At 45.5% G+C, this 72,089-nt stretch overlaps 2 protein-coding genes across 3 annotated transcripts; both read left to right on the forward strand.

The window, feature by feature from the left end:
- Positions 1-14,752: 14,752 nt before the first annotated feature.
- On the forward strand, positions 14,753-19,502 carry LOC125514918 (fructan 1-exohydrolase). The gene is made up of 7 exons (NM_001426819.1): positions 14,753-15,217; positions 16,884-16,892; positions 16,984-17,840; positions 17,947-18,105; positions 18,392-18,633; positions 18,725-18,818; positions 18,910-19,502. Exons 1-7 carry the CDS (start codon positions 14,992-14,994, stop codon positions 19,114-19,116), a joined length of 1,794 nt encoding a protein of 597 aa, NP_001413748.1. The 5' UTR covers positions 14,753-14,991; the 3' UTR covers positions 19,117-19,502.
- Positions 19,503-24,161: 4,659 nt separating this feature from the next.
- LOC125517311 (fructan 1-exohydrolase-like) lies at positions 24,162-28,590 on the forward strand. Of its 2 annotated transcripts, none has more exons than XM_087531178.1 (6): positions 24,162-24,818; positions 25,612-26,474; positions 26,585-26,743; positions 26,960-27,195; positions 27,962-28,055; positions 28,143-28,590. In XM_087531178.1, exons 1-6 carry the CDS (start codon positions 24,521-24,523, stop codon positions 28,347-28,349), a joined length of 1,857 nt encoding a protein of 618 aa, XP_087387304.1. In that variant the 5' UTR covers positions 24,162-24,520; the 3' UTR covers positions 28,350-28,590. The 2 variants fall into 2 exon arrangements, with proteins under 2 accessions (XP_087387304.1, XP_048538464.2); XM_048682507.2 differs by lacking the exon at positions 24,162-24,818 and adding an exon at positions 24,849-25,524.
- Positions 28,591-72,089: the final 43,499 nt, after the last annotated feature.

Raw genomic sequence — 72,089 nt, forward strand, 5'->3', positions numbered from 1 at the left:
AGAAGGCAGCGGAAGATAAAGGACTGGGACAAGCATCATGCTTCGTATGTTACCCGCTTCCAGCTTTGTGTGGAGCAAGCTCGTAGCAGTGCATGCGCCAAGCTTCGTGAGCATAGTCCACTTGCTTTTGATAACTACATACGATGGCATCTTGAAAATACTCGAGTTGAGATATTCCCGCCGGCATATAATGAGGATATTCTTGAAGAACCCGTAAACTTTGAGGATCTATCAAAGGGGAAGTACAACAGAGATGTCAGGGTAGGGCACGGAGTCCCTGCTGTTCCGGTGATTAACTATGTGGTAAAGTGTTCCTTCTTTACTTTCCCATTGGCCGTATTACACATGTTTGAATGGCTAACATGTTCATTCTTTCTCATCTGCAGTCCACCGAGATTAAGAAAGCAGCTGATGAGAGCCAGTCTATTCTAGAGGAAACACCGGTTGGAAAAGGCAATGATGATGGTTCACTATGAGCATTTCTCAAGGTACATATCGCATTCACTATGAGAGCCAGTCTATGTTGCGGAGTCTGATATCTTATACACTTGTTCATGTTACAGCAACATGCCAAGAAGTTAAGGCGGTTATCGAATCTTCTCAGTTGCCGCGATCCCGGATTTGATGAACCATCTGCCTCTAGGTCTGGTACACCATCAGACCCCTTATCTCACCATCAGAGGGACGATGTGAGTTTCTCATATGCTTATCTGGATGATGAGGGTGCGGTCACCCAAGAGGTAAGACTAATCCTTTAGATGTGATTCTCACTTGATTACGACGTCGGTCTTCACCATATTGTTTGATTGTGTGATAGGGAGATGAGCTTGATGATGACATGACTTTGGCGGACGCTCAACTTCGGTCCCCATATGTGTTCAAGCCTAGGCAGCCCAGACGCCGGTACACGCCCAACGACTTTGACAACAGGGGCAACCCAAAGATGGTCATAGGGACCTCGCGGATGGCTAGCTTGGATCATGAGGCGGAGGCGGAGGGGGAAGTGCAGGAAGAGGAGGCTCGTCCACCCAGGAAGAAGAAGATTGCCTGCAGGCGTGGCACTAGGAACACGCGGGGAAGGCATTAGTGCTTGTGTTTGTTAGTGCTCTTGTAGCCGTTTCATTAGGTTGATGAACTTGTGACGTTATGTTATATGTTGGTGAACTCTTACTAGTGTGGTATTTGTGTTTGCGAACTAGTAGTAATGTTGAATTGTCCTAAATGATGTGATGTTCAAGTTATTAGTTGTCTTTGTTCAGTATGTGCAGTTTACAGTAATTTTAGCGATGTTCAAGCAAGTTATGTGAGTGCTGCATGAGGCCAAAATGGCATCTATTTCTATAGTTTGGTAGTTAACAGCACTGCAACGCCCAACACCCAGGCGCTGCACTGTACTGTGCAGCGCCCAACGCTTAGGTGCCGCACCATACAATGCAGCGCATGTCTCGTAGGCGCTGCTCAACTGGCCATGGCTATCCAGAAAGCCACAGAAGGCTTGCAGCACTGACCGTCAATGAAAAATACCAAGTCAGAGTGCAGCGACCAAGATCCAGGCGCTGCACTGTACTGTGTGACGCTTATCCCTTGGGCACTGCAGTGTATAGTGCAGCTCCCGTGTTCTGGGCACTGCACGGCTGTTTACTGGAAAAACAGAGTTTACAGCACGTTCATTTCACCGGAACATCATAATACTTACAATGACTGCAGCATCACAGCAATTTGAACAAACACAAATTTTATGCCGATGAGTTCATAACTTAAGACAATTCAAACATTACTACGACATGGTTCATGACACATTCATTACAAATGACAAATGGCAGCTTGCCCTAGAAGATAGTTCACCAACATCTCACATGCCCTCACAAGTTCACGACACATTCATTAGAAGATAGTTGACGACGAGTGCACCGAAGTGAAGTCCCTACTGAGTAGAGCGAGGCCATTTTCCCTTCTTGTCACGTGCCGAGTCCTCCTCTTGCGCCTCGCGAGCCTTTGCAAGCTTTCTTTCCCTCTCCTCCTCACGAGCAAGTTTCGCTTGGCGTGCCCTCTCCCCTCTCGTTTCTTCCGCTCCATCCTCTCCTTCTGACGACGCTCTTCCTCCAAGCCTTTTCGAAACGATTCTTCGAACCGCCGTTGCCGCCTAAGACAATCTTGGTATTAGTCCTTTTTGACATCTTCTGGCACTTCAAGATCTATCCACGTGAAGTACTTGCATAGAGGAGGCGGTGACTACATACAACATTTTTGTTAGTGTTGACACACATTTGAGATTAACATTTTACTTCTCGAGCTTACCGGTGGTTGGTCATAGGCATTAGTTGGAAGTGCACCATCATAAGCATAGTTCGGGCATACAAAATATCTCCGCCCTTCCGTCCATGATTTCTTTCGGTCGGTGGACACCTTCACCTTGCAAACATCTCCACACCAACATGGCGGGATATTGACATCTTTCTCCTTCACCTTGTCCAAAGATGTGTCCTCTCACTTGTTCGGCATGTCTTCTTGGTTAGCACACGGTGGCCTCGTCATGGAACCGGATGAAGCCATGCCTACAAAACCGAGAATTCTTGGTTAACCCTAACCCCCACTTAACAATAACCACAACCCTAATCATAGCATAACCCTAACACCAACATCAAACACACATAACCCTAACCCTAGCATACTATGAAAGCCCAACCATACCAAATTAGCAAAGAAACATAACATGATTCAACACAAATTTCCAAAACCAAGCCAAAACTAGGGTTTCCCCAATGTAGCAAGATTTGAGCAAATGTGACAATTCCTATGAATGAAAACGAGGGGATCGGAGCAGAATACCTTAAGGGAGGGGTTGGCTTCGAAATCAACGGTCAAGGACTCCGGATCTAAGAAGGATTTGAGAGGGGGAGAGAGGAGGGCAGAGGGGAGGCACTAAGCTTCGGGTTTGTGTGGGGGTGGGGGTGTGTGGGGGTGGGGATGGGTGGGAGGGGGGTGAGTGCAGCCTAATAGATGTCTAGATGTGCAGCGCCTAAGGCCACGGCGCCACACTACATAGTGCAGCGCCTTGACCTTAGGCGCTGCACACCTGGACATGCCAGTCCAGAGAGCAACAGAGCCGTTCCAGTAGCTTTTGCACCCGCAATTCCGGGTCCGGCCATAGTTGAACTCCATGATACTCCGGCCATTGTAATTGGTCCAAGTATGGCTGAAACCGGGGAGCCCATGTATTCTTTACCGTCATGATTGAGAACTCGGACTCCCTCACGATAAGAGGGTGATTGACGTCCACATTCCTAACACGGGATGCGTTTAACAAGTGCGAGCCTGAGAGATGAAGCAACGATGGCCTCATGCAGCTGCAATCACACCGTGTTAGGGAGACCTTGAAAGCGCGACCTCCGTGTTGGTGGCCATCGTTTGTGATTCCTCCAGGCTCTTTCACCTCATACTTCCACTCGTTGTCGTCATATAGTATAGATTCTTGGGAGTCTGCCTTTCGTGATTGAAAGTCCAACCATTCTTCAACCTTTGGTGGGAAATAGCACTTGTGCTTATCCTTGTTCTCACCAGCAATTTGCTTATCCGTCTCCATTGAGTACTTTAAAAAGTATACATTCATCTTGTCAAATGTGTATTGAACTATTGCCGTCACGGGTAATGCATGTACACCCTTGAGCACCTTATTGAAGCATTCTGCCATATTGCTTGTCATTTGACCGTACCTCCGGCCATCTTCATCGAAAGCACGTGCCCACATATTCCTTTCGACAATGTTCCTATTGAGAAATTGAAGACCACCGGCGTCAAGTTTCTTGTGTCTGAGCAATGCATTGAACAATGTGGCAAACCGCTTGTTGGTGAAAGCGAGACAACAATCTTGAAGATCATCGGCCAACTCCTTGATACCACATGCCCTATAGAAGTTTGCACAAAAGTGCCTCATGCACCATCGATGGTGCAACTTTGTATGTCCAGGAATGTCAACCACCACCGCATTTAGAATTCCTGGATGGCGATCCGATATGAAACAAATTTCCCTTTCAGCCGATAATACCCTTGTTCTCAATTGACGCAAGAACCACTCCCAGTTATCATTGTTCTCCACCTCAACCAAAGCGAAAGCCAAAGGCAACACCCGGTTATTGGCATCACTTGCTATTGCAACCAACAAAGTGCCCTTGTATTGTCCGATCAAGAACGTGCCATCAATGGCGATGACGGGCCGACAATGCTCAAATGCCCTCATGCATTGCTCAAACCCAAAATGCACGGCCAAATACTCGGACGGTCCTCCCGTTATGAATCAATGTTTGGTGCCCATGAGGCTCAACCACGTGAACCATGCCTGGGTTTGTGGCGGCCATAGCTAACAACAACCTAGGGAGTCGGTTGTATGCTTCCTCCCAATTGCCATACAACATCTTGAATGCGGCTTGCTTTGCCTTCCATGCCTTGACGTACTTCACCTTGTAATGAAAGATGGCTTTCACAAGGTCAATGACACTCTTGATGCTCATTATTGGAAGTGTGGATATTTGGTTGGATAACCTGTAAGCAATGAACTCGGACATGAGTTGTCTGTGTTGTTGGTACACAAGCTCGCCATCCGCATTTTTGTGCCGGCACATGTGAGTTGGTAGAAAACTCACTATGCACCAAGTGGGACCTCCTTTCCATGGCCTTGCACGCACAATCCATGGACATCTTGGCACTTCACATTTGACCGTGTAACGCACATTGACATCCGAGTTGGCCACTTTATGTGGACGGTAATGTGTAACCGAGTAGTTGTCGAGTCACATCTTCAATTCCAAGAAGGATTGAAACTCACAACCGGGATATATCCCGTTCTTTCCGTCTTCCAAATCACGGTGAGAACTTGGCCTGGCTCCAAGAGATATGCATTTGCCACCATCTACAACGGCTTCATCCGCGAGACTAAGATTCTTGAACAATAGTGTCTTGTGATCCCGCCCGAATACCTTCTTGAATGCTTGGGCCTCCTTCAGCGTGAACCCCTCCTCATCAACTTCTTCATCAGGACCATCGTCATCCGAGTCCGATGCATATGCACGGGAAAAAGGGATGGATTGGTCCATTGTCTCTTGCACATGATATTGGTCGAGATCACCCACATTGTTGTCATGGAGATCAATTTCGTTGTCATCCTCCTCGTATTCATCATTCTCCTCTTCAAAATCTTCATTTTGGTTGTTTGGATTCGGGCTCAATGTTGGCCAATCTTGTTGCGTGAAATGAGGTTCACTCATTTGATCTTGGTTAATGGGTGGGGGAGTGCTAGCAACCAACGGGGAGGGGTTCCGGTTCAAGTCCAAATTCAAAGTAGACTCAACCTTCTTGGAGGCAAATAACTCAAGAGCCTTGTCTAGAGATTCGGCAACCGTCTCCTTGTATGCAACCCAACGTTGCACAGAGTTCACACGCATTGTCTTCCAACGGATGTGCATTCCAAAACCAACATTATGCCTTCCCTCGAACTCAACAACGTCACTTGGGTCCATCCAATTCAAATCCTTCCTCACTTGTTCCAAGAACTCCGCATAGCTAGGACTACTCTCAAACACCATGTCAAGCTCATCCGGGTCCGTCTCAACATTGCCTTTCAAAAAGGCCTCTTTATCCACATGATGAATATAAACACATGTTCTCCCCATCCCTATAATAATCAAAAACACATATATATCAAGTAAGTACTTAACAAAAATATTTGCACAAAATGCATATGCCCTAACATATATATGAATTAATAACCATAACCCCCACATAATAATTACCACAACCCTAACATAGCATAACCCTAACACCAACATCAAACACACATAACCCTAACCCTAGCATACTATGAAAGCCCAACCATACCAAATTAACAAAGAAAACATAACATGATTCAACACAAATTTCCAAAACCAAGCCAAAACTAGGGTTTCCCCAAACTAGCTAGATTTGAGCAAATGTGACAATTCCTATTGATGAAAACGAGGCGATCGGAGGAGATTACCTTAAGGGAGGGGTTGGCTTCGAAATCCACGGTCAAATACTCCGGATTTGCAAGATTTGAGAAGGATTTGAGAGGGGGGAAGAGGGGAAGAGAGGAGGGGCGCAAGGCTAAGGGTTTGGGTGGGGTGGGGTGTGTGGGGTGGGGGTGGGAGGGGAGAGAGGGTGGGGCCAGCCTAAGTGGCACACAGACTGTGCAGCGCCTAAGAGACGGGCGCTGCACATTACAAGTCTGGCGCCTAGGTCTTAGGCGTTGCAGTGCTGTCTGTGGGGCCGCAACTGGACTAGGGATGCCACGCTGGTAGGAGGTGCGACGCCTCAGACCGAGACGCTGCACATTAGTGTACGGCGCCTAGCTGTCGGGCGCCATACGAAAGGGTCACCATTGTGAAAAAATTTCAAGAATAGGTCAGTTCGTGATTTGATTTCGCCCTTAGGTCAACTATGTGATTTCTGCCTCGTGCTGGTGAGCCTGTACAGCTGCATGCTTTTGGAGTGTTCTACAACGACCACTCAAGTGCTCAAGCAGTAACTAGACTCCAAGGAGAGAACGGCAAACAGTACCGTACCACCTTGTGCTGTGGACATGTGCAGGTGCATGCTTTGTTTGCGGGACTGGCCCGCCCCTGTGGGCCCACGTAATCCGCAACGGCCAAGTGAATCAATGATCAACCAATGGTTGCCACAATTCCACGGAATGTCATGCGGTCGTTGCAATCAATCACCCGGGCTCATCAAGCCCAAATTGCCACGTCGATGTGATCTTTTTTAGTGCCAAGTTGATGTGATCTCACCTATAAGCTTCCGCATAAATTTTTCCTCTGTGCCATGATGGCTGATGTCCTTTATCTGCTCCGTAAGCTGGTGACTCCAGCATCTTACTCCCTCCATTCCATAATGTAGTGCTTTCTCTATCCACGTACTTCAACTTTGACCGTAAATTTAACTATCAAGACCGATTGCGGCGGGAGCAAAAATTATATCAGTGAATTCGTATTTGAAAGAAGTTTTTCAATTATATAATTTTTTCTCCCGCCACAGTTGGTCTCGTTGGTTGAACTTATGGTTAAAGTTGGACCTCGGAAAGCGCGGGCACACTATATTTTGGAATGGAGGGAGTACCTTTTTTCTTTTCTTTTCCTTTGTTTAGAACCCTCTAAACTTTGGTCAATTATTGACTGGGCATCAATAAAACGTGACTCTTGTCTAAAGAAAAAAAAACAAAGACATAAGAGCAGTGTAGTTTTTAAATTCAGAATACAAGAAAAGGCAGCAATAAAAGGTGTATTTTGTCTAAAGAAATTAGTAGGCCATACGGACAGTTTAATTCAAATTCGGACTACGTTTTTCCTCTGTTTTTAAGATTCAACACTTTATTCAGTGTTACACATTATAGTCTCCAATATTTATGTATATTCCTATCGTTGAATAAAATCAGACGGACGCGCCAACCCATCCCATCGTACAAAGTAGTATCGCTTTCAGTATGCGTGTTATCTTCCTCGGGTTCTGTTTGGAATCGCTTAGCTCATGGGTGAACAGGTCAAACACGCAACTTTTTTCTTTAGGGAAAACATTCTACTCCGTATTAAAGTTGTACTAAAGCTACGACAATTAATTTAGATGGTAGAGAGTATTAAGTATTCAAAGATTACATGCAAAACACAACCCGCTGATGCATGGCATCATTCCTGACATATTTCATCTCCTATTGCAAGCTTAGCAAAAATATGAGCAACTCGATTTGCTGAGTTGCCAATCATCAATCCCTTAATATCTTCCATGATAGGCCCCATTCACGTGGCTCCCCACCACCCTTTGTTTTGCATAGAATTTACTAAATATCCCACTTCAATCATTAACCGATACTCCAAGTGGGGAATCGACACGGATAAGGAGTAAAATTTCATTTTCATGTCCATTCGGTGATGCATTTACGTACACTCCTATGACTCTAGAAGAATAGACGGGCGAGGTTCCGACAACTTGCGGGCCAACGCTGGTTTCAATATGCACTTATTCTTTGCCGGATTCCACCGTGTTGAGTATCATGATTAGGAACACATAGGATAGTGCATGGCTTGTTTATACATTGTTTTGCATTTCAAGTTGATCATGTACTTCTATATACGTATATACCCACGAGGCTCACTTAATAAACAACAATTTCATCAATCTCCTCTCTATTTTCTTGTACACATCGGAATGACTGGGTCACTCGTAGACATGCTCAACACGCGAATTGCCTTGTCCCGTTGGGCAGCGGCACGTGCTTGTTACTCTGTTTAGTATTCCCGTTCGTGGAAACAGAGGCCGGCAAGTGAAGTGTTTTTTTTTTCTTCTGTTGAGGCAGTTGAGTTAGTTCATGAAGACGGCTATATACATACTCGCAGGTCGCAGCGGAAAGTTAGAAATCGTCATGTTGGAAACGGAAAGCTATTTAATTTGAGATGAAAATCACACGAGCCACGCAGGAGCAGCAGTGCCCTTTCAAAAGACTGGAACGCCAACTCAAGGAAGAAAAAAAAAGAACTTGGAATGAAAATCACGTGAACCTACTTCTATATATATATATATCAAATCGAATGAAATATAAAAAATTTCTGTGACAGAGGGGAAAAGACACGCCGTAATAAGCTAGAGCCGCGAGACGCAAAAAGCGATGCGACAGCGAAGAAAGGGAAAAGGCAGCTCGCGAGGCCCACGGCTAGAATAGGAAACTCCGGCCTTGTTGGATCGATCGGGCTCCGCGGGCATGGCGATCGGCCGCCCGTCAATTAGGCCAACTCTATCACGCGACTTTAAACGAACGTCCGCTTTGTCCGAATTTTATTCATTTGGATAGAATAATGAAGTTGTGTCCAGACCTATTTTGGGATGCGTGACCGTGTGCCCAGCGCGCGACCGCATCCTTTGGCCTCATCTTGCCCGCCTTCATTTAAAAACAACAACGTTCGAAATATTAGGCCCTAGTTCAGACCAGTGGCCCTAGTTCACGTCGGCAACAGAGTCAACGGTCTACACGTCCTCGCCGACAACAGAACCAGCCTCCAAAATGAATAATTTTGTTCGCCCGTAACACAGCCAGTCTTCAAAATAAATGTGTTTCTCGCCGGCACACAATCAGCGGCCCAGCGGACGACACCCATACCAGCCTCCAAAAAAGAATGGCCACGGCCGATCGGACGACCTAGTTCAAGCCGTCGGCGTCGAACATCTCCTTCTGCCTGGCCTCAAACCAGCTCCTTGTCTTCTCGCTCATCTTGGTCAAGTCCACGCTCATGATCGCAAATGGCCATCTCCTTTGATTTGGTTGCGGCATTGGTGGCCTCGATGTTGAGCTGCCTCTGCCTGGCCTTGACATTGGCGGCCTCGATGTCGAGCTACCTTTGCCGGGACGCCTCCTCCATGTCAATCTTCCTCTTCTTGGCCGCCTTCTCCATCTCAAGCTTCTTCCTTTGAAGCTCTAGGTATTGCTTCATTTGCTCGTCCTTGCTTTGCCGCTTTTTCTCGTCCCTCACATCCTTTTGAGACAACATGCCATGCAAAGTCTCATGCAAGACCATGGATGAGGCATCACGTATGTCGTCCATCTTGGAGTTGGTCTTGCCCGTCGGCCTCTTCAACGCCTCGCCATCTCCACCTCCGGCCAATTTGGCTGTCTTCTTGCCTCTCTTCCTTTGAAGTTCACGGTATTGATCCTTGAACTTAAGGCAATTTTTGATGATCATCCAGCAATGCGTAAGAATGAATGGCTTGTCATTGTGTCGGGCCTTGAATGCTTTCAAATATTGAAATGCCTACACCACATGATCAACAACAATTGAACATGCAAACATAGAAGTCTCATGGCCATAGCAACGAAAGAACTAGGATGAGGAGAACATACCATGTCCCCAACGCCAAGACCACTCACGGCCCGTACTTCAACACTCTCAAGTGCGGCGCAATACTTGTTGCACTCTTGCTGGATGAACAACCACCTCTTTTGAATCGAGGTGATGCCACGGTTGCTCGTAATTTGATAGGACTCAAACATCTTCCTTTTCTGGAATGTTTTGTGGACTCTCGTCCAAAAAACAAGGCCCTTTTGTTGCGCGCCGGTCGTCGGATCTTGGCTAATCTCTATCCAACATTGGCAAATCAACTTGTCCTCCTCTTGTGAATATGAACCCGTGTGAATGCTCTTCCTCCTCTTTTGTGCTTCCGCTCTTTGGGTGAACTCGTCGATGAACAATGGCTCGTCAATAATATCAATGTCATTGCCTTCTTCTTCATCACCATCACCTTCGCAATAGATGTCATCGTCTTCATGCCACGAGTCACCATGGTCGTAGTCAGCACGGTCGTCGGCCTCTTCATCGACAACGTACTGAGTGCGGCCATCCCGACTTTGGGTCTCGTCAGGATCGTAGGCACGGCCATGCCCACCCTCGTAGATCACACCCTCCACGAACTGGTTGTAGAAGGGGTCATCGACCGTTGGCGTTGGTGTTGGCATTCCGTCGAACAAGACACGGGGGGACGGCATGGTGCCCGTAAACGGTGGTCGTGCTTGCTTTCTTTGCATCTCGACGGACGGCCGGCCGGCCGCCGCTGGGCCCCCAGCGTGACGTTGAGGTCGAAGACGGCCGAGGGGCGCGGGGTGGACGGAGCGATCACGCCAACGTCCGGCGACCTCGAGAAACGGGTCTGGCCGTCGTGCCTTGGCGGGGGAAAGCCGGGCGACATCGGCGTGGTCTGTGACGTCGGCGACTGGCAGTGCGGAGGCCTGGCGACCGACGAGCCTGTGCTCGCCGGGCCGACGGCCGCTGCAGAGAAACCCGCCAGACAACAAATGCCAAGCATGAGGAGGGCGTGCGCTTTGTTGACGATGGCCTCCTTCTCCTCGACCTCGGCCTTGCGCTGCGCGGCTTCTATCGCATCGCGCTCGGTGGCGAACTTGGCCGCGGCGGCATTGCCCTTGACGACCGCCCTCCGATTCCTCCTCTTCGCCGATTCCGCGTCCAACTTGGCGAGCTCCTCCGGCGTGCACTCTAACCGCGGCTTCCTTGGCGCCTTGGCAGCCTTCTTCACCTTTCCGGGCGGGTCGACGTCCAGGCCGCCGAAATTCGGCTGGGCGTCGGTCATTGACGAGGAAGACAGGGGCCGGCGGGACGTGGGAGGGTTTGGGGGTGCCACCGACAGACGGGCTAGGGAAGGACAAGCGCGTATCCCGCCCGTCCGCGTGCTGTCCGTTTCACCCCAAAAACGGCACAAGTTTGGACCAAGAATGAATTGAAAATGAACAAAAAATAACAAAAATCTGTTTTGCACTCGCACGCTGGGCCGTCTGATTCATTCATTTTATTCCGAACGAACACACCCAGACACAATGGATCGCGCGATGAATTAGTTTACTACGATCTGTCAAAATGAGCAGACGCAGGTCGGCAGACGGCGCGGTCGAAACAAACAAGCACGGGCCGTGTTGCCTCCTCGCAGTCGCAGCAAGCACCTACACTACACTACACTAGACGCCTACACTACACTACACTAGACGCGTGTTTCTGGCTCAAACAGTAACTAGACTCCAAAGCAGACAAGTATTGTACACTACTCGCTCTGTATCAAAATATAATTAATACAGAGGGAGTACTAGTAGTACTGTAGTAGCGAAGCGACTTAATGAAGAACGGCAAATGGTACCACCAGCCGAAGGCTCGTGCTGGTGAGCCTGTACAGCTGCATGCTTTGGAGTGATCTGCAACGACCACTCAAGTGGTCGCCACAGTACGCACAGAATGTCATGCTGTCGTTAGGCCGGTCAGAAACCATTTGCATGATCAAAGCATCTACAGCTGACTTGGCAAATCCAGTCACCCATACATTTTTGGGCGCGTCTGAACGCGTCCGCATACAACACCTTTTGCCCCCTCATATTTTGTGCCCCGTATCCATATATCAAAAATTCGGACTCTCGAATCCATGCGTGTCGCTCATACAAATCAATGCTGCACATAAATAACAAATGTTGATACCAAAAATCCATGCACGTCGATCATTTGATCAAGCTCCGTCGGTCCATACTCCTCGTCAAAGTTTGAGGCTAGTTGTGATCTGAGCTAAGCTCTGTTGTGCCTTTCTCTGTCCCTCTGTGCCCATGATGGCCTTTACCTGTTTTGAGTGTGCTTCGTCAGCCAGTGACCCCATCACTTATTCTTTTCCGTTTTGAACTCGCGCCACTTTGGTCTGTTCTAGACCGGGCATCAACAAAAGGTTTTCTTCAGTGCAAAAAGAAAAAGAAGGTTTGCTTTGTTTTGTCTTAAACAAAGCAAGACAAACGGAAAGTGTAATTTAGATTCGGACTGCATTAAAAAAGATAGGGACCCCCCGCAAAAAAATAAAGGAGACGCAAATCCAACTGTGGACAAATCAAGGTGGTCAATCTTGTCGGAGCTAATTAGCATTTAGTGTTGCACTTTTCTTGAATTGGAGGAAGTATTTTTTTGCCACATACTCGTATATGGCAGATAATTAGAGAGGAGCATATTCATGGGGGTGGGGGATGCTAGTGGCCCTTGTACAGTTGTACCCCACATGATGTTTGCAAAATCTGAGCATTGTCAAACATAAAGACTACAAAATGGATATTGTATTTATTTTTTGTACAATGCTAAAATAATATTGGCCTTGTCTATAGTCAAACTTCTTACTTTGCATATTGGCATTGTCCATAGGTCAAACCTCATGAAATTTGACCAATTTTATACTAAAAAATATTAAGCTATATACTTCTTACTCCATGGAGCTCGTTTTGCAAACAAAATTTTAAATATATTTAAATCTTTCAAAAAATGTCAAAAAAAATTCTGCAAATGCATATGCATATTCTTCAAAAAAATATTTAAACTTTTTTTCAGATTTTTTCGAGATGTGGAAAAGGTTTTTTTTTGCTGAAAAAAATAAAGAGCTCAATGGAGCTTTGCCTCTGCAAGCCCTTTTCGTACCCCTCTCTCTCTCTCTCTCTCTCTGCGCCATGATGGCCTTTACCTGTTTTGAGTGTGCTCCGTCGGCCAATGACCCTATGATGGCCTTTTCTGTTTCGTTTCCGTTTTGAACTCACTGCACTTTGGAATTTTGTAGGCCGGGCATCATTAAAAGGTTTACTTCAGTGCAATAAAAATAAAATAAAAAGTTTATTTTGTCTTAGAGAAAGCAAGACATATGAACATTGTGATTTAGATTTGGACGACATTTAAACAAATAGAGAGAAGCAACTCCATCAGTAGACAAATCAAAGTGATCAATGTTGTTGAAGTTAATTACTACCTCCGACATGGTTTATTAGTCCCCTTTGTATTATGTGCCAAATTTTGACCTTAAATTTAACTAACAATATGTTAATGCATGTCATAAGAACATATCATTAGAAACTATGTTCAAATATGAATCAAACGATATAATTTTTTATGACATGCATTAATCTTTTGTTAGTTAAATCTCTAGTCAAGATTTGGCACAAAACACGAAGGGACCAATAAACCTGGACGGAGCCACAGAGGTAGTAGCATTTAATGTCGCACTTTTATATATTTTTGCCATACATATAGCAGATAATTAGAGGGGATCATATTCATGGGGGTGGGGGAGGCTAGTGACACTTGTACCCCACATGATGTTTGCAAATGTTTTTGTTTTGCTTTTATGATGTTTGCAAATGTTTTTTTTCGCTTTTATGATGTTTGGAAATCTGAACATTGTCAAACAAGACTACAAAATGGATGTTGTATTTCCCCGCAAAAAAAAGTGGATGCTGTATTTGTTTTTAGTATGACGTATATGTTATTTATTACTACTCCCTCCGTTCCAAGTTACTCGTCGCAGAAATTGATGTATTTAGAACTGAAATACATATAGATACATCCATACTCATGACAAATAATTCGGAACGGAGAGAGTACATATTAAATGGTACATCCAGGCTGACGGACCCTACGACACTAACTACAGTAAATATAACTTCAGCTCGTGTTGCCTAGTTGAAGATCGGCACAACTTTTTTTCTTTTTTTTACTTAACATATTAGCATCGTCTTAAGTCAAATTTCATGAAGTTTGAGCTACTTTATTTTGGAAAAACATTAATCTATATAAGTGAATAAAATATGAAAATATATTCGATGATAGATCTAATGATATTTATTTGGTCTATCTTAGCTTCCCGAGAAAAAAAAGTAAATGACACTAGTAAAAAGTACTTAATTTCATTTACTAGGTGTCGAGACCGTTGATGTATCAATCACGAAACAAGCATGCGCCAATTCACCATCTAAAGAAAAAACGAGTTCATGTAAAATGTGCAATTCTTAAAATTCCATACTGCTACTAAGTTTTGAGCTCTCGTTTTTAATTCCTGGATCTTAAATTTGGAACTTCCTGTATGTGAGAAGGACTGTTAATTCACAGATCATGATGTTGCCACAGAGCAAAAGGACCAGAGTGTAAAATGGAGAGCAAGTGGGCATAAAAAAACCATGCCCAATCTAACCAGAATATATCTGCGAGAGGGACTGTTTAGCAGCCATTGTCATGACATGCCGACCGCTGTCACCTAATAAAACAAATGGAATTTAACAAATTTGATAAAGCCTCCGCGTCTCACCACAGATCCCCATACATCCATCGCAGAAAAACAGTACAGTAATCCCCACTATACATCCGATCCTTTGCATCCTTCTGTCCCCAAGGCCCAAACCTCGGGCCGTCTTCCTCCTCCTCCTCCTCCTCCTCCTCATCTTCTTCTACAGGAGCGGCGGATCTACAGTCTCCGGAGCTCCGGGGGAGGAAGGAAAATATCCGCGAAGGAAAGAGACTGATGAGCCAAAGGCTCACCTAACCAGACCCCTCCTTAAACAAAGCCTCCCCGTCTCACATCGCACCCGCTTGCCTCTTATCGCCTCCTACCTCACTCCCTCTCCCCTCCTCTCTCCCCCCGTCTGCCGCCATGGCCCAAGCTTGGGCCTTCCTCCTCCCGGTGCTCGTCTTCGGCTCCTACATGACCAGCCTCTTCTTCCCCACCTATATATCCGGCCCCCTCTGCGGCGGCGATGGGGGAGGCAGATCCTTGTTCCTCTGCGCGCAGGCTCCCAAGGACCAGGACCCATCTCCTGCTGTCAGCACCATGTACAAGACCGCCTTCCACTTCCAGCCCGCCAAGAACTGGATGAACGGTATACGCTGATTTCCTCTCTGAATTTCCCCCCCTTTTGAGCTTGCTCTGTGATTTCTTTTCCTTTTTAAGCTTCCTCTCTGCTTTGGGCCGTCTGTTGACTCTTTGTTCGTGGCAAGGGCCAATCGGGGAGCCCCTCTGATCTGGTGTGCTTTTCTTGTTCGTGGTCCAAGAGAAAGCAGGCGATCAGATTGGTTACTGTTTCTTTTCTCCCAACTTGGGCAGTACCCGATCTTAATTTTGCCTGCCAGTATATTAAAACTTATGCTCCACGTGTTAAAATATGTAGTGCATATTTTTGTGTCAACAAAAAGTTTTAGGCGGCTGAAAGGGTTGGTGGCTAGCTACCTCATTGCTTCTGCAAGTCGGTCGTTGCTGAATGATGCTCGGTGTGAGGGCGCTGCAGATAGATTTTGAGTATAGGCATACTCTGCAGATGCTTGAGCAAAACACAAGTACTCCCTCCATTCCAAATTACTCGTCATGGTTTTAGTTCAAATTTGGAACGAGTAATTTGGAACGGAGGGAGTAGTATCCATTGCAGAAATGGTGAACTAATTTCAGAGCAAGTGTTATGTACCTTCTCACCAAAGTGTATGCCACTTCCATGCTGGTATTGTCTGAAACTGTCCGTGTTTGCTCCACTGTTAGTGTCTTTACTTTTGGTCAGAAATCATTCAGTTAGGCAACACAGAAGCATCCATTGCACAAATGGTGAATTATTGCCAGAGGAAGTGCTAGTATGCGCCTTGTCACCAAGGTGTATGACATTTCAATGGTAGCGTTGTCTGAAAATGTCCATGTTTGCTCCACTGTCAGTGTTACTTTTGATCAGAAAGCATTCAGTTAGGCAAACTAAACAGATCTGTTATACTCATATAGTACGACACAAGGGAAGCACTGACCTGTTGATTCCTGTTTGTGGCAAGGCCAATCAGAGAGCCTCTATGATTGGGTGTGCTTTTCTTCTTCTTGGTCTAAAAAAAGCAAGTGATCTCAACTGTTATGTCTTCCCCTGCTGGAGAAGCTAAGTCAAATCTAGTAGCTGATCTTAATTTTGTGTACTAATATTCCACGTGTAAAAATATGTAGTATATTCTTGGCAGCAGCATCGTTGCAAAACTGTTTTTATGTAAAAAATAATTAGACAAGGGATAGGGTCGGTAGCCAGCTCATTGCTTGTTCAGGTCTGTTGCTGAATGCTGCAAACAGTAGGTGCTCAGTGTAAGGGCGCTGCAGTTAGATTTTGAGTGGTCCTGCCATAATATGATGATAGCCACATATTATTTTGATGCTTGCACAAAACAGGATTATTCATTGAATTACTTTCATAGATAGTGTACCTTCTCACCAAGGTGCATGCCACCTGAAAATGTCCACATTTGCTCCACTGTTAGTGCTGTTTTTGGTCAGAAAGCGTTCAGTTAGGCATGTCGCTTTTATCGTCCATACCAGGCCAAACTACAACACCCTAAATTATGTGTTGGAAAAATATTGGGCATGTCTGTTATATACCCATACAGAAGTAATGAAGTACTGGCCTGTTTTGGAATCTAGATTATCTTTGGTCCATATCCTATTAATTGTGCATCTGTTGCAAGTCACTGACGTTCTCTTACCTTTTTCAAACATCTGATGGATTGGTGAAATCTACGACAATACAAAAGATCCATCTGGTATGAATATCTCAGGCACAGAAACTTCTAAATAAAAAGGAGAAGAAATTGAAGCATTCTACAACTCATACTGCCTTTATACAACTTTCAGGACCAATGTACTTCAATGGCTTCTACCATGAATTCTACCAGTACAACCTGAACGGCCCCATTTTTGGTGACATAGTTTGGGGCCATTCGGTTTCAACAGACCTCGTCAACTGGATCGGGCTTGAACCCGCGTTAGTGCGGGATACCCCAAGTGACATAGACGGTTGCTGGACCGGCTCGGTCACCATTCTGCCAGGTGGTAAACCAGTCATCATATACACTGGTGGCGACAAAGATCAACATCAGGCACAAAACATCGCGTTTCCCAAAAACCGGTCTGACCCATACCTGAGGGAATGGATCAAAGCAGCCAATAACCCGGTGCTCCGACCGGACGAACCAGGGATGAACTCGATCGAGTTCAGGGATCCGACAACCGGTTGGATTGGACCGGACGGACTGTGGAGGATGGCAGTTGGTGGTGAGCTGAACGGCTACAGTGCTGCACTTTTGTACAAGAGTGAAGACTTTCTGAACTGGACAAAAGTTGATCACCCACTGTATTCACATAATGGATCCAATATGTGGGAGTGTCCGGATTTCTTTGCGGTATTGCCGGGCAATAACGCTGGACTGGATCTGTCCGCAGCGATTCCACAAGGCGCCAAGCATGCCCTCAAAATGAGCGTGGATTCAGTTGACAAGTACATGATCGGGGTGTATGATCTCCAACGTGATGCCTTTGTGCCAGATAATGTCGTAGATGACCGTCGGCTGTGGCTGAGAATAGATTATGGCACTTTCTATGCTTCAAAATCATTCTTTGACTCGAACAAGAACAGGAGGATCATATGGGGTTGGTCTAGGGAGACAGATAGTCCTTCAGATGACCTTGAAAAAGGTTGGGCAGGACTCCATGTAAGAAAATCTCCCCCTAATTGGCCGTGCTTCATGTTGAAATAATGATTTAACTGATTTAGTAAATGACTGTAGCATTTTTAACCTCAGTTTTTATTACATTTAGACAATCCCCAGGACCATTTGGTTAGCCGACGATGGCAAGCAGTTGTTACAATGGCCAGTTGAGGAGATTGAGTCCCTTCGAACAAATGAAATCAGCCATCAAGGAATAGAGCTCAACAAGGGAGATCTATTTGAGATCAAGGAAGTTGACGCTTTTCAGGTAGTTTCCTTTTCACAGACATGCTTACTTGGTCTTCCGAAGAACCCTTTTTTTACTTCAAAAAAGTGTTATGCCAGTAAAAGCTGTAGGGTCTTCTGATAATAACTAAATATGGATATTGGATCATACTACCTCTGTAACTAAATATAAGACAACTTATATTTAGTAGTTACAGAGGTAGTACATTTTTGGCAACAAAAAGATAGGCATACATACTTAAGCTTTGGTGTGTTTTGTATTTTTCAGAGAAGCTGTAGCTAATTAGGCACACATTTTCTTGAAACAGGCTGATGTAGAGATAGGTTTTGAGCTGGCGTCCATCGATGACGCCGATCCTTTTGATCCTTCCTGGCTTTTGGACCCCGAGAAGCATTGTGGGGAAGCGGGTGCATCAGTTCCTGGTGGTATAGGTCCATTTGGACTTGTCATTCTGGCCTCCGACAACATGGACGAGCACACTGAGGTGTATTTCAGAGTCTACAAGTCAGAGGAAAAGTACATGGTACTCATGTGCTCTGATCTAAGAAGGTCAGTGATTATGTCTTTTGCCTTAATTTTGGTTAGTCTTCTCCATAAACGTCTGAAAACTAAATTGAAATATCTTCTTTTGTTTGCACAGGTCTTCCCTGAGACCAGATCTGGAGAAACCAGCCTATGGAGGCTTCTTTGAATTTGATCTTGAAAAGGAAAGGAAGATATCACTCAGAACTCTGGTAAGCTGAGCTGGGAGGCTCTGCCATTTCTCCTGCTATTCATCTCCTACATGTCAGAACTGAAAATGGATGGATGGATGCTGCCTTGCAGATTGACCGGTCGGCGGTGGAGAGCTTCGGCGGTGGTGGCAGGGTTTGCATCACATCCAGAGTTTATCCGGCGGTGCTCGCCGACGTCGGCAGGGCCCACATTTACGCTTTCAACAATGGAAGTGCCACGGTCAGGGTGCCACAGCTCAGCGCATGGACCATGAGGAAGGCACAAGTGAATGTGGAGAAGGGTTGGAGTGCTATTTAAAAGAGAGGATCAAATTGATTTTCTCGATTCTTTTACTGTCATTCATGAGCATTGCCTGGCAGAAATAAGGACATTCAGCAGGAAAAAATAGCCTATCATTTCTTTGATCTCTAGTATTCATATATTGTACTAGTTACTACTTAGTATGCCCTTCCCATCTCAGTTACTTGTATCAATTTTTAAAGAAACGCACACTAGTCCTGAAATTCACGGGATGAGTACTTCAGTCACACATATGAATCTCTTGAAACGTTTTAAAGTGGTTAAAAGACTCGGTGAGCAAACATGTCATATGCCCCTTCACGGTGTTGAGATGTCCTGCTGACTTGTCTTTCTTGTTGCAAAAAGTACACTGGCTCTATTTATGGTGAGAAGTTCAATGGAAAAAATGTCTGGCTCTCGCATCGTCCCCACGCGGGCGATTTGAGGGTGACTAGGGTACCTCCCCTCCCCTCCCCCCCCCCCCCCCCCTATTTTCCTCGTCACCGTCGGAGGCGGCCACTGAGATTGCCTGTGCGGCCGCCGATGAGGGTGGTGGTGATGTCTCTGCTATTTCCTTGCTCGGGTGGAGGGACATTGGGTGCCGAGGTGGCATCCTCGGGTGGAGAGGCGACATTATTTGAGCGCCAAGGGTGTCTATTGATGCGGGCTGGCGAGGCGCCGCCGAGTGGTGGATGGTTCATGGGCTGTGGCGGTGGTCTTTGGCATCAGATTTAATGGTCGACGCCTCACCTTCCTCTCTGGCTCACTTCCCGACAAATCAGTTGTTGGTCACCGCCTCACCGGTTGGGTTGTATGACAGACTAGGTGGTATGAGTATCGGGGCCAAAAGAGGTTCCTGCTTGGCTTGGCTGACCACGATGGTCGCAACGCCCGAAGGAGTTGCGCTCCTCCTATGAGGCATCGCCGAGGTTCCCTTCCTCCTTTGATCCTAGGTGAAAGCATGCAATCCCATTCGCATAAGGCAGTGGTGTCATGACCCCCCTGGGGTAGGGGGTGGCGTCTATCATGGGGGTGCATGTGAGTGCTATGTGTGAAAGGTGCCGACTTTGTTTGAGAGGCAGCTTTGGTGTCGAGACGTCGAGTTCTGATCTGCTATACTTTGTTTTAGTGCTCGCCCGTGGACGTCCTCCTATTGCGTGGTGGTTCGCCACCCTTGATCCTGCATGGGATCCCTTCCTCAACATCAGCATCGCGGTGGTTCATCAAGTCTCCGAGCCTTCTTAATGGCTGTAACACTTGCTCGGATGCTTGCCATTTTCCTTGAACTATCTGTTCCTTTGGTTTCAGTATGTTTCCCCTGCAGCTTATCCTCTTCTGGTTTGGTCATGGGCGAGCGACAACATTGTAGCTGTCGACGCCTGGTCGCTGTGGCAAGGGGGTCACATGTAGTTGATCTGCCTTGGTGGCCTCAAGACAACACATTTCGTAGGTCTAGGGGTGAACGACTCCTTCGCCGGCGGTGTGGCGTCCTTGAAGCCCAGACGAGGGAGTAGGGTCCCTCTTCGGTGAGGGAGAAAGAAGGTGGAGGATCTCCATGGTCCTTAATGATGCGTCGGTGGTAGCGTTCTTTAGGTGGTTGGCTGCTCCTTTTGTGGTGTATTTGTCTTCTGCTTCGGTGACCAAGTGCAAAGGGCTACCCCTTCTTCAAGCGAAGCTTCATTACTTTCAGTTTGAGTGCTTGTTGAGTGGGTTGTGTTGTAAGTTGTTTTATTATATCCTTGTATCTTTCAGTTCTTGGCTTTTCTTTTTTCCTTGCTCTCTTTTGATGGCATTCTTGTTGGTTGTAATCTTGATCAATTGATGGATCTGTTAATGTAAAGCCGGGCTCTTGGATCTTCATTCTAAACTAGGGCCCGTGCGTTGCAACGGGAGAAAAAAAAATCATCATCTCCAATGGTCATGAACTCATGATCACATTTTGCAGCATCACCGAGATACACTATCACGCTCAATCTCATGAAATCATAATTTTTTTGAAACACCTGAACATATTTGAAATCGTGAACATTTTTTAAATTCATGAACACTTTTACAATTTTTCAAACATTTTCTAAAATCCAGAACATTTTTGAATTCATGGACATTTAATAATGTTTGCAAACATTTTTTTAAATTGTGAACAATCTTTTAACAATTTTCTTGAATCAATGAACATTTCTAGAATGGACGAACATAGTTTTGGAAATTGGTGGAACAATTTTTGAAATTCATGAGTATTTTTTTGATTTAATGAACATTTTTTTAAATGCATGATCATTCTTTGAATCAGCGAACATTTTATGAGAGAATAAACTATTTTAAGTCACGAACAATTTTTGGATTTTTATGATAATTTTCCATTCATGAACATTTTGTGAATTTGCGTTTTTTTTTCAGTTTCATTGACATTATTTAATACACGAACTTTTTAAAAAATCATGATTTTTTTTCATTTCCCGAACATTTTTTTCAAAGTTTTTTTAAATTTCGAATAAAAACATTTTTTATAAAATTGTAAACATTTTTTCAATCCACATATTTTATGATTTATTAAATATTTTATTTCAAAATTCTCATTTTTTGAATTTTGGGAACTTTTTTGAAGTCCAAAATTATTTAAAATAGGAAAAAACGAAAACGGGAAAAATAATAATAAAAAACAAAATTTAAAAGACAGGCCGCGCAAACATGGGCCGGCCCAAACTGGCACGCTGCGTTTTCTCCCAACCCGCAAAACACAGTATAAGAGGTCCCTACTGCATGGGACAACCCAGACAGGTATGCCCATGTGTGAAACTTCTTTTATCACCTATAGGTGGCATTGGTGGGTGATATTTTACAATTTTTGTGATAATTTCTGTGACGTTCCGCAACAATCAATAACCCCTTTATTATTACTAGCAAACATGCCCGTGCATTGCAATGGGAGAAGAAAAATCACCCCTTATACACACTGAATGATATAGCAAATCGCTTGAAATCTTAATAAGTGGTGTTGCGCAAAATTGTAATGATTGGATGATTTTTGAAGTGTACTCAAGGTGTTTCCAAAACTCTTTATGGGCACAATTTCAAAAAAATAAATAAAATTGGAGATCAACATTAAGCCACTTGTTTAGATAAAAGGTTGCAAACAGTTTAGTGTGTATCATCATATATTGGTTGGTTATTGTGCGCGATAGGAAATCGGATGACTATGTACCTATTGTAACTTTTAGCATATGGTAGCTAGTACGAATCAACACCCCTTATAATGCCAATACTATCTTTTATGAGAGCATTAAACTATCATATCTACTCAAGTTAAATGGGATAGGATACATATGTAATAGGCATTTCCAAAATACCCTATATAGAGAAGTAATTAAGGTTTCATCGTAAGCTTTATTCTAGAAATGAGTAACATGCAAGATAATAGCATATTCGAAAATCTATATATCTTTCTGAGCGATTTCATATATAACTTGTTAGATTTGAAGTTAGGGTTTAAAAGATATAAATATTTTAAGAAGTATTTGAATTGTAAAAAAGGAGAAGTGAAAAAGAAAAGGAAGAGGGGCTGCGGTCGAAATCATGTCTTCTGGGTGGTGGAGTAAGGACCTTGCTAGTTAGTGGGCTGGTTGTGTTTGTTTTTAAGTTAGGGATCACACAATATATAAACCCAAAAAAGGCCCATGTAGTGGAGCGGACTGTTTCTCCATTTTATAGGTGGTATAGTGGATAATTTCTGTCAACTTTGGAGATAGTTTTAAGGCGGACGAACAGAAGCAGTAGTCTTTTTATTATTAGGTCGATATTAGGTATAGATACAAATATAGATTTTTTTTTTATGATAATGTACTTTGCGATATGCCGGGTCAAGTGGGAATACCTTAGTGTGGCATTCCGTCGAACATCTTCAGGCCAGTCTCCCCACTCCGGGCTGCCAAAGCTCTTGACGCGCTCGCCGCCAGGCATGCGGTGCCGCTCATGGTGCTTCGCCTCGGCTCCATTCTGCCAACGCGGTACGGCATGGCCTTCAACCACGGCTACGGCGCTAAGCAACGGTGGAGCTGGGCCCAGTCAATGGCCTGAGCCGTTAGAAACTTTCCCAGCCCTATATCTTTTATTCTCGAGTCTGCCCAGCCCCATATCTAGAAAAAGGAATTCGGCCTGGGGCGCAGCCCACTTCTAATCCTAGCTGGACCTGAGACTCAGCCCAATAATACACAATGATCAAAAAAAAGGAGAAGCAGTGCGACCGTGCGGCTGCGCCTGCGCGAGCAGTCTGACGAGAAAGAAAAGAACCCTACCCTGCCTGGGCTGCCGCCGCACGCTCGCCGCCGGCAGCCGTGCCCCGCCGCGGTCGACCCATTATTCGTTCGCCATGCCCAGCTGGCCAGCCCCATGCGGCAGAGGGCAGTCCAGTCCTCCCCTTCTTCTCCTTCTTCGAATCTTGGTTGACGGCTTCCTTTGCAGCCCCGGCGAGGCGACGATCGCCCTGTTCGTCCAGTCCAGGTCTCGAGGAGAGGAGCAACAACAGCTCATCTCAATCCCGCTAGCAAATGCCACTGTTTGATACCTCGAATGAAATTCAATGTTGTTTCCTTCCCTTAGTCTTGTATTGTAATTCTGCAGTTTTGTAAATGTTGAAACCGATTCAGTAATTTTTTTTTGCATGTAATTTTACAGGAAGACAAAATGAAGATGAATAAGAGAAACAAGACAATGATGTTTTTTTTCTAGTTCAAATCGCGGGATCCACAGGAACAGGTCCTTTAACTCAAAAAATTGATAACGTTCCACAGATTATATCTATTGAAGATGTGCTGATTTGCATTTCAAATCATTGAAGGTTTACCTTCTTCTACTATTGAAGATGTACTCATGGTAAGCTCAGATCGATAAATCATTTGATTTGGTACCATCTTTTGTATCATTTATTTATGCTATATATTATTTTTGATATGTTTTACTTTATTAGTTGAACCGTCATTGAACAAATACTGCCATTGAATATTATGTTTGGGATTTGGTTAGTTATGCAATATAGTGTGACTTTTGTATGCCTTAAAGTTGGGTTTTTAGGTGTTTTTTGACCATTAGTTTCTCGCCTGGGGCGTCAGCCAATCCTGGCTCCGCCACTGGCGCTAAGTCCAGCCGACCGGGCGTTGTATGCCCCCGTGCCGCCCACGCGCACCACAGCCGCCTCGGTGCTCATTCTCTACCACGGCATTTCCTCCATCTCCTCTCTAAACCGGCACCGCCTATTCCAGCATGTCGACGAATACATTGAGCCCACGCAGGTGCCGCTGCCCTCCTCCTCCTCCTGCAGCCTCTTCCTCTGCAGAAGCAAAGAGGGAGATTCCTCCTCTGTCCAGACTGTCCACACTCTTGAGTGTCACCCCTAACTAATCAGCTTCTTAAGCGACAACGCCTTCACATGTCACAACACACCCCCATAAAATCTTTGATTCCTTCTCCTCAATCTCTCATTCCTTGTGCCGCCATGGCGCTACCTTGGGCCTTCGTCCTCCTCCCTGCCCTCTTCTTCCTCTCCTCCTCTGTATCCAACCTCTTCTTCTCCAACAGCAGCAGCAATGGGAGTGGAGGGAGATGCTCCCTCTGCCCAGAGTCTCCAGAGGTCTCCTTCTGTCCACTGTCTCCAGAGGTCCCCTATATTGTCAGCACGAGGTACAGGACTGCCTACCACTTCCAGCCTCCCAGGAATTGGATCAATGGTATGTTCATGTGATCATGTCTCTGGTTTGGTTTCCTCTCTATTTATTTCCTTTAGGTTTCATTCATCTCTGCTTTCTGGATCATCTGTTGGTGTATGCCACTCTGCTTTCGTGTGCTTTTTCTTGTTCTTGGTCCATGAAAAAGCATGTGACCTCATTGTTTAGTGGCTTGCCCACATGGAGAAGCCAAGTTGAACACACTACTCAATCTTAATTTTGTGTGCCAATATTAAATAATATGCTTGTTAAAGTACATAATAGTTTTGGCAGTACTATCATTACAGAACTGCCATTTTTGTGTCAAAAATGAATAGAGACGATGGAAAAGTTTGGTGGCCAGCTCATTGCTTGTGCAAATTTCTTGCTGAATGCTGCAGTTAGATTTTGAGTAATACTGCCATAAGATGATGATAGCCATAGATGCTCGCGCAAAATAAAATGGAAGTATTCATGGCAGAAATAGTGATATGTACCTTCTCGCCAAGATTTATGCCACTTGCATATTGTCCATATTTGCTCCACCGTTTGTGTTACTTTTGGTCAGACCAAATTCAGTTAGGCAAAGTAGGATGCTTTTCCCTTCCATAACTGGCCACATGGATCATTCTATATCTGTTGCATGAAATTGACATTCTCTCACTTTTTTCCAAATATCCGATGGATTGGTGATCCTCCGGAATCTACGATGACACAAAAGATCCATGTGGTATGAATATCTCAGCGCAAACACCTCTAAATAAAAAGGAGGAGTTGCAGTATTCTAACAATTATACTTCCTTTATAAATATTTCAGGACTAATGTACTACAAAGGCATCTACCATTATTTCTACCAGTATAACCCCCACTGCGCCCTCTGGTGTTGGGGTGACATAGCTTGGGGCCATTCGGTTTCGACAGACCTTGTCAACTGGATCCAGCTTGAACCCGTGATAGAACCGGATAACCCGAGTGACATAGATGGCTGCTGGACCGGTTCAGCCACAATTTTGTCTGGTGGTCAACCGGTCATCCTATACACCGGTGTCAGCATAGACAACTGTCAGGTCCAAAACCTTTTGCTTCCCAGGAACCTTTCTGACCCGTACCTGAGAGAATGGACCAAACCAGGCAATAACCCAGTGATCCAACCGGTAGTACCGGGTTTGAACAGAAGCTGCTTCAGGGATCCGACGACCGGTTGGATCGGACCAGATGGACTGTGGAGGATAGCAGTTGGTGCTCAGCTGTACAGCTACACCGCTGCACTTTTGTACAAGAGTGAAGACTTTCTGAGTTGGACAAGAGTTGATCACCCACTGTATTCTCATAATTTGTCCAATATGTGGGAGTGCCCGGATTTCTTTGCGGTATTGCCAGGCTATAACAGTGGACTGGACATGTCCGTAGCGGTCCCAAGAGGCGCCAAGTATGCCCTCAAAATGAGCGTGGGTTACTTTGACAAGTACTTGATTGGGGTTTATGATCTCAAACGTGATGCCTTTGTGCCTGATACTATCGTAGATGACTGTCGGCTATGGCTGAGGATTGATTATGGCAATTTCTATGCTTCAAAGTCATTCTTTGACTTGAAAAAGGGCAGGAGGATCATATGGGGTTGGTCTCAGGAGGCAGATTGTCGTTCAGATGATGTTGCAAAAGGTTGGGCAGGAATCCATGTAAGCAAATTCGCCCTAATTGGCTGTGCTTCATATCATATTGGAATAATGATCTAATTTATTTAGCAAATCAATGTAACATATTTAAGCTCAGTTTTTATTATGTTTAGACAATCCCCAGGACGATTTGGTTAGACGACAATGGCAAGCAGTTGCTGCAATGGCCAGTTGATGAGATTGAGTCCCTTCGAACAAATGAAATCAACCATCAAGGACTTGAGCTCAACAAGGGAGATTTGTTTGAGATCAATGGAGTTGACACTTTTCAGGTAGTTTCCTTTGCACAGCTTACTTGGTCTTCAGGAGAATTTATGTTATTTCGAGAAGTGTCAAGCCAGTAAGAACTGTAGGGCCTTCTGATAATTACTAATTATTTGTATAGTGCATTTTTCAGGAGAAGGATAGGTATATATTCCGAAGCTTTGGTGTGTCGTGTATTTTTCAGAGCAATTATAGCTAATCAGACACAAGTTTTCTTGAAACAGGCTGATGTGGAGATATATTTTGAGCCGATGTCCATCGATGCCGCCGAACCTTTTGATCCTTCCTGGCTTTTGGACCCAGAGAAGCATTGCTGTGAAGCATCGGTTCATGGTGGTATAGGGCCATTTGGACTTGTTATTCTGGCCTCAAACAACATGGATGAGCACACTGTCGTGCACTTCAGAGTCTACAAATCACAGCGAAAGTACATGATACTCATGTGCTCTGATCTAAGAAGGTCATTGCTTCTGTTTTTGAGAGAAGTGCATATTTCAACTCCAAACTCTTGCCCTAGTCTAATTTACAATCCCGAACTTCAATACCGTCTAAATTACAACCCCCAAGTCTTAAAACCGGTCAGAATTCAACCCTCCCCTCCCTGTTGACCGGGTCCAATCAGCATGCCACGTCAGATTTTTTTCCAAAATTTCAAGAAAAGGTAAATAAAAATCTGTAAGATCAGGAAAAAATATTTAAAAATCAAAATTCCGAAAAAATTGTTTGCGAAAAAAGCTAGGGAAAATAAAAAAAATGTTTTTTATTTTTTCTGGAAATATTTTTTTCGGGAATTTGAGTTTTTGGGTCTTTTCTAGAAATTATTGTTCTTTTGGAAATTCATTTTTTTATTTTCCCTGTTTTTTGGAAATTTGATTTCTTTTTTCTTTTCCTGGATTTTCTTCGATTTTACAGATTTTTTTTCTTGGAAATTTTGCATTTTTGCTGACGTGGCATGCTGACTGGATCTGTTGACTGGATCTGTTGACTGGTCAAAACTGGTCAACCAGGTCAAAACCGGTCAACAGAGAGGGGAGGGTTGAATCCTAGCCGGTTTTGAGAGTTGGGGGTTGTAAGACGGTATTGGAGTTCGGGGTTGTAAATTAGACTAGGGCAAAAGTTCAGGGTTGAAATATGCACTTCTCTCTCTGCTTTTTGCCTCAGTTTTGCTTAGTCTTCTCCATAAAAGTCTGAAAACCAAATTGAAAGTTTTTCTTTTCTTTGCACAGGTCTTCCATCAGACCATCACCGTACACACCAGCCTATGGAGGCTTCTTTGAACTTGATCTTGCAAAGGAGAGGAATATATCTCTTAGAACTCTGGTAAGCTAAGGAGGCTCTGCCATTTCTCCTTTTATTCACTTCCTATATGTCAGAGTTGAAAATGGATGGATGGATGCTGCCTTGCAGATTGATCGGTCGGCGGTGGAGAGCTTCGGTGGTGGTGGTAGGGTTTGCATCACGTCCAGAGTTTATCCAGCGGTGCTTGCTGGTGTCGGCAAGGCCCACATGTATGCCTTCAACAATGGAAGTGCCACGGTCAGGGTGCCACAGCTCAGCGCATGGACCATGAGGAACGCACATGTGAATGTGGAGAATGGTTGGAGTGCTATTTAAACAGAGGAGCAATTTATTTTCTCGATTCTTTTATCATTCATGAGCACTGCCTGGCAGAAATAAGGACATTCAACAGGAGAAAATAGCCTATCATGGACATGGAGTATGTGAGCTCGAGCTCACGTGCACCCTTTGCTACAGTAAAATCGGAAAATATGTATTTTTTTTAAAAACTGTTTTTTGCAACAAAATTGATGTGTATTTCACATGCATGCCAATTTTCGTGATGAAATGAGATTTGTGGAGGTCTTGAAAAAAAAAGAAAAATCCATGTGGGCGATCCGAGGGTAACTAGGGTACCGCTTCCCTTCCCCACTTCTCCTCGCCACCGCCGGAGGCAGACACTAGGATAATCTGCGTGGCCGCCGATGATGGTTGCGGTGAGGTCTCGGCTGCTCCCTTGCTCGGGTGAAGGGACTATGGGTACCAAGGCAAGAACCATGAGTGGAGAGGCGACATTGTCTGAGCGGCAAGGGCGTTTATTGATGCGGTCCGGCGAGGCGGCGCCCAGTGCGGTGTGTGGTCCGTGGGCTGCAGGGACGTCACCTCTGGCATCCGATTCAAAGGTCAGTGCCACATCTTCCCCTTTGGCTCACTTCCCGGCAAATCTAGTCGTTGGCACTAATGGTCGTTGGTCACCAGTTGAGTTGTATGACGGGCTAAGGTGGTATGAGTATCGAGACCAAGAGAGGTCCCTGTTTGGCCTGGCCGATCACTATGGTGGCAACCCTCACTGGTGTTGTCCTCCTCATAGGAGGCACCGCCGAGGTTTCCTCTCCCCCCTCGATCCAAGGTGAAAACCTACAATCCCATTCGGATTGAGCGGTGGCGTCGTGACCTCCCTAGGGGCGTCGTCTAGCATGTGTGTGATAGGTGCCAACTTTGTTTGAGAGGCGGCTTTGGTGTTGAGCCGACGAGTTCTGGTCTACTATACTCTGTTTGGTGCTCGCCTGTGGGTGTCGTCCTATTGTGTGGTAGTTCGTCACCCTCGATTCTACGTGGGATCCCCTCCCCGACATCAGCGTTGCTGCGATTCATCAAGTCCCTAAGCCTTCCTAGTGCCTGCAACACTTGGTCTGGATGCTTGTCGTCCTCCCTGAGCTTTATGTTCCTTTGGTTTCAATATGTTTACCATGCAACTTATCCTCTTTTGGCTTGGTCATCAGCGGGCAACAACGTTGTGTTGTCGAGGTTCGCCCGTCGTGGCGAGGCAGTCACATGCAATTGTTCTGCCTTGGTAACCTAAGACAACACATTTCCTAGGTCTAGGGTGAATGACTCCTTCGCCCAACAGGTGTAGCGTCCTTGAATCCCAGACGAGGGGGTAGGGTACCTCTTCATTGAGGGAGAAAGAATGTGTGGGATCTCCGTGATTCTTAACGCATGTGTCGGTCATAGCGTTATTTAGGCAGTCGGTGTTGGGGAACACAGTAATTTCAAAAAATTTCCTACGCACATGCAAGATCTATCTAGCTGATGCATAGCAACGAGAGGGGAAGAGTGTTTGACAACCCACAAGTATAGGGGATCGCAACAGTTTTCGAGGATAGAGTATTCAACCTAAATTTATTGATTCGACACAAGGGGAGCCAAAGAATATTCTCAAGTATTAGCAGCTGAGTTGTCAATTCAACCACACCTGGAAACTTAGTATCTGCAGCAAAGTGTTTAGTAACAAAGTAATATGATAGTAGCGGTAACGGTGATAAAAGGTAACAGTAGCAAAAGTAATATTTTTGGTGTTTTGTAGTGATGATAACAATAGCAACGGAAAAGTAAATAAGCGAAGAACAATATATGGAAAGCTTGTAGGCAATGGATCGGTGATAGAGAATTATGCGGGATGCGGTTCATCATGTAACAGTCATAAACTAGGGTGACACAGAACTAGCTCCAATTCATCAATGTAATGTAGGCATGTATTCCGAATATAGTCATACGTGCTTATGGAAAAGAACTTGCATGCCATCTTTTGTCCTACCCTCCCGTGGCAGCGGGGTCCTACTGGAAACTAAGGGATATTAAGGCCTCCTTTTAATAGAGTACCGGAACAAAGCATTAACACATAGTGAATACATGAACTCCTCAAACTACAGTCATCACCGGTAAGTATCCCGATTATTGTCACTTCGGGGTTAACGGATCATAACACATAATATGTGACTATAGACTTGCAAGATAGGATCTAGAACTCTCATATATTGATGAAAACATAATAGGTTCAGATATGAAATCATGGCACTCGGGCCCTAGTGACAAGCATTAAGCATAGCAAAGTCATAGCAACATCAATCTCAGAACATAGTGGATACTTGATACGTCTCCAACGTATCTACTTTTCCAAACACTTTTGCCCTTGTTTTGGACTCTAACTTGCATGATTTGAATGGAACTAACCCGGACTGGCGTTGTTTTTAGCAGAATTACCATGGTGTTATTTATGTGCAGGAGCAAACGTTCTCGGAATGACCTGAAACTTCACGGAGCCACTTTTTAGAAAATAAGAAAAATACCTGCCAAAGATGAAGGCCAGGGGGCCCACCGTCTCTCCACGAGGGTGGGGGGCGCGCCCCCTACCTCGTGGGCCCCCTGTTGCCTCTCCGACTCCAACTCCACCTCCATATATTGAGTTTCGGGGAGAAAAAAATCAGAGAGAAAAAATCATCGCGTTTTACGATGCGGAGCCACTGCCAAGCCCTAAAACCTCTCGGGAAGGCTGATCTGGAGTCCGTTCGGGGCTCCGGAGAGGAGAATCCGTCGCCATCGTCATCATCAACCATCCTCCATCATCAATTTCATGATGCTCACCGCCGTGCGTGAGTAATTCCATCATAGGCTTGCTGGACGGTGATGGGTTGGATGGGATCTATCATGTAATCGAGTTAGTTTTGTTAGGGTTTGATCCCTAGTATCCACTATGTTATGAGATTGATGTTGCTATGACTTTGCTATGCTTAATGCTTGTCACTAGGGCCCGAGTGCCATGATTTCAGATCTAAACCTATTATGTTTTCATCAATACATGAGTGTTCTTGATCCTATGTTGCAAGTCTATAGTCACCTATTATGTGTTATGATCCGTTAACCCCGAAGTGACAATAATCGGGATACTTACCGGTGATGAGCGTAGTTTGAGGAGTTCATGTATTCACTATGTGTTAATGCTTTTTTCTGGTTCTCTATTAAAAGGAGGCCTTAATATCCCTTAGTTTCCGTAAGGACCCCGCTGCCACGGGAGGGTAGGACAAAAGATATCATGCAAGTTCTTTTCCATAAGCACATATGACTATATTCGGAATACATGCCTACATTATATCAATGAACTGGAGCTAGTTCTGTGTCACCCTAGGTTATGACTGTTACATGATGAACCGCATCCGGCATAATTCTCCATCACTGATCCATTGCCTACGAGCTTTCCATATATTGTTCTTCGCTTATTTACTTTCCCGTTGCTATTGCTATCATCACTACAAAATACCAAAAACATTACTTTTACTACTGTTACCTTTTGCTACCGTTATCACTACTATCATATTACTTTGCTACTAAACACTTTGCTGCAGATATTAAGTTTCCAGGTGTGGTTGAATTGACAACTCAGCTGCTAATACTTGAGTGTATTCTTTGGCTCCCCTTGTGTCGAATCAATAAATTTGGGTTGAATACTCTATCTTCGAAAACTGTTGCGATCCCCTATACTTGTGGGTTATCAAGACTATTTTCTGGCGCCGTTGCCGGGGAGCATAGCTTTATTCTTTGAGTCACTTGGGATATATATATCTGCTTATCATTATGAAGAAATTGAGAGATCCAAAAACCAAGATCTATCCCTCAACTACGAGGGGAGGTAAGGAACTGCCATCTAGCTCTGCACTTGATTCACCTTCTGTTATGAGTAAGTTTGCGACACCTACACCTGCTTCTGCTATTCGTTCTGATATGTCGCATGTTATTGATGATGCCACTTTTGCTATGCATGATACTTATGATGAAACTACCTCTATGCCTGATACTACTATGCCACTTAGTGATTTTCTTGATGAACAACTTGCTAGAGCTAGAGAGATTGAAAATATTGAATCTGATGATACTGATGAAAGTGATGATGAAGAATCACTTGTTATTCCTAAGGGTTATGTCTTTGATCAAGAAGCTTCTTTAGCTATTTTAGCGTGCGAAAATAGAACTGAACTCAAAAGATTATTAGCTAAATGGAATAAGCAATCTTTAAATGCTAGAATGAAGGGCCAATTCCAGTTCTGCCCCTGAGTCGAACCCACTACTCAGTTTTGCCCCTAATTTTTAGGTATGCTCAGTTTTGCCCCTCCGCCGTTAGTCTCACTTATAGAAACGCCCTTTTGCGCCGTTACCGTCCGGTCAATGTACTTTGACCATCCAGAAAAAAATAGCAAAAAAAAATCAAAAAAATATGAAATTTTGTGGGATCGAAGATAGTCATGTCCGCAAGGCGCGTGCAAATTTTTGTGTTGGTTGGACTCTCCAGGAGCTTGTGGCAAAGGAAAACAAAAATAATTTATTCCTATGAACAATAAATTCAAAAAAATAGCAAAAAAATTCAGAAAAAATTGAATTTATTTGGCGTCAAAGAGGCTTGAGTGCACAAGGTGCTTGCAAGTTTTGGTGATGAAATGACGTACGAGGCGCTCTAGAGAAAAAAAACAAAATAATGCATTTTTTCAAAGTTTTTTTGACCTAAAATTTGTTTTTTTCTCCACGAGCTCCTACGATGTCCAAACACAACAAAAATGTGCACACACCTTGGGCACCTGAGTATCTTCAGTTCCACGAAATTTCATATTTTTTGAATTTTTTTTCTATTTTTTGAATTTACGGTTCACATGCGTACACAAATTATGTTTTCCTTTTCCACGAGCTCCCAGGGTGTCCGAATGACATGAAAATTTGTACACACCTTCCAGACATGAGTATCTTCGATCCCACAAAGTTTCATTTTTAAATATTTTTTTGCTATTTTTTCAGGACGGTTAAAGACCTTTGACCGGACGGTAACGACAGAGAAGGGCATTTCTATAAGTGAAACTAACGGCGGAGGGGCAAAACTGAGCATACCTAAAAATTAGGGGCAAAACTGAGTAGTGGGTTCGAGTTAAGGGCATAGATGTAAATGTCCCTAGAATGAAACCTGACCCTGCTTTTGCTACTTCACCTATCTTTGTTACTGATAAGGATTATGAATTCTCTGTTGATCCTGATATAATTACTTTGGTTGAATCTGATCCTTTTCATGGTTATGAATCTGAAACTGTTGTGGCACATCTTACTAAATTAAATGATATAGCTACCCTGTTTACTAAAAATGAGAGAACTCGTTACTTTTACATCCTTAAAATATTTCCGTTCTCATTAAAGGGTGATGCTAAGATATGGTTTAATTCTCTTGATCCTGGTTGTGTGCGTAGTCCCCAGGATATGATTTATTACTTCTCTGCTAAATATTTCCCTGCTCATAAGAAACAAGCTGCTTTAAGGGATATATATATAATTTTGTGCAAATTGAAGAAGAGAGTCTCCCACAAGCTTGGGGGAGGCTTCTCCAATTACTTAATGCTTTGCCTGATCATCCTCTTAAGAAAAATGAAATACTTGATATCTTTTATAATGGACTAACCGATGCCTCCAGAGATTACCTGGATAGTTGTGCTAGTTCTGTTTTCAGGGAAAGAACACCGGATGAAATTGTAATTCTATTGAATAATATGTTGACAAATGAAAATAATTGGACACCTCCGGAGCCAATTCCTAAGCCTATTCCTAAACCAACTCCGAAGAAGAGGGGTATTCTATTTCTCAATCCTGAAGATATGCAAGAGGCAAAGAAATCTATGAAAGAAAAAAGGTATTAAAGCTGAAGATGTTAAGAATTTACCTCCTATTGAAGAAATACATGGTCTTAATTTACCGCTTGTTGAAGAAACATATGATCTTGATCCATCACCTATTGAAGAAACTCATGGTCTTGATAACCCGACACAGGTAGTAAAGATAAATTCTCTCTATAGATATGATAAAGCTGTAATCCCGTTTACTAAATTTGCTAGCCCATGCTTAGATGAGTTTGATAAATTTATGGCTAAGCAAGAAGATTTTAATGCTTATTTTGGTAGACAATTGAAAAACAATTTAAATATGCTTGAACACTAGGGTGATTATATGGCTAATGTTAAAGGTGAACTTAAACTTATTAGTAAACATGCTTCTATGGTTACCACTCAAGTAGAACAAGTACTTAAAGCTCAAAATGATTTGCTCAATGAATTGAATAGTAAGAATAATGATAATGATGTTAGAGTTATGACTAGAGGTGGTAAAATGACTCAGGAACCTTTGTATCCTGAAGGCCACCCTAAGAGAGTTGAGCAAGATTCTCAAAGAAATAATATAGGTGCACCTAGTTCTTCTAAAAAGAAGAAGAAGAAAAATGATATGACTTTGCATGCTTCTAGTGATCCTATTGTTGAAACACCTGAGAATCCAAATGATATTTCTACTTGATGCCGAAACTCAATATGGTAATGAACCTGAAACTAGTGATAATGTTAATGATAATGTTCATGATGATGCTCAACCTAGTAATGATAATGATATAGAAATTGAACCCACTGTTGATCTTGATAACCCACAATCAAAGAATCAACGTTATGATAAGAAAGATTTTGTTGCTAGGAAACATGGTAAAGAAATAGAGCCTTGGGTTCAGAAACCCATGCCTTTTCCTCCCAAACCATCCAAGAAAAAGGATGATGAGGATTTTGAGCGCTTTGCTGAAATGATTAGACCTATCTTTTTGCATATGCGATTAACTGATATGCTCAAAACCAATCCTTATGCTAAGTATATGAAAGATATTATTACAAATAAAAGAAAGATACCGGAAGCTGAAATTTCCACCATGCTTGCTAATTATACTTTTAAGGGTGAAATACCAAAGAAACTTGGAGATCTCCGTGTACCAACTATACCATGCTGCATTAAAAGAAATTATGTTAAAACTGCTTTATGTGATCTTGGAGCCGGTGTTAGTGTTATGCCTCTCTCTTTATATCGTAGACTTGATTTGAATAAGTTGACACCTACTGAAATATCTTTGCAAATGGATGATAAATCAACTGCTATACCTGTCGGTATTTGTGAGGATGTGCCTGTTGTAGTTGCAAACGTTACTATTTTAACGGACCTTGTTATTCTTAATATTCCCGAGGACGATAGTATGTCTATTATTCTTGGAAGACCATTTTTGAATACTGCAGGGGCTGTTATTGATTGCACTAGAGGCAATGTCACTTTTCATGTTAATGGTAATGAGCATACGGTACACTTTTCGAGGAAACAACCTCAACTTCATAGTATCAACTCTATTGGAAAAATGCCATCGATTATATTTGGAGGTTTTGAATTTCTCTTCCTACTGTCAAGAAGAAATATGATATTCTTATTATTGGGGATGTGCATATCCCCGTTGAGGTCACATAGTGTTATTCGAAATTTCTCCAGTTCCATGTTATTCGGAATGAGTTCGTTAACAAGACTTGATCAACCTTGTTAGTGGATTCCTTTTGATGATCATGAGATGGATGAAACTAGAAGGCACAACCTTCTGTACCCCACTTTTACTTTCTGTTATTTATATTAAATAAAATAAAAATAAATATTTTTCTGTCTGTTATCTGATTATCCGTGCAATATAAAAATACCTCGAAAATAAAATTTCTCCAAATGCCCTGAAATTTAAATATGATGTTTTCTAGAATATTTGAGGATTTATGGAACTGAGAACACACCAGGGGGGGTCAACCACCTGCCCACGAGGGTGGAGGGCGCGCCCACCCCTCTAGGGCGCGCCCCCTGCCTCGTGGGCCCATGGTGGCCCTCCTCCACTTATTCTTTCACCCATACACTTCATCTTCCTCCCACAAACACGAATAACCAGCTCAAACCCGAGTCCAAGCTCATTTTGCTGCCATTTTCGATCTCCTTGCTCAAAGCACCTCTCACAAAACTGCTTGGGGGAGATTGTTCCTTGGTATGTGACTCCTCCATTGGTCCCATTAGTTTTTGTTCTAGTGCTTTATTCATTGCAAATTTTTGCTGCTTAGGTGACCCTGTTCTTGAGCTTGCATGTCAAATTTATATGGTCAAAAGTAGTTTTGATGCATGATATAGGCCCTAGGCATTTGTAGGAGTAGTTGCTATCAATATTATTGAGTTTGGTTTACTTTTATTTTGAAGTTACTAAAAATTTTCAGAATTTTTCAGAGGAAGAAATATGCTTAGGAAAATGTTCCAAGGTGGTTCTTCAAGGAAGCAAGGACCCAGGCTTGCAATGTGTGATGCTGATGAAGAGCCACCAAGAGACGCTCTAGTGCGTCCTTGTGAATGGCCTTTTAAGAACTTCATGGATCGAGCGGGAATTAAGAAAGAATTTAACGCATATTTGCGTAACGCTGATCTTGTGAGCTTCGAGGAAGAGAAGTGCAGCTAGTATCACTATCTCACCAGTACCTTTGTGAGGAGGTTTGAATTTTCAACTTCACGTAATTATCCAACTGTCCTGTTTGATCTTTATGATAAATCTTACACTATGGACTTAGAGGATTTTACCACTGCTTGCAAACTTCCACAATGGGGTAGTATAAGGGATCCTCGCAAATCTGAATTTAGAGATTTTCTTGCTAGAATAACTGTGGGGGAATCTAGAGATATTACACAAGCTACCATAGGGAGCATTCACTTTCCTGCTATACATTATTTTGCTCTCTTCATAGGTAGACGCATTAATGGTAAAGATGGGGCATGCCACATGTGTGTCCCTGATCTTAGTATTCTTAGGAGTGCTGTGTTAGGAGATAAATCATATAATTTGGGAGCCATTGTTGCACGTAGGTTGCATCTTAATAGACTTAATGGAGATTTCTTTGGTGGAATTTATGCAACCTGCATAGCTAATTTTCTTGGTATAGCCATACGTGAAGATGATATTGAATTACCTCCTGCTTATCTAGATTTTAATGCTATGGTTCACCACCAGTTTGTCGAGAGGAACGAATCACCTCTCCAGTATCGACTAATCTTTGACAGAAGCCGCGCTGTCCGTATTACTCTCCATGCTCCTGCCTTCTTTGATTATTAGGCAAGAGGAGGATATACTATTACCAGAGAGGAGGCAGATGAGTACGAGAGAAGAGAGGAGGCCGCTCGTCGCCACGCCGCGGCTCAGCAGGCGATAGCTGCTGCATCGCAGTACGACCCCAACTACTATTATGGATATCCGCCAGGCCAGCCGTGCCAGGACCCCGATTCTAAGTCACACCGATCTAGCCTGTAACACCTCATATCACTTTGTGGCCTCACGCACGGTATTCCCACGGGTGTCGCCTTACCATGGCCCGGGACCGTTTGCGCCTTTTGGCTCACGTATATGATAGTGTCGCTAGCATCCATATGACAGAGAACCCGGGCCGACATGACTAGTCATGAACCCAAAGTGGCACTAACTTACGGGGACAGGCATACATGAATCAACTTCGAGCATGTCGGTCAGCAGCGTGCGAATCCGGGCTGTAGCACTGGGCTAACAGGACTCCGGTAACCCGGGCTGTAGCAGGCTAGGCAGGACTCCAGGTGTCACCGCGTGACATTTCCCCGAAGGGACGGACACAGGAACAAAGTGAAACACATGCCGGCCAGTCAAGTGTTCCGGAGCAGTAGTGCTGGGCTAGCAGGACTCCGGTGAACCAGGCTGTAGCGGACTACTATGGCCCATGGAAGCACAAGACTACATTTCCCAATAAGAGAGGCTACCAAGGATAAACAACTAGGTTGTCGGATCCCACACATACCAAGCATTTCAACCATACACACAATATGCTCGATATGTGTAAATACAACATGGCATCACAACATAACTCTACGACTCAAGTATTTATTCATTAGGCTCCGAGGAGCGAGATATTACAAACATGGGTCTCATGACCCAACATTCAGAGCATACAAGTCAAAGCACACGCGGAAGATTAACATGTTTGAGTACAGACATCTACAAATGAAAAAGGCTGAGAAGCCTGACTATCTACTAGATCCTACCGAGGGCACAAGATCGTAGCTGAGGTAACAAGCTAAACGTCGAAGTCCACGCGGAACTACTAGCAAGACTGACGTCTCTCTGCAAAAACATAAAATAGGCAAACATGAGTACAATGTACCCAGCAAGACTTACATCAGAACTATCTACATATGCATCGGTATCAACAAAGGGGGTGGTGGAGTTTAACTGCAGCAAGCCAGCTTTGACTTGGTGGCTATCCTAAACTACGACTGCAAGCAACTCTTTTGAGGTGGCGCACACGAGTCCACATGTTCACCATATCAATACAACACTATGGATCCGCTCCGTCTCCCAACGAGAAGGCCATCCATAACACTCACGCTTATCTTGCGATTTTTAGAGTATCCACTTTCACTTGTGTATGAACTATGCAAGGGGTCCAAGTTTCCATATCCGAGGAATCCGACTATTCGAATAGATAATGATAGCCCTGCAGGGGTGTACTTCTTCACACACGCTCCCACCACTTACCGTCGTTTCCACGACATGTACTCGGCAACCTTCAAGCGGAAGCCCAACGAGGGTGTCGGCCATGGCCTACCTAAACACTCAAGTCTCTAGTCCAGGTTTATCACCTATCTAGGTTCCATCCGCAGGGAGTCCGGCCGAGGTTTCCACATACGGCCCCGAATGATGTGTACAGGGTTCCGAGACACCAAACGGGCGCCCGGCATGCCCGGCCACTGTGTATCTACCGCATCATAGCCCACCCCTAGGGTCAGCGCTATGCACGGCCGCCAACACATAACCTACAAACACCAGAAACTAGTTGCAACTCCTGGACAGAGTACTAGGGTGATTAAGAAGCCGAGAGAGTGAATTAAGGATCCCAATGAGTGGTAGTAACTGTTCATGGATCACAGACACAGAACTCAGTTCCTGAGAACGGCTGCAATGAGACAACCCACCATGTACTCCTACATGGCCTCTCACCGCTACCTTTACCAAATTGTGTTCACACACTTAGCTCTCAACGGTAGGACATGTTCACCACGTTCCAATTCATTCCCAATGAATCAGACCTGACTCAACTCTAAGCAGTAGCAGGCATGACAACAAGCATGAATGAGTAGGCACATCAGGGCTCAAACAACTCCTACTCATGCTAGTGGGTTTCATCTATTTACTGTGGCAATGACAGGTCATGCAGAGGAAAGGGGTTCAACTACCGCAACACGTAACAATTGAATCGCTGTTGTCCTAATGCAGTAAAAGAGAGCAGGAGCGAGAGAGTGGGATTGTATCGGAATGAACAAGGGGGTTTTGCTTGCCTGTCACTTCTGAAGATAGTATAGTTCTTCATCGGTGTCATCAAATTCATCGCTGGATCAAAGTCTACTGAGGGGGGACAAACACCGGCAACTGAGAAAGAACACAATCAACACATGGCGATATGCAACAATATGATGCATGCTATGGCATGGCAATATGAATGTGTTTTGAGCTAATGCAACAGAAAGTCATTTTAATTGAAGTGGAATTCAAAACTATATCAAATTCCAACTCCAAACCTATTATGAAATTTGCCCTAATCATGTTTCATCCTAAACAGTGAGGTTAACTTTCTCAAACATGCATGAAAATGCCATAAACAGATTCTTTGGATTTTTCTGATAATTTTTCATATATAAATTATTTCATTTGGAGTTATAGATAATTTTCTATGATTTTTAGAAGTTTTGGGCATTTTCTGGAATTTCCTGGATTATTTTTAATCCAGAAAACGATTAACTGCGTCAGCATTGTGTCATCATGATGTCAGCAAGTCAACTGGCGCGGCCCAGGTCAAACTGACCAGTGGGACCTGCGTCTTAGTAGCTAAACTAACTATCTGGGTTGATTAACGTTTAACTTAAATCTAACCTAAGTTATTTAAGGGGCTGGGCCCGCATGTCAGCGAGACAGGGGAGGTCAAACCCCCTGGTTAGCGGGGTCAAACCTGGGTCAACTAGGTCAACACCTGCTGGCGACTTGACACCGGCGAGGCGAGACGTGGCGGAGAGCTGCGGGTTTCGCGCTCCGTCGACCAAAATGGCGGCCGAGGGCATCTATGCGTTGCGGGTGCTCGGCCGCATCCATCTACGCAAGAGGGAGGGACTGAGGTCAGCCAAGTTCGCCGGAATCAAGCTCACGGAGGCGGCCAGAGTTCGGACCTCGACGGAAACGAAGCTACGGTGGACGTGAGGACGAACGGATGCTTGTTCTGGGATCCTGGGACCACACCGAGCACAGACACGCGCTCAAACGCGGGCGGCAGCAACTGTGGCCGCGGCAGTTACGTGGCCGGCGGAGCAAAGCTCTTGGCCGCGACGGAGAAGCTAGCTAGAGGGAGAAATCGACACGGGGAGTAGAGGGGAACGGCGGAGGGGCTCACTGCAAAGTCGAAGAGAAGCTCGGCGGCTCGGGGGAGGCTCTGGAGTCGACGGGTCGGCGGTCGCGATCTCCGGCACCCGAGGAGGAAGAAAGCGAGGTAGCCGGCGATGCAGGGCAGCAGGCGTCGCGTGGCTCTGCGTAGACGACGAGGACGACGCTGCGGTTCTTCAGTGCGGGTCGGCGAGGCGAGGGGTGGACGATGGCCGAGGCTAAGGCGAGCGGCGGCGACGGCTGCGCTCTGGCGAGGTTCGGCCATGGATACATGAGGCGGGGGGGGGGGGGGGAGCAGAGGGAGGAATGAGTGGCCGGATCGATCGGGACGGCACCGAGGAGGAAGACCCGCGGCGTTGCGCTGTCCCGAGGACGCAGGCAGGCAGGTGGCGTGGCAGCACGGCCGTGCGCGCGCGTCGGGCACGCGCTCGGCGTCTGACTGGCGTGGTGGAGATGACGATTGGTAATTGGGCCAGTGGGCCGCACTACTGGACTGGGTAAGTGGCCAGGTATTCTCTCTCTCTCTTTTATTTTTGTTTCTGTTTTCTATTTATGTTATTTTGTTTTGATTTAGTTTATAACCCAAATCATTTTAATAAATCCTGAAAATAATTGTGGGCATTAAATGAATTATTACAGAGGCCCTTAACTATTTTCAGAATTATTGGAGCATTTAAAAATATTAATAGTATTTAAATGCCCCAATTCAAATACAATATGAGTTATTCAAAAATCCAGAATGGCCTAAAAATATGTGCATCATTTTTGGCACAGGTTTTCACCTTTATAAAAAATAATGAACTTTTCTAAAGGGCATTCTGGGTTCATTGAAAATATTTTTATTTTGATCCTAATTGCATTTCATTTAGTGCTAGGGCTTGTCATCCCCATTTCAAATTTCAAACAAATATAGACATGATGCATGGATGCTTATGAAACTAATTGCAATGAAATTCTAGGGCTGTGACAACTCGCCCCCACTAAACAAGAATCTCGTCCCGAGATTCAAGACGTGAGGTAAGAAGACAGAGGGGACACCAATCTAACACGATCTTCATGATCCAATTGCCTTTCTCGAAGATGTTGATTCATTGCTTCAAATTGATCTTGACATCTTTGCTTTCGAGATCTTCATCCAACATGACAATGACAGAAAGAGAGACTATATGAATCCATCTTCTCGAAGATCGAACAACTGACGATCAACTCATGGAATGAGACATAACAATATCTCTCGAGTTGAGACGCAAAACACACATCAGTAGCAATGGAAACAAGCAGATGACAAGGGTTCAATTTGGTAGGCAACAATCCCACACTTAAAAGGATGGTGGATGCGGTTCAAAGTAGCGAGGAGCTAAATTGCCATGATTCCATAATGGGGCACCTTAGAGTAGGTGGCTCGTTGATTTATTCCCTTAAGTGGCAAAAAGAATTACTTTTGATACAAGGATCATTGAAACTCTCTATACCGGCCTAAGGCAAATCACAATCGATCGTTTGAAAGAATTCAAAAGGATGGCATACTCAGTTTGGAAGGAAACTACGGTTATAGAACAACTCGGTAAACGGAAGGCACATTCCAGTTGATACCAAGGATATAACCTAGTGACTGAGCGTGCTCTCAAGAACTTGAGCATTTCCATATTCATCAAGGTTTTACCAACATCTGTGCCAAGATCCCGGCAACACATCTTACTACCATGATGAATAGTGATAGATAATGCAGATGCAAAGGAAGACAACACTTTCTCAGATTTTACCTTGACAATGCCAAGGAAACAAAATCTGGATGATCGACCAAGAGACATTTAACACTCCGCTTCTAATGTTCTCCTTGATGTACCAGCTTAACCCAATATCATTCAGTATCTGGAACATCAAGTAAAGGTCTGACTTCGGGAGAACAAAAATCCATAAGGAACAACTTGTGGAATAAGTCATACCAAATCCTCATGGAGAAAATGGTCGAATTGCTCGTTCAAGATACTACAATAATAGATCTTCCGGCTAGGTGTATCGGCCAGAACATCAACCTCGTCGGGACCTACATCATAGATCTTGGAAATGTTCCAGCCATCATATCTGCCTGAGATTCAGATCTGGCTGGTAACAAGATTTTTCAGACAACATGTACAGAAAAGAAAAGGTTGCAACACAAGTCGATGAGATAATGTCGCGAGACTCTTGGGAGATGAACTATGATAGCAAGCTTCAAAACATGAGCTGGTTCTGCTACACACATGTGAACATGTTGTCCAAGACAAGCATGACCACAGAGTAGTCTTACAATAAAACACTACCAAAGTTCAGGTGAGGAACCATCATTGAGGATATTGAAGTCTTGTGCACTTAAATTAGACTTGTTTACCTAGAACAAGTCAATCAGTGGCTTGGTGTGCTACGGAATTCATATGGAGTGGAGGTAATTAATCTACCAAACCGTAGTATACTTTGCACGTGCATGACTGATTTGGGACGATTCCAAAGGAAGGAAAACTAACTTTCTCAAATTCACGGCGGCAACTTGCATCGAATGCACATGAATGAGAGGAAGTCACTTCTTTCATCCAAACATATACTTCATGAACGGGGCAAGAAGAAAATGCTTACACAAGTTTCCAACACTAGCTGGATGTTCAACATGAATCATGGAGGAAACAAGATGCTGCTGATGGGCTCAACAGCAACTCATCGGAATTTCCATATCACTGGACTTCCACCATTATGTGAACATGGTGATAGTATCGGCCAGACCAAAAGATGTAATGGTGTATGCTCGAGGAATCAACCACGAGTAAGACAACATTACGAATACCGTTGGTTCTAACTTGATTTGACGATAGCCCACACTCAAATCAAAGGATTGATAAGACAATAGGTCCAACAACTGATCACAGGGACCAATCGATGAAGATATCATCTTTCTTCAACACACACTACACAAGAGTATCTCTTTGGAACGAACTAAGTTAGGCAAGCTTTTATCTTCCAACTCTCCAAGTTGTTGTTTGGCTTAACCAACTAGCTCAGGGGTATCCAACACAGATTCTTGGAGAATGGATGGTTTAAAGAAAAACCAACATGATCATGAAATCAACATAGCGATCAGGGAACAACCTGGTAATACTTCCGAGAAGATATTCGGAAAATCACAACCCACCGATATGTTATTAAGCTCGAGAACAATCTTGCTTTTCAGGGCAAGACGATATGATCAAGGAGCGAGGGATTGTCACAATCCTAACTCATTGGTCGATGAGTGCACCCGGAAATATGGACTAGGTAGCACGATCAATCTTAGGATGATGATTCGATAACCAACACGCTAAGAATGATAATAATGTCCATAACTACCAAGCAACATAGTTGCTAGGAGTATTGATTTCACACATCATGGTTCACTCGTCGGCATTCCGGTTACAACAACACGGGACCGAGGAATGAATAATGATGGAGAGAAGTATCACTGCGTCAAGAGTTCATAGGAGGAGGTGCAATTCTCATGACATTCCTGTCATAAAGATGGTAACACTCCAAGGTAGAACAGAGCAAAAGAAGTAAAACTACTTTGACCCAATCCTGGATATGGATGAGGTACTGGAGTTTTGTTTCTCCTAGTCATTCTGAAATAGAACGGCTTGACAGACCACAAGAATACTAGGCATCAATGAACACGAATGCACACATACTCCTGACTATCAATTGATAGATGAAGATCAGAAAACAACTAGGGATTAACAACTCAAAGGAACATATATCTTTCTGAGTTGTGGATGCATAGATTAGTATGTCGAGCAAAGGTCAACATTTCTTCCGGATAACCCATGCAGAAAGGTAGAACTGGCGGATTCACAATGTAAAATGGAGAACTCATCAAGAGCACTCTGGTTGTGATCTTTTGGTTCAAAAGAACTTCTACCATAATCAGTTCATGGTATTTGGAAGAAGGAAGTACCATAGACCTCGAGGACTGTCGCAAGGTTACTAATATCCTAAAGGAACGAGCAACACTTTCTACATGAATTAAGTAGAGTGAATCTTGGGTTCAAGAACCCAGAAATAGAATGCCTACTAACTAAATGGCATCACGGGATGCTTTCGAGAATGATGGCCAGAATCATCACACTGGGAATACAAAACATTGCTAGGTTACTAGGTGGCTCCCTAAGACACCTAGGGACATAATAATAGCTCCAACATATATGTCGAGGCAATAGAGTACCTCAACTCATCGACGTGTGGTTAAACTGGCCCAAAGGGACATCGGGAACAGAAAGAAGGGATTTGCAAATGCATCAGACTAGTTAGAAACCTGGGATGACTCGGACAGCATAACAGATGTAAATGCTCAAAATGATTTGAGACATCCTGCAAAATAGTGGCATGACCACTTAACATCACAATATCAAGGTTCTGAGATCAACTGTCAACACACAGAAGTAGTAGGAACTGAACTAAGCCTTGAATCCATCAATCCTATAAGTCTACGGATTAGTAACACGTGATCCTGATAGAAAGAAGAGAAAGCCTAGTTTCTTAACCCCATAGGAAAGATAGTATGACTCGGATCAGAAGGGCATAAGGTATAAGGACTAAAAAGAGCCTTACGTCCCTTCCCACAATCAATTCCCTTACATATAACTAAAGCATTTCTAGACTCAACTTCGACCAGTTTGGCTTGGTAATCCTACAGGCAGTCAGGCTCTGATACCAAACCTATCAGGACCCCGATTCCAGCGCCCAAGTCCACATCCTTCTCCTCAACCCTCTCCAAACATGTCCGGAGCGGGAGGCAAGTGGATGGTCTCCTCCGTTACGGAGGGAGACATCAAAAAGCTACGCGGGGCCGGATACTTAGCCGTGGATATCGCACACCGGCTGCCAGCCGCGGGGCAGATCGTCCCTACCCCGGAACCTTACGAAAGGGTGGTTTTCCTCACCCACTTCGTCCGCGGACTGGGGTTTCCCCTCCATCCATTCGTCCACGACCTTATGCTCTATTATGGGCTGGACTTCCATTATCTGGCCCCGAATTTCGTCCTCAACATCTCGGCGTTCATCGTCGTGTGCGAGGCTTGCCTCCGCATCCGGCCCCACTTCGGCCTGTGGCTGAAGACCTTCATTGTCAAACCGAAGGTAGTAGGCGGCCAACAAGCGGAATGCGGCGGAGCCATGGTGGGAAAAATGCCCAACGTTACGTGGCTCGAGGGATCCTACGTGGAGATCATAAAGGGGTGGCAATCGGGGTGGTTCTACATCACTGAGCCACGCGACACCAACTGGGTGGCGGCCCCAAGTTTCGATCCGGAATCCCCACGCGGCTCACTTCCTGGAAGGAGAAGGGCCTGTCATGGGGCTCATCGGTGGAGCTGGACGGACTCCAGAAGTGTATCCGGAACATGATAGGCAAGAAACTCAAGCTTGTCAACATAGTCCAGGTCATGCTCTTCCGCCGGATCCTCCCGTGTCAACGACGGGCTTTCAACTTATGGGAGTTCGACCCGGCCCAGCACCAGACTCTACGCGAGCTCTTCGACACGACACATAAGGACGTCTGGAAGGTGCTGTTCAAGGGCACCGAGGTCCCCCTTCCCCTTACCGAGGACCGCGGGCTAAGCGCGACACGCCCTGCGAATCCGGTAAGTTCTGTACACCTCGTAGGGTATTTATTTTCCATAGTTTAACCATGTGCGGGATCTGATGTCCCATGCCTTTGACAGGACTGGGTGGAGACATCGGAGCAGATTGACTGCCCGGCCCCTCTGCCCGAAGACCCTGCAGACGCTCTCCTGACGGAGATGCGGACCCCGGCTCCTTATGAGGTGCCGGAGAAGAAGATCAAGAAGAAGACCACGGGAACCTGAAAGAGTTCCCGGCGCCAGGTGGTATCGGACTCATTGTCCGATAACTCCGTGTCACAGCCCTAGAGTTTGCTTGTAACGAGTGGCTTTGCATCCATGCATCATGTTTAAATTTCATGAAACTTGAAATGGGGATTGTTGAAACCCTAGCACCAAATGAATTCAACTAGGTTCAATAAAAAAATATTTTCAATGATCCCAATTGCCCTTTAGAAAAGTTCATGATTTTTGTTAAAGGTGAAAACCTCTGCCAAAAGTCATGCACATATTTCTAGGCCATTCTGGATTTTTGAATTAAACCTTATTGTATTTGAATTTGGGCACTTAAAATACTATAAAATAATTAAAATGTCCAAATAATCCCAAACCAAAATGTTCCATGTTTGATATATTCTAAACATTGGGCATGCACAGTTTGGTGATTTTTGAAAGTGCCTAGATATTTTTAGTAATGCCACAAACTTACAGAACAAAAGAAAAATAGAAATAAAAGAAAGAGAGAGAGAGAGAAGGACCTACCTGGGCCACTTGCCTGGCCGGCCCAGCTCGCTGGCCCAGCCCACTGGCCTCCTCCCCGTCGTCTTCCTCCCCTGCCAGGAGGACGAAGGCGCGTGCTTGCCGCGCGCATCCACGCGCGAGCCACCTCCTGCTTCCCCGAAGCGCCCTGAGCCTTCCTTCGCGCCACGCCACCCCCCCAGACCCGTATGGATTAATCTCTCCCTCCCTCGCTCTCCCCCTCAACCGTTCCCCGCCATGGCCGAAGCCTCCATGGACGCACCGCCGCCGCCGACGAGAACCACCACGGCCAGAGCCACTCCCTTGCTGCCTCTCCGCGTCCCCGAGCTCCGCCACGACCCCGTGGAGCAACACAACCGACGCACGCGACCAGAAGAGGCCCCAGTCGACCGGAGCGTCGTCGCCTTCACCTCCGGTGCCCGGAGATCGACTCCGTCGATTCGCCTCGTCCAGAGCGTCCCCGAGGCCGCTGACCTGCCCTGCCGCATCCCTGTGAGCTCCTGCTCCTCCCCCCTTGATCATGCCCTCTGTTTCCGTGCCTAGCTGCCTCTCCCACCATGGCCGCAAGCTTCTCGCCGCCGGCCATGAGGTCGCCGTGGCTAGAGCTCACGCGCGACGCGTCTGAGAACACTCCTGAGCTCAGTGTGCTCCCAGGAACCCATGGATCCCCTCGGCTGCTCTCGCTGTGACCCATAGCACCGTGGCCATCAAACCCGTGCTGCGGCCGCCGCCAAACCTCGACGTCGGCGTAGTTTCCGGCCACACTAGCTCCAACCAGTGACACTACTAGATGCGGCGCACCCCCACGAGTCAGACAAGCCCAGCTGCGCGTCAAACCATCGCCGGACGGCGATTTCCGCAGATATCCGCCGCCGTTTTCGGTCACCGGCGGCTAAACACCGGCGGGCTGACGTGGCTAAGTCATTAGCCGCTAACAGCCCCACTAATTAACCCTAGAGGCACTGACAGCCGGGCCCCACCATATAACTAAACATGGTTTAGTATTTGTTTAGATTAAACTAACCCCGCTGGTCCCACAGGTCAGTTTGACCTGGCCACGTCACCTGTTGACCCGACCCCACCTGTCAGTGACAATAAACAACATTGGGTCACTGACCAGTGGACCCCACCGGTCAGGTCTGACCTGGACCGCCCCTGTTGACCCGCTGACGTCATGCTTACGCATTGCTGATGCAGTTAATCGTTTTCTGGATTAAAAATAATTCAGAAAATTCCAGAAATTAGTATAAACTTCTAAAATTCATAGAAATTCAACCGTAACTCCAAATGAAACAAGTTATATATGAAAAATGATCAGAAAAATGCAAAGAATCTGTTTATGGCATTTTCATGCATGTTTGAACAACTTAACCTCACTGTCTAGTCCAAAACATGATAATGCAATATTTGAATTCATAGTTTGAATTTGAATTTGAACCTAGGGTTCAAACCAACTCCATTTAACATGTTACTAGTTGCATTAGCTCAAACCACAGCATATTGACATGTCATGATCATGCATCATATTGTTGCATCGCATCGATTGTGTTCTTCCTTGTTTGCCGGTAATTGTCCCCTCTCGGTAGACGCTGCTCCGACGCTGTGATCGTTGACACTAATGAAGACTCAATGTTATCTTCAGAAGTGCCAGGCAAGCAAAACCCCCTTGTTCATTCCAATACAATCCCACCCTCTCGCTCCTGCTCTCTTCTACTGCATTAGGACAACAACGATTCATCTGTTACTTGTTGCGGTAGTTGAACCCCTTATCCTCTGCATGACCTATCATTGCCACAGTAAATAGATGAAACCCACTAGCATGAGTAGGAGTTGTTTGAGGCCTGATGTGCCTACTCATTCATGCTTGTTGTCATGCCTGCTATTGCATAGAGTTGTGTCAGGTCTGATTCATCGGGAATGAATCGGAGGTGTGTGAACATGTCCTACTGTTGAGAGCTAAATGTGTGAACACGATTTGGTAAAGGTAGCGGTGAGAGGCCATGTAGGAGTACATGGTGGGTTGTCTCATTGAAGCCGTCCTCAGGAACTGAGTTCTGTGTTTGTGATCCATGAAAAAGTTACTACCATGCATTGGGCCCGAAACTAATGGACCCTCTCGGCTTCTTAATCACCGTAGTACTCTGCCCAGGAGTTGCAACTAGTTTCTGGTGTTTATAGGATATGTGTTGGCGGCCGTGCGTAGCGCTGACCCTAGGGGTGGGCTATGTTGCGGTAGATACACCGTGGCCGGGCATGCCGGGCGCCCGTTTGGTGTCTCGGAACCCTGTACACATCGTCCGGGGCCGTATGTGGAAACCTCGGCCGGACTCCCTGTGGATGGAACCTGGATAGGCGATAAACCTGGACTAGAGACTTGAGTGTTTAGGTAGGCCGTGGCCGACACCCTCATTGGGCTTCCGCTTGAAGGTTGCCGAGTACATGTTGTGTAAATGGCGGTAAGTGGTGAGACCGTGTGTGAAGAAGTACACCCCTGCAGGGTTAACATCATCTATTCGAATAGCCGTGTCCGCGGTAATGGACTTCTGGGTTGCCTATAACAGTTCATAGACAAGTGAAAGTGGATACTCTAAAATGCGCAAGATAAGCGTGAGTGCTATGGATGGAGTTCTCGTAGGGAGACGGGAGCGGATCCATAGTGGTGTATTGATATGGTGAGTATGTGGACTCGTGTGCGCCACCTCAAAAGAGTTACTTGCAGTCGTAGTTTAAGATAGCCACCGAGTCAAAGCTGGCTTGCTGTAGTTAAACTCCACCACCCCCCTTTTGTTGATACCGATGCATATGTAGTTAGTTCTGATGTAAGTCTTGCTGAGTACTTTTGTACTCACGTTTGCTTAATTTATGTTTTGCAGAGAGACTCCAGTCTCGCTAGTAGTTTCGCGTGGACTTCGACGTTAGCTTGATACCTCAGCTACGATCTTGTGCCCTCGGCAGGATCTGGTAGATAGTCAGGCTTCCTAGCCTTTTCCATTTGTAGATGTCTGTACTCAGACATGTTAAGCTTCCGCATGTGCTTGAATTGCATGCTATGATTGTTGGGTCATGAGACCCATGTTTGTAACATCTCGCTCCTTGGAGCCTAATGAATAAATACTTGAGTTGTAGAGTTATGTTGTGATGCCATGTTGTATTTACACATATCGAGCATATTGTGTGTATGATTGAAATGCTTGGTATGTGTGGGATCCGACAATCTAGTTGTTTAGCCTTGGCAGCCTCTCTTATGGGGAAATGTAGTCTAAGTGCTTCCATGAGCCATAGTAGTCCCCTACAGCCCGGTTCACCGGAGTCCTGTTAGCCCAGCACTACTGCTCAGGACACTTGACTGGCCGGCGTGTGTTTCACTTCGTTCCTGTGTCTGTCCCTTCGGGGAAATGTCACGCGGTGACATCCGGAGTCCTGCCTAGCCTGCTACAGCCCGGGTTCCCGGAGTCCTGTTAGCCCAGTGCTATAGCCCGGATTCACATGCTGCTGACCGACACGCTCGATGTGAATTATGTATGCCTGTCCCCATAGGTTAGTGCCGCTTTGGGTTCACGACTAGCCATGTCGGCCCGGGTTCTTTGTCATATGGATGCTAGCGACACTATCATATATGTGAGCCAAAAGGCGCAAACGGTCCCGGGCCATGGTAAGGCGACACCCGTGGGATACCGTGCGTGAGGCCGCAAAGTGATATGAGGTGTTACCGGCTAGATCGATGTGACTTGGAATCAGGGTCCTGACAGCTTTGGTATCAGAGCCTGACTGCCTGTAGGATTACCAAGCCAAAATGGTCGAAGTTGTGTCTAGAAATGCTTTAGTTATGTAAGGGAATTGATTGTGGAAGGGAACGTAAGACTCTTTTTACTCCTTTACCCTATGCCCTTCTGATCTGAGTCAACCTCTTCTTTTCTACGGGGATTAAGAATTAGGCCTTCTCATCTATCTATTAGGATGACGAGTTACTATGGTAGAGACTTATAGGATTGTTGAGTTCAAGCCTCAGTTCAGTTCCTACTACTTCCATATGTCATAGCTGGCCTCAGAACTTTGATATGATGTTGTTGAGTGGTTATGCCACCATTTTGCAGGATGTCTCAAATATTTTTGAGCATTTGCAGCCGTTATGCTGTCCGAGTCATCCCAGGTTTCTAAATAGTCAGATGCATTTGTAAATCCCTTCTTCTCGTTTCCGATGTCCTTTTGGGCCAGATTAATCACACTAATCGGTGAGTTGAGGTACTTTGTTGCCTCGACATATATGTTGGAGCTATTTTTATGGCCTAGGTGTTTTAGGGAGTCACCTAGTGATCTAGCCATGTTTTTATCCCCAGTGTGTGATTCTGGCCATTATTCTCGAAAGCATCCCATGATGCCATGTAGTAGTAGGTACTCTATTCATGGGTTCTTGAACCCGAGATTCACCTTACTTACCTCATGTTGATAGTGTTGCTAGTTCCTTTAGGATATTAGTAACCTTTGCGATAGTCCTCGAGGTTCATGGTACATCCTTTTCCAATTATCATGAACCATTCTTGGCAGGAGTTCTTTGAACCAAAAGGTCACGACAGAGTGCTCCTGATGAGTTCTCCATTCTATGTTGTGACTCTGCCAACCCTACCTTTCTGCATGGGTTATCCGGAAGAAATATGTTGAACTCGTTCGACATACTAATCTATGCATCCACAACTCAGAAAGTTATATGTACCTTTGAGTTGTCCCCCTTCCGTTATATTCTGATCTTCGTCTATCAATTGATAGTGAGGAGTATGTGTGCATTCGTGTTCATCGATGCCTAGTATTCTTGTGGTTCGTCAAACCATTCTATTTCAGAATGACTAGGAGAAACAAACTCCAGTACCTCATCCATATCCAGGATTGGGTCAAAGCAGTTGTATTCCGCAGATCAAAATGCAACCCAGCTTTTGGTTCTGTTCTACCCTGAAGTATTACCCACTTTATGTTAGGAGCGTCGTGAGAATTGCACCTTCTCTTATGAATTCTTGACGCAGTGATACTTCTTGCCATCATTGTTCATTCCTCGGTTCCCATGTTATTGTAACCGTAATGCCGACAAGTGAACCATGATGTGTGAAATCAATACTCCTAGCAACTAGTTGCTAGGTAGCTAATGGACAATAATTTCTTTCTTAGCGTGTTGGTTATTGAATCATCATCCTAAGATTGATCGTGCTACCTAGTCCACTTTTCCTGGTGCACTCTTCGATCAATGAGATAGGATTGGGTCAGTCCCTCGCTCTCTTGATCATATCGTCTTGCCCTGAAAAGCAAGATTGTTCCCGAGCTTAGGAACATATCGGTGGTTCGTGATTTTCTGAATATTTTCTCGGAAGTATTACCTGGTTGTCACCTGACCGCTATGTTGAGTTCGTGATCAAGTTGGTTTCTTATAAACCACCCCTTCTCCAAGAATCCGTGTTGGTTACCCCTGAGCTAGTTGGTTAAGCTAAACAACAACTTGGAGAGTTGGAAGATAAAAAGCTTTGCCGAATTTGGTTCTTTCTGAAGGGATATCCTTGTGTTTATGTGGGTGTTGAAGAAAGATGATATCTTCACCAATTGGTCCTCGTGATTAGTTGTTGAATCTATTGTCTTGTCAAAATTTTGACTTGAGTATGGACTATCGTCAAGTCAAATCAGAACCAACGATGTTCGTAATGTTGTCTTACTCGTGGTTGATCCCTCGAGCATACACCATTACATCTTTGGTCTGACCAATGCTATCACCGTGTTCACATGATGGTGGAAGTCCAGTGATATGGAAATTCCGATGAGTTGCTGTTGAGCCCATCAGCAGCATTTTGTCTCCCCCCATGATTCATGTTGAACATCAAGCTAGTGTTGGAAACTTGTGTAAGCATTTCTTGTGTTTCGTTCATGAAGCATATGTTTGGATGAAAGATGTGACTTCCTCTAATTCATGTGCATCTGATGTAAGTTGCCGTCGTGAATTCGAGAAAGTTTGTTCTTGCTTCCTCTGGAATCATCCCAAGTCAGTCATGCATGTGCGAAGTATTCTATGGTCTGATAGACTGATCATCTACATTCTATACGTATCCCTAGCACACCAAGCCACCGATTGAGTTTCTCAAGGAGGAGAAGTTTCTTCTTAAGAGTTAGACCTACGCAAGGACTTCGATATCCTCGTTGATGGTTCCCCCCTAAACTCGGTAGTGTTTCATTTTAAGACTACCAGGTGACCATGCTTGTCTAGGACAACGTGTTCACATGCTTGTAGCAGAACCGGCTCATGTTTTGGAGCTTACTACCGTAGTTCATTCCCCCCGAGAATCTCGCAACGTCGTCTCGTCGATTTGTGTTGCAAACCTTCATTTTCCTTTCTAGACTCAATGAGTCTGGAATGTCCTGACACCAACCAGATTTGAATCTCAGGCAGATATGATGGTTGGAGCATTTTCCAAGAACTATAATATTGGTCTCTCGATAACCGGTAAAGTGGATGTCGTGGCCAACACATCCAGCCGGAAGACCTATTATTGTAGTATCTCGATTGAAGAAAGTTGGCCACCTTCCCAAGAGGATTTCGTCGGATTTACCTCTGTAGTTAATCCTTACGGATTCTTGTGCTCCCGAAGTCCGGCCTTTTACTTGATGTTCTATATATAAAACCATATCTATGAATGGGATACACTAGCACATCAAGGAGAACATTAGAAGCGGAGTGCTATATGTCTCTCGGTCGATCATCCAGATTTTGTTCCCTTGGCCTCGGTAAGGTGAAATTTGAGAAAGTGTTATGTTCCTTTGCATCTGCATCATCCATCACCATTCATCATGGTGGTATGTTGTGTTGCCAGGATCCTTGACACGGATATTGGTAAAACCTTGATGAATATGGAGATGCTCAAGTTCTTGAGAGCAGGCGCAAGCACCAGGTTTTACCGTTGGCGTTAATTGGGATTTGCTTCCAGTTTCCTCGGTTATGTTATAACCTTTTTAAACAGTGGACTCACTCTCGACTGTTGAGTTCTTCCCCAGTTACCAGAATCATTCCCAACATTTGCATTTTGTTCCCAGCTTGCACCTTAGTAGTTGTTGTTCAGGATCATCTTCAACAGTGGACTTACCATGGGTCCCATCCATTTCCGATGATAAGCAAAATCATCCATTGCGTTGTCTTCAACAAGGTAGTCCACATCATCCATTCTAGTATGAGTATGCCATTTCTTCAAGCTCCTTCACGCAATCATTTGTGATTGCCTCAGACTGGTGAGAAGAGTTTCAATGGTCTCTGAATCAAAAGTAATTCTTTTTGCCACATAAAGGAAAATTCTACGAGTCACCTCCCCTAAGGGGCCCCATTATGAAATCATGGCAATTATTTCATCACTATCTTGAGATTTTGCCCACCCTTTTCAGCGTGAGATTTCTGCCTACCCAGTAAAACCTTGTCATCTACCTCTTTCCATCACTCCTAGTGTGTGATTCGTGTCTCAGCTTGTGAGATGTATCTATGTCTCATTCCGTGAGTTAATCCTGAGCTGCTCGATCTTTGAGAAGATCGATCCTTCTAGAGTTTCTTTTCCCTCTCGTTGTCATGTTAGTTGGAGTTCTCGGGGAAAGACATCAAGACAATGTTGGTGATCGGATCAACGTTCATATCAAGTGCAACCTGGATCGTGAAGACCGTGTTAGCTTGTGCTCCCTCTGTCTTCTTACCTCACGACTTGAATCTTGGGACGAGATTCTTGTTTAGTGGGGGTGAGTTGACAAAGCCCTAGAGTTTGCTTGTAACGAGTGGCTTTGCATCCATGTATCATGTTTAAATTTCATGAAACTTGAAATGGGGATTGTTGAAACCCTAGCACCAAATGAATTCAACTAGGTTCAATAAAAAAATATTTTCAATGATCCCAATTGCCCTTTAGAGAAGTTCATGATTTTTGTTAAAGGTGAAAACCTCTGCCAAAAGTCAAGGACATATTTCTAGGCCATTCTGGATTTTTGAATTAAACCTTATTGTATTTGAATTTGGGCACTTAAAATACTATAAAATATTTAAAATGTCCAAATAATCCCAAACCAAAATGTTCCATGTTTGATATATTCTAAACATTGGGCATGCACAGTTTGGTGATTTTTGAAAGTGCCTAGATATTTTTAGTAATGCCACAAACTTACAGAACAAAAGAAAAACAGAAATAAAAGAAAGAGAGAGAGAGAAGGACCTACCTGGGCCACTTGCCTGGCCGGCCCAGCTTGCTGGCCCAGCCCACTGGCCTCCTCCCCGTCGTCTTCCTCCCCTGCCAGGAGGACGAAGGCGTGTGCTCGCCGCGCGCGTCCACGCGTGAGCCACCTCCTGCTTCCCCGAAGCGCCCTGAGCCTTCCTTCGCGCCACGCCACCCCCCCAGACCCGTATGGATCAATCTCTCCCTCCCTCGCTCTCCCCCTCACCCGTTCCCCGCCATGGCCGAAGCCTCCATGGACGCACTGCCGCCGCCGACGAGAACCACCACGGCCAGAGCCACTCCCTCGCTCCCTCTCCGCGTCCCCGAGCTCCGCCACGACCCCGTGGAGCAACACAACCGACGCACGCGACCAGAAGAGGCCCCAGTCGACCGGAGCGTCGTCGCCTTCACCTCCGGTGCCTGGAGATCGACTCCGTCAATTCGCCTCGTCCAGAGCGTCCCCGAGGCCGCTGACCTGCCCTGCCGCATCCCTGTGAGCTCCTACTCCTCCCCCCTTGATCATGCCATCTGTTTCCGTGCCTAGCTGCCTCTCCCACCATGGCCGCAAGCTTCTCGCCGCCGGCCATGAGGTCGCCGTGGCTAGAGCTCACGCGCGACAAGTCCGAGAACACTCCTGAGCTCAGCGTGCTCCCAGGAACCCGTGGATCCCCTCGGCTGCTCTCGCTGTGACCCATAGCACCGCGGCCATCAAACCCGTGCTGCGGCCGCCGCCAAACCTCGACGCCGGCGTAGTTTCTGGCCACACGAGCTCCAACCAGTGACACTAGTAGATGCGGCGCACCCCCATGAGTCGGACAAGCCCAGCTGCGCGTGAAACCATCACCGGACGGCGATTTCCGCAAATCTCCGCCGCCGTTTTCGGTCACCGGCGGCTAAACGCCGGCAGGCTGACGTGGCTAAGTCATTAGCCGCTAACAGCCCCACTAATTAACCCTAGAGGCACTGACAGCCGGGCCCCACCATATAACTAAACATGGTTTAGTATTTGTTTAGATTAAACTAACCCGGTTGGTCCCACAGGTCAGTTTGACCTGGCCACGTCACCTGTTGACCCGACCCCACCTGTCAGTGACAATAAACAACATTGGGTCACTGACCAGTGGACCCCACCGGTCAGGTCTGACCTGGACCGCCCCTGTTGACCCGCTGACGTCATGCTTACGCATTGCTGATGCAGTTAATCGTTTTCTGGATTAAAAATAATTCAGAAAATTCCAGAAATTAGTATAAACTTCTAAAATTCATAGAAATTCAACCGTAACTCCAAATGAAACAAGTTATATATGAAAAATGATCAGAAAAATGCAAAGAATCTGTTTATGGCATTTTCATGCATGTTTGAACAACTTAACCTCACTGTCTAGTCCAAAACATGATAATGCAATATTTGAATTCATAGTTTGAATTTGAATTTGAACCTAGGGTTCAAACCAACTCCATTTAACATGTTACTAGTTGCATTAGCTCAAACCACAGCATATTGACATGTCATGATCATGCATCATATTGTTGCATCGCATCGATTGTGTTCTTCCTTGTTTGCCGGTAATTGTCCCCTCTCGGTAGACGCTGCTCCGACGCTGTGATCGTTGACACTAATGAAGACTCAATGTTATCTTCAGAAGTGCCAGGCAAGCAAAACCCCCTTGTTCATTCCGATACAATCCCACCCTCTCGCTCCTGCTCTCTTCTACTGCATTAGGACAACAACGATTCATCTGTTACTTGTTGCGGTAGTTGAACCCCTTATCCTCTGCATGACCTGTCATTGCCACAGTAAATAGATGAAACCCACTAGCATGAGTAGGAGTTGTTTGAGGCCTGATGTGCCTACTCATTCATGCTTGTTGTCATGCCTGCTATTGCATAGAGTTGTGTCAGGTCTGATTCATCGGGAATGAATCGGAGGTGTGTGAACATGTCCTACTGTTGAGAGCTAAATGTGTGAACACGATTTGGTAAAGGTAGCGGTGAGAGGCCATGTAGGAGTACATGGTGGGTTGTCTCATTGAAGCCGTCCTCAGGAACTGAGTTCTGTGTTTGTGATCCATGAAAAATTTACTACCATGCATTGGGCCCGAAACTAATGGACCCTCTCGGCTTCTTAATCACCCTAGTACTCTGTCCAGGAGTTGCAACTACTTTCTGGTGTTTATAGGATATGTGTTGGCGGCCGTGCGTAGCGCTGACCCTAGGGGTGGGCTATGATGCGGTAGATACACCGTGGCCGGGCATGCCGGGCGCCCGTTTGGTGTCTCAGAACCCTGTACACATCGTCCGGGGCCGTATGTGGAAACCTCGGCCGGACTCCCTGTGGATGGAACCTGGATAGGCGATAAACCTGGACTAGAGACTTGAGTGTTTAGGTAGGCCGTGGCCGACACCCTCGTTGGGCTTCCGGTTGAAGGTTGCCGAGTACATGTCGTGTAAACGGCGGTAAGTGGTGAGAGCGTGTGTGAAGAAGTACACCCCTGCAGGGTTAACATCATCTATTCGAATAGCCGTGTCCGCAGTAATGGACTTCTGGGTTGCCTATAACAGTTCATAGACAAGTGAACGTGGATACTCTAAAATGCGCAAGATAAGCGTGAGTGCTATGGATGGCGTTCTCGTAGGGAGACGGGAGCGGATCCATAGTGGTGTATTGATATGGTGAGTATGTGGACTCGTGTGCGCCACCTCAAAAGAGTTACTTGCAGTCGTAGTTTAAGATAGCCACCGAGTCAAAGCTGGCTTGCTGTAGTTAAACTCCACCACCCCCCTTTTGTTGATACCGATGCATATGTAGTTAGTTCTGATGTAAGTCTTGCTGAGTACTTTTGTACTCACGTTTGCTTAATTTATGTTTTGCAGAGAGACTCCAGTCTCGCTAGTAGTTTCGCGTGGACTTCGACGTTAGCTTGATACCTCAGCTACGATCTTGTGCCCTCGGCAGGATCTGGTAGATAGTCAGGCTTCCTAGCCTTTTCCATTTGTAGATGTCTGTACTCAGACATGTTAAGCTTCCGCATGTACTTGAATTGCATGCTATGATTGTTGGGTCATGAGACCCATGTTTGTAACATCTCGCTCCTCGGAGCCTAATGAATAAATACTTGAGTTGTAGAGTTATTTTGTGATGCCATGTTGTATTTACACATATCGAGCATATTGTGTGTATGATTGAAATGCTTGGTATGTGTGGGATCCGACAATCTAGTTGTTTAGCCTTGGCAGCCTCTCTTATGGGGAAATGTAGTCTAAGTGCTTCCATGAGCCATAGTAGTCCCCTACAGCCCGGTTCACCGGAGTCCTGTTAGCCCAACACTACTGCTCAGGACACTTGACTGACCGGCATGTGTTTCACTTTGTTCCTGTGTCTGTCCCTTAGGGGGAAATGTCACGCGGTGACATCCGGAGTCCTGCCTAGCCTGCTATAGCCCGGGTTCCCGGAGTCCTGTTAGCCCAGTGCTACAGCCCGGATTCACACGCTGCTGACCGACACGCTCGATGTGAATCATGTATGCCTGTCCCCATAGGTTAGTGCCGCTTTGGGTTCACGACTAGCCATGTCGGCCCGGGTTCTCTGTCATATGGATGCTAGCGACACTATCATATATGTGAGCCAAAAGGCGCAAACGGTCCCGGGCCATGGTAAGGCGACACCCGTGGATACCGTGCGTGAGGCCGCAAAGTGATATGAGGTGTTACTGGCTAGATCGATGTGACTTGGAATCGGGGTCCTGACACTCCGAGACGCACTCCTCCCATGAAAACGAGGAGGAGGAAGATGAAGATTCTCCCCCTCCAGCCGGGGGAGACAAGAAAAGGAAGGCCGCCCCAACCGGGGAGGCCGAAGGGTCCAAGAAGGGAAGGACTCTCCTTTCGGACTGTTCCGCCACCGCCGCCGACAGCGAAGACGAGTGGTTACTCATGGCCAAGCCCCTGGGGAAGTCGTAAGTATTCGGATACCAGAGTAACTCATAGCATACTTTTATTGCACTGATTTTCCTAACGCCGAATATGATCATGCAGTCCACCCCGAGCCCGTATCGACGTATCCTCGTCAGGCGGTTCCTTGGACTCGTCGGATATGAATAGTGAGTCACTTCCAACCGCCTCCTCTCCTCGCCCTATGGACAATGTCGAGGTATTGTGTCAAGGGGCACCGAGCCGGGGGGAGATAGTCCTGGGGGCGCCTCAAGGCGACCTTCCGGACTCTAGGCGCAAAGGGAGCAAGACTCCCAAGGGCTCCAAGTTCGGCCCTCAGTGGAACGCCGCGCCGGAACCTCCAGTGGTTCCGGACTCCGGCAGGCGGCCCCCTTCCAAGAGGGGCAAGCCGCCCGTGCCGATGACCTCTATCCATCCAGAGGCACCGGACAACCTGCTGGGAGCACTTCGCGGCGCTTCCATCGACGAAGAGCACCACACTATTATGAGTGTGGTGATCAAGAAGGTTCATTCCGCCAAGAGCAGACTGACTGAAGCCTGTGCCAGCCTTCTAGCAGGCTTTGAGGTAAGTATTTAAAATATAGGAAAATATTACCGCATAGACAGTAGCCCCTGATGCTCTGTTTGGTGTTCACAAAGAAAAGCTGAATAGAGGATCAAATAATATCTGCAGGAGTCTAATATAAGTATGTCTGTATGCGTATGCAAGCTTCGCTACTGACCTCTGCCGCACTGACTGCGGAGGTCACCGCACTGAAGCAGAACCTCGAGCGGTCCGAGAAAGAGCTCGGCCTTACCAAGAGGCAGCTCGAGGAGAACAAAGGTAAGTAATACCTTGTCTATATATAAAAAATGTGGTTGCAAAATGATAGGATCATCATGGATGTGCCAGGGGCAACGACCGAAGTGGTGACCCTGAAGCAAGCGTTGTCCGAGCCGAAAACAAAGCGAACAAGGAGCGCACCGAGCAGGAGAAACAGGAGGCACGGGTGGGCGAGGTGCAGCAAGAGCTCCAGGCTCTCGTGAAGAAGCACGAGACTTTGGAGCTTGACTCGAAGACGCGAGAGTCCGAGCTTGCCGCGGCCCTCGAGAGCACAAAGCGTGCTAAGGCTGAAGCCCAAAAGGCCCTCCAGGAAATTGAGGCGATGAGGAAGATAGCGGCGGGTAAGGCATTCATTATGCAAAGCAAGCATGTGAAAGTAAATTACTTGTTACTTACCCGAGTCCGGAGCTCTCCAGGAGCATTCGTAGATTTGCCCCACAGTGTGTCAGATGCCGCAAAGTACTACCAGGCCAAGGAGGGAAGCTCGACGGAGAAGTTGTTCTGGTCTTAGTATACTGGGACCGAACACCCGATGCCTGTGAGTGACCAGCTGAAGCAACTGGTCGAGCTGCACAAGGCGGCCGAACAGGCCATGAGGGGCCTTATAGTCTGGATGTGGCCTGGCGACTCCCTTCCCAACAGCTACTTTGGCCTGGTGAGGTGGCTTGTGGATGCCTGCCCACGGCTATAAGTCATAAAGCGGTCCGTCTGCATCGAAGGTGCACGCCGGGCTTTTGCCCGTGCGAAGGTGCACTGGGCCAAGATGGACGCCGAGAAGCTGGTGAAGGAGGGGCCGCCGTAGGGCAAGGAGCATCGCCACCCTGAAATGTATTATGAGGGTGTCCTGAAGGGTGCCCGTCTTGTGGTGGACGAGTGTGCGAAGGATGTAATTTTTGAATGAACTTGCTTGTGTGATCCTGTATTATGAAAACTTGTTCATGTGCGCTATGCAACGCTTGTTTGAATTTAAAATATTACACTTTGTGCGGCTGTTTATCAAATCTGAGAGATGGTCAGTCGTCGGCTTCTCCCCCCATGCCACGAGTGCTGGGGTGTTCGGGATAAATCTGAGCACTCTTTTTCCCATTGTTGGGTCCTTCAAGGGAGGTGCTCAGCGCAATGAACAAGGCAATCGGACTATAATGCTTTATCACTCTCACTTAGCCATAGAACTCTACAATTTTAAATTTTGGCGAAGCCCCTAGTATTCGGAAGGCCGAATTCGAGGCGCTATACACGCCTAAGCCGGACAAAGCCGACTCCTCGCCCTAAGCGGCATAAGTCTTTAGGGACTCGAGACCTCTCGAATAGCGACCAGCTCTCGCCTTATCATGACAGTCAGTTTTAGCTTTCTCTACTGAGGTGCTTGCCCAGATGAACCGGGGCACAATCGTAGTAGTTCTCCCAGTGCTACCTTAGCCGATAGAGCGGAACGTAAGGTACCAAAACATGGGAGCCGGGCAAACCCAACTATTGACCCAAGACATGATTCGGAGCTGATGCATATAATGCTATAAGTTCGGGGTGCTGCACTGTCGAAAGTGTTAGGACTTCTCACGCTATATTATGGGGTACGCTTAAGCCCCTGGCGTATTGGCCGTACCAGAGTGTACGGGTGCCGAATGTCATGAATGAACATATATATATATAAAAGAATAGAGAATGCGGTAATAGTCTAGTGCTATGCATTGTTTATTCAAAAAGGCTGCGTCGAAGCAAAATGATACAAGTAGTGCGATAAGCAAAAAGTAGGACTATTTGACATGTCCCTTCCAAGGGCAAGCTGAGGAATGTTATTTAAAGCAGGTATTTCACTCGTTATCAGAGACCACCTGGGAGTTCCATGGCGCGACGTAGCTTTCTGCCTCCTTGGTTGTTGTATCGTGTGTCTGACAATCGTACTGCCGGATGGGGTTTCCAGAGAGTAGAGTCCTAAAAGAGAGAAAAAATAACAAAGCGGGAAGCCCCTAGTGCGGTTGAGCCGCGTTTTGGGGCATGCAGTAGTCGTGCCCCCCACCTATGCCATGGTATTTTCAATGCGTAATTATGTACGCGTGGCACGGATTTCGCTGTTTGGCTGGGACTGGGGCGGGGGCCGCATTGCTATGCGAGCTCGGAATGTGCCATGCGGTCTTGTTGCAGATTACTCCGGGTGCGCTTGACGGTGTCCGGGTGTTTAATCGCCTGAACTGGTCGATTGCCTGAAGAGGCTGCTTTGTGCTTCTGCTGCGAGGGCCGCAGTGTGCTCCTCTGTGCGGAGAGAGCGCTCTGTGTTTCCATTGACTGTGAGGACCCCCCGAGGTCCTGGCATCTTGAGCTTGAGGTATGCATAATGCGGTACTGCATTGAATCGCGCAAATGCGGTACGCCCGAGCAGTGCGTGATAGCCACTGCGGAACGGGACTATATCGAAGATTAACTCCTTGCTTCGGAAGTTATCCGGGGATCCGAAGACCACTTCCAGTGTGACTGAGTCTGTGTAATGGGCCTCTACACCTGGTATGACGCCTTTGAAGGTCGTTTTTGTGGGTTTGATCCTTGTGGGGTCTATACCCATTTTACGCATTGTGTCCTGATAAAGCAGGTTCAGGCTACTGCCGCCGTCCATAAGGACTTGAGTGAGGTGAAATCCGTTGATGATTGGGTCTAGGACCAGTGCGGCAAATCCGCCATGACGGATACTAGTGGGGTGGTCCCTGCGATCGAAGGTGATCGGACAGGAGGACCATGGGTTGAACTTTGGGGCGACTGGCTCCAACGCATATAGGTCCCTTAGCGCACGCTGCCGCTCCCTCTTGGGGATGTGGGTTGCGTATATCATGTTCACCGTTCGCACTTGTGGGGGGAACCTCTTCTGTCCTCCGGTGTTCAGCGGTCGGGGCTCCTCCTCGTCATTGCTATGTAGCCCCTTATCCTTGTTTTCGTCATTTAACTGACCAGCCTGCTTGAACACCCAACATTCCCTGTTGGTGTGGTTGGCTGGCTTGTCGGGGGTGCCGTGTATTTGACACGAGCGATCGAGTATACGGTCCAAACTGGACGGGCCCGCAGTGCTTCTTTTGAATGGCTTTTTCACTGACCGGGTTTTGAGCCTCTGAATCCGGCATTGACTGCCGTATCCTCGGTATTGTCGTTGTTGATGTGGCGCTTGTGTTTGTTGCGACGTAACCTGCCATTGCTATCCTTGGTATTTGAAGTACCAGGGTTCTTTGATATGTTATTGCTGCGAGCCAGCCAGCTGTCCTCTCCCGCGCAAAAGCGGGTCATGAGTGTCATGAGGGCTGCCATAGATTTCGGCTTTTCCTGGCCAAGGTGCCGGGCGAGCCACTCATCATGGATGTTGTGCTTAAAAGCTGCTAGGGCCTCTGCATCCGGACAGTCGATGATTTGATTTTTCTTTGTTAGGAACCGTGTCCAGAATTTCCTGGTCGATTCCTCTGGCTGCTGAATTATGTGGCTCAAGTCATCGGCATTTGGTGGTCGCACATAAGTGCCCTGGAAGTTGTCGAGGAATGCGGCTTCCAGATCTTCCCAATAGCCAATGGATTCTGCTGGCCGGCTATTGAGCCAATGCCGAGCTGGTCCTTTGAGCTTGAGTGGGAGGTATTTGATGGCGTGTAGATCGTCCCCGCGGGCCATGTGGATGTGCAGGAGGAAGTCCTCGATCCATACCGCAGGATCTGTTGTGCCGTCGTATGATTCGATATTTACAGGTTTGAAACCCTTTGGGATTTGGTGATCCATTACTTCGTCTGTGAAGCATAGGGGGTGTGCGGCGCCTCTGTACTAGGCTATGTCGCGAGGCATCTCAAATGAGTCTTGTCCGCTGTGTTCGGCCCGGCCGGATTTACTTTTACTGTATCCGGCATGACGGTTATCGTCTCGCGTAGTGGCGCGCCCTCGTGATCCGTAGATCGATCTTGCGTGTTTTTCTTTGTCCTCCAATACGTCTCGCAGGTCTAGCGTGTTTCCCCGTGCCTTGACATTTTTATTTGAGTGGCGTCGGGGTGCGGGATGAGCTTTTGGCTGAAATGCCTCTCTATCGCGGCCACGAGGTGGCCGATCAGCCGCGTCATACACTGGAGATGTAGGTTTTAATGCTTCCTCCTCCAGTCGGGGTAGCAACCTGCGCTTTGGGTAACTCTTGGAGGGGCGTTCGAGTTCATATTCCTCGGCCGCAAGGACTTCAGTCCATCTGTCAGCTAGCAAATCTTGATCAGCTTGAAGTTGCTGTTGCTTTTTCTTAAGGCTATTTGCCGTGGCTATAAGCCGGCGCTTGAAGCGCTCTTGATCGACGGGATCCTCAAGCATGACAAATTCGTCATCGTTGAGGCTTGCCTCGTCTTTGGAGGGAGGCATGTAATTATCATCCTCCGCCTCTCCATCTGCCGCTCTCTCGGGAGGGCTGGCTTCTCCATCCTCCTGCTCTAGATCTTGCTGGAGGGGATTGTCGTCATGTTCGGCACTGTCCGGAGTGCTATTATCTCCTGTGCCGGTATCACTGCTTTTTCCTTGGCGAGACTTAGAGCAGCGCCGATGTCGTCGGTGCTTGGGTTGCTTCTTAGAGGGGTCATCCTCCGCTGTCCCGTCGCCATTGCCTTCTTTGGGTGTGTCCACCATGTATATATCATATGATGAGGTGGCTGTCCAGTGCCCTATGGGCAGTGGTTCCTGTTCGTCTCCTGCATCGTCGTCCATACCATCGATGTCTTCGGAGTCGAAGTCGAGCATGTCGGTCAAATCGTCGACAGTGGCTACTAAGTGGGTGGTGGGTGGGCGGCGAATTTCTTCGTCATCCGCATCCCAATCCTGCCGGACATAGTTCGGCCGGGACTCTCCTGACAAGGAGAGAGACCTTAATGAGTTCAGCATGTCGCCGAAGGGTGAGTGCTGAAAAATATCCACGGAGGTGAACTCCATGATCGGCGCCCAGTCGGATTCGATAGGCACGGGCGCAGGTGGTTCGGAGTCCGTGGCCGGGGAAGAATCCGACAGTTTGGCGTCACGGCTCTTGTGAAGGGTAAGGTCGATACTTGGCTCGATCGCCGCTGAGAATGCAGCCTCCGTGGCGGGGTCTATCCACCCATCCATGGATGGCGCAATTGGCTCCGAATTGAGGGTCGGAGCGGTTGCCGGTGCGGTCACCCGAACACTGTCTGATGGTAGAGCTAAATCATGCTCATCGTGACAGTGCGGCGCACTCGGTAGGGGCTCGAATCCGTCGAAGATCAAGTCTCCGCGGATGTCGGCCATGTAGTTTAAGCTTCCAAACCTGACCTGGTGGCCAGGGGAGTAACTCTCGATCTGCTCCAGATGGTCAAGCGAGTTGGCCCGTAGTGCGAAGCCGCCGAATACAAAGATCTGTCTGGGGAGAAAAAGTCTCACCCTGGACTGCATTGCTATCGATGATCGGAGGAGCCATCAAGCCTAACGATGACGACACAGAGGAACTCTCAATGAAAGCACCAATGTCGGTGTCAAAACCGGTGGATCTCGGGTAGGGGGTCCCGGACTGTGCGTCTAGGCGGATGGTAATAGGAGACAGGGGACACGATGTTTACCCAGGTTCGGGCCCTCTTGATGGAGGTAATACCCTACGTCTTGCTTGATTGTTCTTGATAATATGAGTAGTACAAGAGTTGATCTACCATGAGATCGAAGAGGCTAAACCCTAGAAGCTAGCCTATGGTATGATTGTTGTTCTTGGTCCTATGGACTAAACCCTCCGGTTTATATAGACACCGGAGGGGGCTAGGGTTACACAGAGTCGGTTACAAGGAAGGAGATCTACATATCCATATTGCCAAGCTTGCCTTCCATGCCAAGGAGAGTCCCATCCGGACACGGGACGAAGTCTTTAATCTTGTATCTTCATAGTCCAACAGTCCGGCCAAAGGATATAATCCAGCTGTCCGGATACCCCCTAATCCAGGACTCCCTCAGTCAACTTATTCAAATCAAGTCTACGATATAAAGAGAGTGGCATAACACTAACACCGGCTCCAAGATCACATAAGGCAGTTTTAACATAGTTTCTTTTAATGGAGCATGGTATAGTTGGTACTCCGGGATCTCCTAGTTTCTTGGTATTCCACCTTTAAAAGTATAATTAGCAAGCATGGTGGAAATTTCAGCTTCCGGTATCTTTCTTTTATTTGTAACAATTTCTTTCATATACTTAGCATAAGGATTCATTTTGAGCATATCAGTCAAACGCATACGCAAGAAGATAGGTCTAATCATTTCAGCAAAGCGCTCAAAATCCTCATCATACTTTTTCTTGGATGGTTTAGGAGGAAAAGGCATGGGTTTCTGAACCCATGGTTCTCTTTCCTTACCATGCTTCCTAGACAAAAATTCTCTCTTATCATAACGCTGATTCTTTGATTGTGGGTTATCAAGATCAACAACAGGTTCAATCTCTACTTCATTGTCATTACTAGGTTGAGCATCAACATGAACATCATCATTAACATTATTACTAGGTTCATGTTCATTACCAGATTATGTTTCAACATCAGAAATAGAAATATCATTGGGATTCTCAGGTGTGTCTACAACAAGTTCACTAGAAGCATGCAAAGTCCTATCATTTTTCTTTTTCTTCCTCTTTGAAGGACTAGGTGCATCAATAATATTTCTGTGAGAATCTTGCTCAATTCTCTTAGGATGGCCCTCAGGATACAAACGTTCCTGAGTCATTTTACCACCTCTAGTCATAACTCTAACATCATTATCCTTTTTCTTACTATTCAATTCATTGAGCAAACATTCTGAGCTTTAAGTACTTGTTCTACTTGAGTGGTAACCATCTCTACTACTATTAAACAAGCAAACATATTCTTCACTCTGCCCACCCGGTTAAATGTACACAGGCCAAACAAGACAAATTACCACCCCAGGATCAGGCATCTAACCGTCCACATAAAAGTCAGACCTCCCCTGTGTACGTTTAGCGATTTACATTAGCGGACGAAACTCTGCCATCGATCGAACAGTTCCACCTCCCCTGCAAAAAAAACAGACATTTCCACCCATTGCATTCGCGTCCAATCAACTACAGAAAATTTGCCATAATTAATGGGAATTAACACGTCCGCCTCACAATAAATTGCTAAACTTACGGGAATCAGCTCGATCTACCTGCCTTTGCCAACCCGGACGTATGTCACAGCCGCCCAGCCTCTCCTACGCCATCGCCGCCATGCGTAGCGGACGACGCCCGCGATGACGTGCTTCTGGCCAATGCAGGTGCAGACTATCCTCTTGCGCGCAATACGTGGCCAGTTCCATCCCAGTTAATCTAGATGTCTTCTTTGATGTCGCCGTTTAGACGCACACTACAGACAGACGTCGGTGCTGCCAAGCCACTGTTGTGCCCTCACCGCCAAGCCACTGTTGTGCCCTCGCCGCCCAGCCACTATTGGCCATCGCCGCCTTCCACAGTCACCGACATCAGCGCCGACAAACTCCTCAGGCAACGCACCTGCCTGCACCAAAGGAACATGGTATGATTTTACAGGATATTCAATTGGGTTAATGTGATGGGGGCCGATCAGTTCCTGATTTTAAAGGAAATTCTATTTAACATATATGTGCATACTTCATTGCTTCCCTAATCCCTGTCAAATTTGCATCTTTATAACAATGCTCTTCACTCTCAAATTTGCATATTTACAACAGTGTGATGATGAATGCTTCAATTTTGTACAAACCATAATAGATCTACTTCCTATGACTTCAACATGAATTTTAACATTGCATCAAACTGGAGCCCTCCATCATATTGTTTTAACAGTATAGTGCTCGAATCGGTATGACTGAATGAATAAAACCCAGTCAGTATGATCTATTTGTAACTTGGTCCAATAGAGTGGAGAAGAAAACCCAGTCCAAGAATATGCATTTTCCTGTACACAAATCTGGTCATCTTCTATTATCAAATTTGCATATCAGATGGCTGCAGGATAAGTATTGCATGATAAACAACAATATGAAACAAAACATATAGGCTCAGAAACAGTTTGGATTTTACAAGAGAAGATCTACTAAAGTAAATTCAGGTAGAATCAACAGCAGAGCTAGGATTTGGGAACGGGGTAGTCCTCCTCCAAAATTATTTTGTTTCTATTAAAGAGACGCTCTGATGTATCACCTTTGTCTAACTGATGCATTCAACAAATAACTGGTAAATTCAGAAATTATGTAGTAAGTACTTGATCATTTTGGCCAAACCAAATCCAAGACTATCATGAAGTAAACATGTCAATTACTTGTTCTGTACAACGCTCAAAAGCTTCGGGTTGATGTATATGGCAGGCAGGTATGCCTCCCCATTCCCATCTTTGTGTTTAGAGTCCAAAAAATTTAGGATCGAACAAATTCCCCGACTCTTAGATGGTCTTCAATATCCATTTCTTGTAAGCCTGCAAACACACTTCTGATATAACCGGGGGTCCGGGACAACAAGAAATATATCTAAAAGGTTGTGCTACATCATGAATATCACTTGTGTAGCTTCCGTAAGTAGTACTGAAGATGCTAGAGATGTTTATGGACTTCTAATAAAGCAAGTTATTCCAAGAAAAGGAACTTTTGAGGTGATAAGCTCTTTTAGCCAACCACCGTCCTCTATATGACAGCCATAGCATCATCATTATCCTACATTATCAATTATTCACTCGTCAACCTGTATTATCCTAGAGTCATACATACTTATCCTACTATGCTTCTCTTGATCCTCTTTTATTTGCTATAAAGCTCGCATTTGGGAACTTCTAAAAACATGCTTTCACTTTTCAAAAAAGAAGTGACTTTCTTTGGCAGGATGAAGCCAAATCAACCTCATCCGTCTTGGTCCCTAGCGCCCCTAGCCACCCAGATTTCAAATCTACCTATCAATCAACTTCATTGCAGCATGGTTGCCTCAATAATATTAACTAACTAAAATCCCCACTCATAACAGTTGCTGCAACCAAGTTAAGAACGTCTAATCGAACAACTTCTAATTTTTCTCCTTGATTTTAAAATGACTCTCATGCTTAAACTAGACTAATGAGCTACCTATGTATATTCAGGAATGGATAGAAATTAGGAATTAGCAGAAGTGGGTAATGGGGAGTATCTCAAATAAGAAATAAGCATATATGAAAGCCGAAGTGGGGAATAGATCGTCTATCGGCACTGGCTTGTACTTGCAAGGGACCAGCTACCGCGGCACTGCTGCTGCACATGGGCATTGCAGGGCGCAATGCAGTCGCATGCACAGGGTGGTGGGAGCCGCCGACAAGCAAGATGGAAAGGAAGGCACCAGCCGTGGAGGTTGCGACACATGATTGCCACAGCCCCCGATATGGTGGAAATCATGTGGCACTTCGGCATGCGACCAGATCGGGGGATGTGGCAAGCTACCTCATCATCTATCTTAAGGTAGGGGTGGGGGAGGCAGCACGACAGTGGTAGGGGCGGTAGCACGGCAATGATGAAGATTTCTGAAGAAAAAACAGGCGAGGCCCGGTGCTAGAGGGATGGCCGAGGGCGGCGGCAGCACGGCGGTGGGAGGAGGTTCCAGGGAGGACCGGACGATGGTGGTTGGCGGTCCGGCCGGTGGTCTATGGGACGGCTAGGGGAAGAAACTGTCGGAGGTAGAAGAAAGTCCCGAGGCTGAACAAGGGATCGTGTTGTTCATTTTGCATCGTATGGCCGGGAAGAATCGACTGCCCAGTTTAAATTTCCAGCCGATTTACACTTGGCCACTCCCATATTTTTATGTGTGTATGCCCTTATTGCATATAAATGAGTACAATTTATGTGTTAATGGAGACGTGCGTTGCACGTGCACACTTACTAGTAGAAGCATGTTTACTAATAAGTTTAAGTTCACCTTTAACATTAGCCATATAATCACCCAACTGTTAAAGCATATCAACATTGCGTTTTAATTCTCTACCAAAATAAGCATTGAAGTTTTCTTGTTTAACCATAAAGTCATCAAACGCATCCAAGCATGGGCTAGCAAACTTAGTAAATGGGATTTTAGCTTTATCATATCTATAGAGAGAATTTACCTTTACTACCTGTGTCGGGTTATCAAGACCATGTATTTATTCAATAGGAGGTAAATTTTTAACATCTTCAGCTTTAATACACTTTTCCTTCGTAGATTTCTTTGCCTCTTGCATATCTTCAGGACTGAGAAATAGAATACCCCTCTTCTTCGGAGTTGGCTTAGGAGTTGGTTCAGGAATTGGATCAGGAAGTGTCCAATTATTTTCATTAGTCAACATGTTATTCAATAGAATTTCATCTTCATCTGGTGTTCTTTCCCTGAAAACACAACCAGCACAACTATCCAGGTGGTCTCTGGAAGCATCGATAAGTCCATTATAAAAGATATCAAGTATTTCATTTTTCTTAAGAGGATGATCAGGCAAAGCATTAAGTAATTGGAGAAGCCTCCCCCAAGCTTGCGGGAGACTCTCTTCTTCAATTTGCACAAAATATATATTTCCCTTAAAGCGGCTTGTTTCTTATGAGCAGGGAAATATTTAGCAGAGAAGTAATAAATCATATCATGGGGACTACGCACACAACCATGATCAAGAGAATTAAACCATATCTTAGCACCACTCTTTAATGAGAATGGAAATAATTTAAGGATATAATAATAGCGAGTTTTCTCATCATTAATGAACTGGGTAGCTATATCATTTAATTTAGTAAGATGTGCCAGAACAGTTTCAGATTCATAGCCATAGAAAGGATCAGATTCAACTAAAGTAATTATCTCAGGATCAACAGAGAAATCATAATCCTAATTAGTAACAAAGATAGGTGAAGTAGCATAAGCAGGATCATATTTCAGTCTAGCATTCAGAGTTTTTTGTTTCAGCTTAGCTAATAATTTCTTAAGATCACTCCTATCATTGCAAGCAAGAAAATCTCTAGCAGTTTCTTCATCCATAACATAGCCCTCAGGAACAATAGGTAATTCATATCTAGGGGGAGAGTCTTCATCATCACTTTCATCAATATTATCAGTTTCAATAAATTCATTCTCTCTAGCCCTAGCAAGTTGTTCATCAAGAAATTCACCAAGTGGCACAGTAGTATCAAGCATAGAAGTAGTTTCATCATAAGTATCATGCATAGCAGAAGTGGCATCATCAATAACATGCGACATATCAGAATTAATAGCAGAAGCAGGTATAGGTGTCACAAGCTTATTCAAAACAGAAGGTGAATCAAGTGCAGAGCTAGATGGCAGTTCCTTACCTCCCCTCGTAGTTGAGGGATAAATTTTTGTTTTAGCGTCTTTTAAGTTATTCAAAATGATAAGCAGATATAAATCCCAAGTGACTCAAAGAATAGAGCTATGCTCCCTGGCAACGGCGCCAGAAAATAGTCTTGATAACCCACAAGTATAGGGAATCGCAACAGTTTTCGAGGGTAGAGTATTCAACCCAAATTTATTGATTCGACACAAGGGGAGCCAAAGAATATTATCAAGTATTAGCAACTGAGTTGTCAATTTAAACACACCTGGAAACTTAGTATCTGCAGCAAAGTGATTAGTAGCAAAGTAATATGATAGTAGTGGTAACGGTAGCAAAAGTAATATTTTTGGTGTTTTGTAGTGATGATAACAATAGCAACGGAAAAGTAAATAAGCAAAGAACAATATATGGAAAGCTCGTAGGCAATGGATCGATGATAGAGAATTATACCGGATGCGCTCCATCATGTAATAGTCATAACCTAGGGTGACACAGAACTAGCTCCAGTTCATCAATGTAATGTAGGCATGTATTCCGAATATAGTCATACGTGCTTATGGAAAAGAACTTGCATGCCATCTTTTGT

This window comes from Triticum urartu, chromosome 6A (assembly GCF_056163025.1).
Source record: "Triticum urartu cultivar PI428250 chromosome 6A, HENAU_Tu73, whole genome shotgun sequence".
Lineage (NCBI taxonomy): Eukaryota > Viridiplantae > Streptophyta > Magnoliopsida > Poales > Poaceae > Triticum > Triticum urartu.

Bases quoted from the DNA above. Each gene is read 5' to 3' on its own strand.
- LOC125514918 (NM_001426819.1), top strand. From the start codon at position 14,992: ATGGCCCAAGCTTGGGCCTTCCTCCTCCCGGTGCTCGTCTTCGGCTCC. The intron at 17,841-17,946 runs GTAAGAAAATCT...TATTACATTTAG, and splicing joins AAGGTTGGGCAGGACTCCAT to ACAATCCCCAGGACCATTTG. The intron at 18,819-18,909 runs GTAAGCTGAGCT...GCTGCCTTGCAG, and splicing joins AGATATCACTCAGAACTCTG to ATTGACCGGTCGGCGGTGGA.
- LOC125517311 (XM_087531178.1), top strand. From the start codon at position 24,521: ATGTCACAACACACCCCCATAAAATCTTTGATTCCTTCTCCTCAATCT. The intron at 26,475-26,584 runs GTAAGCAAATTC...TATTATGTTTAG, and splicing joins AAGGTTGGGCAGGAATCCAT to ACAATCCCCAGGACGATTTG. The intron at 26,744-26,959 runs GTAGTTTCCTTT...TTCTTGAAACAG, and splicing joins ATGGAGTTGACACTTTTCAG to GCTGATGTGGAGATATATTT.